General features: G+C 54.1%; 2 protein-coding genes across 3 annotated transcripts in view; one reads left to right on the top strand and one right to left on the bottom strand.

Moving 5' to 3' along the window:
* Nucleotides 1–4074, top strand: part of CFAP20 (cilia and flagella associated protein 20) — a 13044-nt gene extending 8970 nt beyond the window's left edge. Inside the window, exons 2-6 of one of the 2 annotated variants that reach the window (XM_068992573.1) lie at nucleotides 825–904; nucleotides 1592–1703; nucleotides 2322–2510; nucleotides 3098–3208; nucleotides 3696–4074. In XM_068992573.1, the coding sequence (XP_068848674.1) occupies nucleotides 825–904; nucleotides 1592–1703; nucleotides 2322–2510; nucleotides 3098–3208; nucleotides 3696–3701 (498 nt within the window). In that variant the 3' untranslated portion in view covers nucleotides 3702–4074. The other variant, XM_068992572.1, reaches the window with a different exon arrangement.
* Nucleotides 4075–36424: 32350 nt separating this feature from the next.
* On the bottom strand, nucleotides 36425–59038 carry MMP15 (matrix metallopeptidase 15). Its single transcript, XM_068993495.1, has 10 exons — nucleotides 58877–59038; nucleotides 47498–47646; nucleotides 46738–46866; nucleotides 45129–45436; nucleotides 44634–44795; nucleotides 43499–43752; nucleotides 42783–42921; nucleotides 41690–41840; nucleotides 41462–41577; nucleotides 36425–40482 (listed from the first exon to the last, which is right to left on the bottom strand). The coding sequence occupies exons 1-10, from the start codon at nucleotides 59036–59038 to the stop codon at nucleotides 40025–40027; spliced, it is 2028 nt and encodes a 675-aa protein (XP_068849596.1). The 3' UTR covers nucleotides 36425–40024.
* Between the last annotated feature and the right edge of the window lie 445 nt (nucleotides 59039–59483).

Here is a 59483-nt window from a genome sequence, read left to right as displayed (position 1 = left end):
TGGCTGTTGCTCCTGCCTTCCTTACTGAGGGCTTGCCATCTGCACTCCCTGCCTCTCAGTGTCCACATCTGTCAAGTGGAAACACCACCAGTGACCTTGTGATTTTTTTTCTCATTCATTTGTTTGTGTACTCTCTTGGCTGCTCTGGGTCCTCACTGCTGCTTTCGGGCTTTCTGTGGCCGCAGCGAGCGGGAGCTAGTCTTCCTTGCGTGGATGGGCTTCCCGCTGTGGTGGCTTCTCTTGCTGTGGAGCACAGGCTCCAGGTGCGTGGACTTCGGTTAGTTGCAGCGCGTGGGCTCAGCTGTTGCAGCTTCTGGGCTGTAGAGCCACAGGCTCATGGTTGCAGCTCATGGGCTTAGCTGCTCCACATCACGTGGCATCTTCCCAGACCAAGGATCAAACCTGTGTCCGCTGCATTGGCAGGCAGAGTCATATACCAGGGAAGTCTGACCTTGTGACTTTTATTGTTGGTCTTGTTAGGACTGAGATTGCTGTTAATGTTAGGAATGTTCCTAGTGCTTAGCAGATGCTTGGTAAACATTACCTATATTGAAATTGAATTGATTTCTTTGGGAAGAAATTGGTCCTGATTTATAGATGGCCCGGTTATCTGCAGTTCCTGTGGTGGTTGATTGGGCCCTGTCTAGAGGTAATTGCATGGCTTATTTACATAGAAGCTTCAACATATCATGTCACAAACTTCTGTGTTAATGCCTTTTGGGCCACTGTAGTTTTCTTTAAATAGTTGCATTCAGCCTTCGAAATCTTAACAAAATTTTTGCCAAATATTTCAGTACTCACCAGTTTAATTTTCTCCCTTGTAGGTACGGAATGGCCACATCAAAAGAATCACCGATAATGACATCCAGTCCCTGGTGCTAGAGATTGAAGGAACAAATGTCAGGTAGGTTGCCAATCTGTTCTCCCAGAGACGTTGTGTGCCCAGAGGCAGCACATCACAGAGGCTGATAGCAGAGACTGCAGAGCAAGACTGCCCAGTGTGAATCCCGCTCTGCTGCTTAGGGCTCACCCTGGGCAAGTTACTTTATCCCTCAGGCTTCAGTTTCCTCATCTGTAAAATAGGAATAAGAACAATACATCTTCCTTAGAGAATTATTGTGAAGGTTAAATAAGTGAATATATATAAAACCTGCTTAGCACATAGTAAGGGCTGTGTACGTCTTAGTTAATATTTAACCCCAGTGTGTTTGAGGGGAGGTGAGGGTGTTACAGGAATCACCCAGTGGGTGGTCAGTGTAGTTTTCAGTGTTACAGTGGTCTTAGTTTTGGTTTTCTATCACTTAATAGTTTCTTAGAACAGAATTAGATCTTTTCTCACTGGAAGAACTTCATCTGATCTGCTGGCCTGGCTTCTGCTTTTCAGATACTTTCTAGTTGATGTCTAGTGCTGTGGTAAACTTTTGGTTCAGAGTCCGGCACTTTTTTTAGAAGCATTAGCTCAAGGGTTGAGGGATCTTTGGATCTTTTAGATCTGCCTTCCAGCTTACCTTCTTGGGCTGAGTGTTACTGCTGTGCATATCACAAAGGAAGAGGCTGGTGGTGTGTTTATTGGCGTTTCCTCTTTCTACAGCACCACGTATATCACATGTCCTGCAGACCCAAAGAAAACGCTGGGAATTAAACTTCCCTTCCTTGTCATGATCATCAAAAACCTGAAGAAGTATTTTACCTTTGAAGTACAGGTAAGCATTTGCGTGTGAATCTGTACACTCTCAGCTGTACCAGAGAGGTGGCTGGTCAATTTACGGGAAAAAAGTGACCGTAGGAAAGTATCTTTATCCTTTTGAATGTACTCCTTTCTGCCTCTGCTGTACACTTGATTCCGCCGTTATTATTATGACATAATTTCAGTATTAGTAATCCGAGTTTCATGCCAAGTTTTACAAGAAGCAGTAAAGCATCCAGAAAATCTAATCAATAGCTCTAAGATTTCAAAGCTTGAGGATTGGAAGAATATCTATCTGGGAAGTTACTATTTAATATCAGGCTGGCTATTGTTGGTTTCTATTCTAGCATTTTTAATTTTTCAAAGGGAAGAATGTTTATGGAATCATGCTATGGCCTGAGGGCCTGATGCATGTGTCGTATGTCATAAGCAGCTGATGTTGTCCTGGCAACAGACAAGATAAACTCACTGTTTCCGGGCCATCTGCATGCAGGGTGACCCATGTGGGTCTGTTTATTCTCCCTTGGGTCTCAGCCTTGGGAAACCAGGCTGTGGGAGTTTCAGGTCCTGGTCTTACCAAGGTTGTTTGCTCCAAGATGGAATTACTGTGATTCTTCCTCTCCATATTTTGTAGGTACTAGATGATAAGAATGTGCGTCGGCGGTTTCGGGCAAGCAACTACCAGAGCACCACCCGGGTCAAGCCCTTCATCTGTACCATGCCCATGCGGCTGGACGACGGCTGGAACCAGATTCAGTTCAACCTGTCAGACTTCACTCGGCGGGCCTATGGCACAAATTACATTGAGACCCTCAGGGTGCAGGTGCTGGCTCCTTTTCCAGAGGGAGCCCCAGATGGGAGAGGGGGCTGCGCTCTGTTTGCTCCTGGCTTGTGGCAGAACTCTGTGGCTTTCTGGCTAGAGTTCCCAAGTCACCGTCCAGGGGGCTTTCTCCTCAGAGGCTCAGGACCTGTTCAGGGATCTGCTCAGTAATAGTAGGGAGTGTGGGGGTGATGTAGACACTAAGTTGTGTCCAGCTCTTGCAACCCTATGGACTGTAGCCCACCAAGCTGCTCTGTCCACGGGATTCTCCAGGCAAGAGTACTAGAATGAGTTGTCATGCCCTCCTTCAGGGGATTTTCCTGCCCAGAGATCCAACCCGCATTGCCTGCATTGCAGGCAAATTCTTTACCACTGAGCCACCAGGGAAGCCTCATGGTGGAGAATACAACAAGCAACATCTCCCTCTTGTCAGAATCTCCGCCTAAGCCAAGCTGAGGAGATGCCAAAGAGATGACGCTAGTGACAGCGTCATGCAGGGTGAGGGGCTAGAGGAGAGTCAGGAAAAAAAGGAAGACAGTGATAATTTGCCTCTTACTTTAAGAGACTTATTTTAAGTCTTGCATCCACAGATCCATGCAAACTGTCGCATCCGACGGGTTTACTTCTCAGACAGACTCTACTCAGAAGACGAACTGCCAGCAGAGTTCAAACTGTATCTCCCAGTTCAGAACAAGGCAAAGGTGAGCCGGCTTTCCTGAGAGGAAGGCCAGATAGTTGGAGAAGCTGTGTCCCTGGAAAGGGCTCTGTTCCACAAGGTCAGGTGCAGAGCCTTTCTCTGTTGACATAGAGTATGGAGGGCCTCTGCATCAGAAGATCTTAGGTCTGCCACCAGCAGGGAGTCAGGAATAATCCCATGAGCTGCTGCCTCACCGCCATGAAGTGACCCTGCCCCTCTGGGGGGCATCCTGCTCCTTCCTGCTCCCAGGCCTTCCCTGCAGAATATCTTCCATCTGAACCTCTTCATCAGCCCCAATTATTATCAGCCGACCCCTCCCCTCTGGCACGATGACGGGTGCTTCTGGGCCTGCCCACTGCCGACACGTATGCACCGCCCCATGGGCCAGCATCCCCTTGAGTGTCCCTCGGGGTAGGGGGTCACTGCCATTGACCATCTATTTTCTAACTTAAACTGATGCATTTGTTCTTTTTTTTCTCTTTTCCCTTCAGCAATAACTGGAATGCAGCTCAAGGGATAGACCCTGGATGTGACTCTTAGTTTAAAAAGGAAACTCTCTGGAGGACAATGCAAAAAAACAGATATTTATGTTAGTTCACTGTGCTGTGGTTCTTTTACCTACCACCTGGCATCCCTTGTCGTGGACGCCAGTGACTATGCCATGCATTGTAAGTACAGTGGGGGATAAGCCGTCCTTTGATATGTGAATGCTGGAGTGTATCTCGCTGCCTGCCTTGATGTGTGGGGAGGTGGATTTACCACGAACTTACAGAATTAAAGATGGTCCCGTAAGGCAGTTTCAGACCAATATTTCTTCCTACGGTTGGTTCTTTCTTTTATATGTTATCTAAATATATGTATATGCTGTGTAGCGCTCATAATCTGGAAATGAATAAAATGTTATATTCTTGGTTTGTAAGTTTGTTCTTGGTTTGTGTATGTGTGTGTTTTTTTCAATTGGTGACACTTCTCTTTCTTTATGGTATGAAAATAGAACTCTTTGCAAAGAACATCCCGTACATTCATGCGGTGAAGTAGCTTGCAGTAAGCACTGAAAGAACAGGACATCTATAGATTCTGATTTGGAACAATTCCCAAGATAAACTAAATGGGAAGAAACATGAATAACATATCACTTAGAATCATCTTATTCTTGGGGGGCAGGTCTCAAGTGGAGCTTTAGACAAAATGGCATATATTCCAGATCGCTCTTAAACCCTTTGGGAAGGTGTCACGGTGAAGCCTCACTTGCCCTTGGGTGACCATCAGCACGTCTACTGTTCCTCAGCATTGGAACGGATCACTGCTTCCTTGTTTGAGCTCCAGATGAAGTAATTGCCTTGAGTTTAGGAACTTAGAGGAAAAGTGTTTTTCAAACACTGGACTCACTTGAAAGAACTGAAATCTTAACACCACTCTCCCAGCTCCCAGTTACTCTAGGGCATGTGCTTGGGGCTAGTGAAAAGACCCTGCCACAGATAGTTAAGTTTACAAAAGTTGACCACTTAACACTACCGTATGTAATATTTCTGGAGGGAAAATAATTCGGGGGCGGAGAAGAGCCTGTGTAACTACACCTGCAAGATCTCATAGGATGCATGAGGACTGTGCAGTGATTACTGCTGGAGAGAATGGTGCTATCGCTTATATACTTTTTTGTGTGTTCAATACTATAAAACATTTTCTTTGAGGTAGTATTTAGTAATAAAATTTCAAAGTCAAAAAACAACAAAAGGCCACCCTGGATATTGTGCTCTCACCGACCTTCCCCCGGATTTGGCTTCATCCCTCAGGATAAGACTGGAATTGTGGGCATTTTTACTTTGATTAGAAGTAAAAAAAAAAACTCAGGGCTGAATTGGTCACTACCGTGGCTGCCTCCTGAGAAGTTAAGTGGCAAGGAGCCCTGCTGTCCCACGTCTTTATCCTCCAGTGTGCACTCTGGGTAAGTGTGGCTGAGACTCAGGATGTGGAAGGCTGCAGGCGAGGGTGCCCTGCTGCTGCCTCAGACACTCACTGAGTTCTTGTTTCTTCTCATGGTTGTCGGGGGCCCTGACACTGAGGTGGGCTCAGCCAAGATGACTTTGCCTTCCTCATCTGCTAACCGGATGGAGCCACCTTCGCCACGGTCGCTCTCCATGGAGAGTCCCCATGGCCCTGGCACAGAGCACCCATTGGCCCAGGTGACAGCCTGCTCTCACAGGGCCACCCCCAGTCACATCTGAACATTGACTCTGCTTCTCCATCCTTAAACACCCAGGGGTGCCCGTGCTTAGACTCCGTGTGTCTGTCCTGAGCCTTCTGGGTTGCAAAGGGATCCTCAGAAACGGGTGGGGGTGGGGCGCTCCAGGACATCAACAGTTTCTTGTCTCTGCCTGCTGTGTGGTGAAATCTCCCCTCCAATCTGGAGTCTATTATGGGATGAAAGCTGCTTTTGTGGAGGCGAGAAAACCCAGTCAACTTCTCATCTCTCTGCGGTGCTGGGACATCGGCGGAGTGCTCCTGGAAGTCCGGAGAAACACAATAACTCACTCTCCTCCACATAGAGCCCCTTTCTCCCCCAGGCCCTTGTCAGACTAAGTACGGGGATTACCTCACCACCCTCTTCAGGGTGGAAGGCAGCAGCTGTTGACTTCGCAGATGCTTCATATATCCATCCTAGAGGAAGTGAGGGGGTGTGGAGGGTGATGGGCTGTATTATCTAAGCTGGACCCCGGCCAACGTGAACTGTGGCACCAGCGATGGCCCCTGCCCCTGCAGTCTCCAGCTCCCTAGGAAGATGACGGCAGCTAATTATGGGGCCAGGGGAAGGAGGAAGGAAGGGACAGGCTGCAGGGCCTGGAGGCCTCCTGCACGGAGCCGGGGCCAGAGTGACCTTAGATTGAGGAAACTGGAGCAGGCAGGGTCACGTTAGCTGGCTCCTTGGAAGCCATGGTGTGTGTTTTAGCAGGAGTTCCCTCCCAAATAGGAGTGTTGGTTAATTGGTGTGAACTTGAGTGGACAGGCATGCAGTCGCTCCCAACAGGACCCATCTAGGGGGAGAGCCTACCTGCTACGGTAACCCTTGTTTGCTACCAGCTGCTTCCCCACAGCCAGGCCTGCAAGACTGACCGTGCTGGTCCAGCCGCCTCCTGGGGCATTTCTCAAGGAGGCAACTATGCCAGAGAACAGCCCCCCAAGCTGATTTCCTTAGCTCCTCGGCAGCGTTAGCCAAAATCCTCAAGTGTCAGGAATTCACTGGAGGAGATATTGGAGCTCCTCCTGTCTAGCCCTCTCTTCCTACATTTTGCTGATGAGGACACTGTGACCTAGACAGCGTCGGGCTGAGTGACTCTTATGGTGGCAGGCGTGGAACATGGACACAGAACCCTGGTGGGAGTCATATGCCGTCCTTGTCCTCCCGTGTGCTGGCATTCCCCTGCTTCCTCTGTGGCTGGCTGTCCTCTTTGTAGAGGCATTGATGGAGCAGATAATGCCTTTGTGGGGGGATATCCTAGAAGTCCAGTGGCTAAGACTCCGAGCTTCCAATGCAGGGGACCCGGGCTGAAACTCATGTCAGGGAACTAGATCCCACATGCTGCAGCTAAGAGTTTGCAAGCCATCGCTAAGAGATCCTGCCCACTGCAACTAAGACCTGGTGTAGTCAAATAAACAAAAATACTGTAAAAACAAACAAAGATAATGTCTGCCTGGGAGGCTGGGCCAGGCCAGAGTTGGCTCCTCAGGAAGACTAGACTCAGCTCTGTGTCTGCGGTGAGGGCTTGGCTGGCGTGTCCCTTCATGGTTGCACTTTAGCTGAACTTCAGGGCCTGAGGCTGAGGATAGAAAGCTGTGGGGCAAAGGTTTGTGTTTAATGGATTATAAAAGTAGCATAGGCTCATGGAAAATTCAAACAGTACATAGATTATGGAGTAAGATAAAGTCACCGTTCCCATTCCTTAACTGAAAGTATTTGAATGGACCAGACTGACTTTTAACTACATGTATTTGTTTTACTGAATTATCACGACACTGAAATAGAAGCTATTATTCTTATTTTACTGATGAGAAAACCAAGGCTCAGAGATTACTGTGCCCAAGCTCACACAGTGGTGGTAGAAGCAGGTTTCAACTCATGCGTCTGCGCTGGGCTCTTAAATCACTTGACTTCTTTAACTTGCTGTTTCCTCCTAACAATAGCCTTGTGATAAAACACATGAAACTTAGCTAAGAGCTGGGTGGGGCGAGGTGTCCACCTATGAACAATAGATTAGATCTCTTGTGTTAACTTCACCCAAGGGAATACTATACAGCCATGAAAAGGGACAAATTACAGCTAGGTGCAACAACAGAAGAACCACCCAGCCATAAAGCAGCGTGAAGACAGCAAGGCGAAATATAGCGGGGATGATTCTACTTCTATACAATTTTTAAATAGGCAAAACAATCTATTGTTTAGGATGCATTTATAAATGACAGTCTATACAGTCGTCCCACTTTATCCACAGTTTTGCATTTCCTGGTTTCAGTTCTCTGTAGTCAACTGCAGTCCAAACATTTTAAATGGAACATTCCAGAAGTAATCCAATCTTAAACTGCAGGGCATTCTGAGTAGCACGATGAAGTCTTGTGCTGTACCTGGGACGTCCAGCCGTCACCATCGTTTGCCTCTGGCCGTCCGCCATCCACACTGTCGTGGCTTGATGACACAGGATCGCCTGAAGAAGATGATTCTGTAGCTGAGAGTGTCAGGTCAGCAGTAGCCTAAGGCTGCGTCACCCACCTCCCTTCCTCGCACCAGGCAGGCATTTCATCGTCTCACATTGCAAGAAGAATGAGGAGTATAGTACAGTAAGGTACTTTGAGAGAGACCACAGTCACATAACTTTCATTACAGTGTATTGTTACACATGTTCTAGTTTATTATTTGTTCCTCTCTTCCTGGGCCTAACGTATAAATTACACTTTACCATAGGCATGTATTCTGGAGAATGAAATGGCAACCCACTCCGCTATTTTTGCCTGAAAAATCCGGTAGACCATGGAGATTGGGTCTACGTTCGAATGGGTCACAGAGTCAGATGCAACTGAGTGACTAAGCACAAGCATAGGCATGTATATATGGGAAAAAAAAAAGTATATATAGTAGTGTGTATAGGGTTTCAGGCACCCATGGTGGGTCTTGGAACGTACTCAGTGGTAAAGAATCCAGCTGCCAATGCAGGAGACCCAGGTTCGATCCCTGGGTCAGGAAGATCCTCTGGAGGAGGGCGTGGCAACCCCCTCCAGTATTCTTGCCTGGAAAATCTCATGGACAGAGAAGTCTGGTGGGCTATATAACCCATGGGGTCACAAAGTGTTGAGCTCATGCTTATTACAGGGTTTCAGGCCTCCATGGGGTGTCTTGGAATGTATCCCTATGGGGACTCCTTTAGCAACAGGCAGAAGACTATCTCAAAACTCAGGAGAGTGCTTTCCCTAGAGGTGGGGGTTGGGGTGGGGGACAAAAGTGATGGGGGAGACACTCTAGGGGCTTCTCGGGACTATCGATGTTTTATTTCTTTACCTGGGCAGTTTTTACTCGTAGATGTTTGCTTCATTACTATTTGAATTACACACACCATTGAATATATTCTTCTGATTATGTTTCTCAATTTTTAAAAAAATGTCAAATTTAGATGACTTAGCCCTAGCTTATTAAAATGCAGGCTCTTGGGCCCAGCTCATCAAAATGCAGATTCTCTTTCAAGAGATCTAAATCTGGCCCAGATCGACATCTGCCCCTGGTGGGTTTTGGTGTTTCTGTCACTTGAAGCTGCTCCAAGGTGGAGCAAGCAAGCACTAAAGTGGTACCTCTGAGTGCGGAGAAGTCAGATGCAGGGAGGGAAGGAGAGTGTAAATAAAGCAGACCAACTCTGGCACGTGTGCCCACAGCAGCCCCCTACCTCCCAGATGCTTACGTTGCCTTTCTACAAAATCCTTGTGCATAACGTTACATCTCAATTCCTTTTCCATAACCTGAAAATATGGAGTCCTGTAATGCAAACCACGAGTGCCTCTGGGCTGCAATAGAGGCCCTTCCAAATTGTAAATCCATAAGGCATTGAACATCTGGATGGAGCGTGAGTCTTGGAAAAATTGTGCTTCTTGGTATCCATGGTGTCTGAAGCAAAGCAAAACAGTGTGCAAGGGTGGGATATGGAAACACATTGGACAGAACCCCTTATTAAAGGGTGTAAAATGTCACCGAGAACCTCTGCTGTTTTATTGCATGAGGGTAATAAATATTAATAAGGGCCTTTGTGAGTTCCCTCATCATGTGGGTTCCCCCCAATTCTTTTTTTCCATAAAGTCTTAAGCTGTGAATCCTCCTGGTATTTGGGAAGGAATACAGTAAAATCAGGAAATACAGTAGAATCAGTCCACACACACACTAGCCTTTGGGTTCCAGTTCAGTTCAGTTCAGTCGCTCAGTTGTGTCTGACTCTTTGTGACCCCCTGGACTGTAGCACGCCATGTTTCCCTGTCCATCAGCAACCCCCAAAGCTTGCTCAAACTCATGTCCATCGAGTCAGTGATGCCATCCAACTATCTCATCTTGTGTCGTCTCCTTCTCCTCCTGCCTTCAATCTTTCCCAGCATCAGGGTATTTTCCAATGAGTCAGTTCTTCGCATCATGTGGCCAAAGTTTTGGAACTTCAGCTTCAGCATCAGTCCTTCCGATGAATATGCAGGACTGACTTCCTTTATGATTGACTGGTTTGATCTCCTGGCTGTCCAAGGGACGCTCAAGAGTCTTCTCCAACACCACAGTTCAATAGCATCAATTCTTGGGCACTCAGCTTTCTCTCCCATCCATACATGACTACTTGAGTTCCGAGTCACCCTCAAATCCACCTCCCATCCGGTGCTGCCCTTGAAGCCTAAAGCATACTCTCAAGCCTGGGCCTCTCTTCTTGGTGCTGGAAACTGACCTAAGCCAACATGTGGGTCCTGGTGAACCTTGGGCCCCTCTGTCAGAGGAGGTAGAGGAAAGCTGAAATCTCTCCCCTCCAAGCCAGCCTCTGCACGTGGTATGTTGTAAAAGCATGTCTCAGACCACAGGTATGAAACTGACAGTGAGCATGCAAAAAAGACTCATGTCACCTGTTCCTAAACCTCAGTGAAGTGTCTGCGCACTCTCCTATGATGTGCTTGTGTGGGGACTGTGAGGCCATGTGGACAGCAAGACCCCATGTGGATTCTCTGTTGAGTGTGCGCGGGTGGGAGGAGGGATGAGCTACCCGTCCCATCTGAGTTCCAGACTAAAGTTCTGAAGGTCTTGGATGGCTGGGCTTGCCAACTTCGCATGCATGCCCCATATTAACGGGGACAGACAGAGGTACGTATAAAATGCTTCTGGCTATTGCATATTTTGGAATTGACTCACTTTCCCAGTGGAAAGAATTTCTCCTTCTTTATTTCTTAGGGAAAGGTATTTCTGATATATCCACACTGCTTACAGAGAGTAGAGATTCGTTCCCACAAGTTGTGCTCACTCTGGTCAGTGGGCTGGCAGAGCAGTCGGGGAGGGCAGAGGCCCTTCACCAGTCCTTGCTCCCAGGAAACCCTAAGGAAGAGAAATGGAGCAGAGGTGCTGAGCCCCTGAGGGGCCCCTGGGCTTCCCAGTGGGATTTGCGCATTAGCTTTGTCCCTCTCTACTGCTCTCGACCAAGGAGGCGCGCCTGAAGCCGAAGATGCTTCAGGGTATCACTCATTCCCTGGGAGGCTGAGTTCACCTGGTGTGGGGACCTGGGTGGCTGCCACCTTCCCTGCAATTGGGGCTCCCTGGTCCTCAGAGGCACTAGTTTTCCCGCCTTGTCTGTGAAACCATGTAAGAGAAAAACTTTGATGTCTTCCTCTATTCATACAATACTTTTGATACCTACCAGTTTTCCAGCACCAGCGGTGTGTGTGTGTGTGTGTGTGTGTGTGTGTGTTAGTCGCTCAGTCTTGTCCGACTCTGAGACCCCACGGACTGCAGCCTGCCAGGCTCTTCTGTCCATGGGATTCTCCAGGCAAGAATACTGGAGTGGGCTGCCATTTCCTTCTCCAGGGGATTTTCCTCACCCAGGGATCAAATCTGGGTCTCCCACATTGCAGGTGGGTTCTTTACCACCTGAGCTACCAGGGAAGCCCCTCAATTCTGATGCTGTCTACCTGGTGTTCATATCAGATTTTACAGGCTAAAGGCTCAGTTTCACAAGACAGCCTCCTCCACCCACAACTCAGAGGCCAATTGCCAGTAGTGGGTCCCAAGGTTACCCACACTTGTGTCTGACTGAGCTATGAATTGGGAATTCCCCTGACCCACTCCTCAGGTTTGATAATTTGCCATGATGGCTCAAAAATAAATGTATTCACTAGTTTATTATGTAGTAAAGAATGTGGTCAAGGATACAGATGGGAGACACAGAAAGCCAGGTCTGGAAGGGTCTTGACTGCAGAAACGTCTGTCCTTGTGGAGTTGGGATGCACCATCTTTCTGTACTTGGATGTGATCCCCAGTGCAAAAGCTCCCCAAAGCCCGTACTTTAGGGATTTCTATGGAGGCTTCATCACATAGGTGTGATTAATGGTTAACTCAATCTCTAGCAACACTCTTCTCCCTGGAGGATGGGGAGGGGCTGAAAGTTCCGAACTTCTAATTATGGTTTGGTCTTCCAGGTGACCAGTTCCCATCCAGGAATCCACCAAGAGCCATTTCTTTAGAACAAGATATTCCCATCACCCAGAAAATTCCCAGGGATTTAGACCTCTGTGTCAGGAACTGAGGTCAAAGGCCAAATATCAGAACAGAAGCACCTTTACTGCTTAGGAGTTTACAAAACTGCAGAGGTTTTAGGAGCTCTGGCCAAGAGCTGGGGCCAAAGACCAGAATCCGTGCCTCTTCTTCTATTATGGTTTCACACTGTAACAAGGAGTTCAGGGATGTGAGCATTCTCTTGGAGAAGGGAGCCAGGCAGTAGATTCCTGGGTTGGCAGACCTGAAGAAAATGAAACGGATTCATGCTAACACAGTAACCACTAGCCACCTGTGTCTATTTAACTTAAATTTTAATTAATTTAAAATAAATTTGAAATTCCATCCTTCTGTTGTACTAGCCAGATTTCAAGCATTCTGTAGCTGCTACACGTGGCTGACGGCCACCATATTGGGCAATGCAGATACAGGAAATTTTGATGGGACAATGCTGTTTTAAATGCTTATTTCAACAAACCAAGATTTTACCACCACTGTCAAAAAAGCGTCTTCCCTGGTGGCTCAGATGTTAAAGAATCTGCCTGCAATGCGGGAGACCCAGGTTCCATCCCTGGGTTGGGAAGATCCCCTGGGGGAAGGGATTGGAAACCCACTCCAGTATTCTTGCTTGGAAAATCCTGTGGACAGAGGAGCCTGGCGGGCTACAGTCCATGGGGTCGCAAAGAGTCGGACACACAAAAAAGTTCAGTGTAGCAGAATTGTTTCCTTAAAAGTGGATCTGAGCAGGCTTCTCAAACGTTAATGTTGCCTAGGAGTCATCTAGGGATTTTGTTGAAACTTAAGTTTAGATTCAGCACATCTGATGTGAGCCCCTAAATGCTGCAGTTCTAACAAGCTCATAGGTTGTGCTAATGCTGCTGATCCACGGACCTCCCTTTGAGAGCCACAGGGGATTGGAGGCTTAGTTACAAACACTTAGGGCGGATCTTAGGCAATGAGCCTCAGGAGTGGGACGCAAACTCCAAACCTATGAGGGATGAGCATCGCCTTTCACTCCTGACCTCGGTCACTGACCTTGGTCACTGTGTAACCTCATCCGGACGTGACAGGCTGGGGGTGGGAGGGCAACATGCTTCCTGCCTGATGAAGGTGTGTCAACACACCAGCTCTCGCTCTCGTGTTTGCTGGGCTGGCCTGAAAGCGTGGCTTGAGAGCCCTTGTGACCAAGACCTGCAGGGAGAAAGCCACAACCCCTCCTGCTGCCTCAGGGAAGGGACGCAGGGACCATGGGTGTCTGTCTGTAGAGCGAAGAGGAGCCGCAAGTGCGAGTGAGGGGCAAGGTGACCTCTGAGTGGCCCCAGGGCAGAAAGACACAGGCACAGAGGGGCCGTCCACAGAGAAGCCGCAGCCCCCAGGGTGGTGGGGAAATGTGTACCGAGGCCGGCGCCCCTGCGCCACAGCCTTGCCTGGGGGTCTCAGCTCAGAGCTCGCTCCCTGGCCCCATCATGTCTGCCCTTGTCCTTTGGCTGAGCTGACCTTGGGTGAGGGGTCACTGCTCCAAGTGAAGCCTGTCCAGTTCAGTTCAACTCCAGAGTCTTCAAAGAGGCCCCCATCTCCTCCAGCTGAGGGTGGCCCTGCCCTCTCACTGAGTAGCCCTCACCCAGGGTCCATTCTCATGAGCAGGACCATCAGAGATGGTTGTGTGATTAGGAAAAGTGTGTAACGTCCAGGCTGTAGGTTTTGTTAGAGGCGTGGGGGGATGAGTCTGTTCATGCCATAGCCTCCAGATTGGAGGAGAGGTTTCACCACAAGAAGGCTCTGTGGAGGAGGACTTTGGGGACCAGGAGGTGTAGACACCAGGCCGTAGGAGGAAGAGCAAGTCCAGGCAGAGGGAACAACAGGAGCAGAGGCCTGGAATGGGAATTCCAGCTTCCGGTGACCAGATCACGCAGCGCCTTTACTCGTGACTTTCAAGCAGCAGCCTCAGGCTATGGGGCCTTGTCCCGGCCACAGGTGGGCCGAGCTGGGGCAGGCGCTGGCGCTGCTCCCTTCTTTCACCTCCTGCTCCTGGAGAAGAGCACTTTATTCCAGGGGCAGGCAGCCCTGGGCGCCGGACGCTGGGGTGGGGCAGGCTCCTACTCCATGTTCCCTGGGCTCAGCCTCCAGCTCGGTGGGTGGGGGGTTCTCTTCCATTCCCCACACCTAATCCCTTGCAGCTGTTGTCCTCCCCGGGAAAGACAGTTGTGTTGGAGGGAAGGGAAATAGTTATTTTGAGTTGGTCACTGGCTTCTGACCAGGAGAGGTGGATGGCCGTGTCGGGGCCTGGCCATGGGGTGGGCGAGCAGGACCAGAGCCGTGATTAATTACAGAGGGTGCTGGGGAGGAGGTCATGGTCCTCACTGAGATGGGGGGTAGGGGAGAGTGACGGACTGGGGAGGAAGTGGGCCCCAGACGGGGGATGTAGAAAAGAGAGCCCGTGTCATAAATGTAGTCGGCATCAGCTGGAGAGGGTGGGGAAGGTGGAGACAGCATCTCCAAATGGGCCCCGGGAGTTCCTGTGACCAGGACTGGGGCTGCAGGGTAGGGGTGGGGGTGTCTCTCACTGAATGAGCTGCCTGTAAGCGACTGGGCTGCCTGGTCATAGTCCCCTATCTTCCAGGCAGGCCCTCCCCAGCACCGCCCTCCCAGCAGAAAGCAAGTTTGATGGAGACCAGAGCCTCTGGGACATCTGGCCTTCCTCCCTGTGGGGTCACTGTAGGGCAGGGAGATGAATGGATGTGCCTCCTCTAAGCCTGGAAAAGCCAAGTGGCCCGTGGTTAAGCCCTTCCCTGTAGGGTTTGCCAGTGCGGGCTTGCATCCTGGCTCCACTGCTTGCTTATCAACCCTGTGAACTCAGTGGCTGAGCCTTCCCGCTTTACAGAGACAGGAATGACAGTAGTGACGTTCACCTCATAGGCCTGTTGTCAGGGTTCATTGAAAGCCTGAGGGGACTGTGCTTAGGGCAGGACCCAGCCCTGGGCGGGTTGTTGTCATGGAGACAGTTGTTCTCAGCTCATCATCTTCATGGATGTCATGGTGGTCAGGCTCTCTCTGGCCCAGGTGTCTCTGCCTGCTTCAAGGGGTTTCTTGGAGAGGAGAAACAAAGACATCTTTCCCAGGAAGGAAGACGGAGGCTCCCAGGAATGTAGGAAAGAGACCAGCCCGCAGGACTGTGCGCCTGAAAGGACAGGGCCCGCGTCCTATTTCTTCCCTGTTATATCCCCAGTACCTACGATAGTGCCTGGCACATCTTAGTGCTCAGAGCAAATTTTTTGAATGAATAAATGAATGAAAAACTTTTTTAGTGGGTTAGCTGCCTGGGAGGTGGCCCCTGGGCCCCTGGGCCCCTGGCAGAAGGAGATTGGATGATGAACTTGTGGGCTGGTCAGTGACCCAGGACATGGCCATCAAGTCCTTCTGTCTGGAATCTGAACAAGGAAATAGAGAAGGGGGCAGTTAGCAGCTGGACTTGGTGAGAAGTGGGCCCAACAGAACAGGGATAGAGTCAGCCCCTCCGAGAGGAAGGTGGTGGGGAAAGAGTGGCACCTCCTCTTCTCCCCTCTGTCCAGAGGGGCAAGGTTGAGAGAGGAGGGCCATGCTCCCTGAGGCCTGCCCCCAATCCTAGAAGCCCTCCACCGTGAGGCTTATTCAGTTCATTCACAGTCCCCCTGCCTGAGCAAACATTAAGCCCCTGCTATGTACCAGCCACAGTGCTGGGAGCTGGAGCGAAGCTTTTACATTGGGCAGAAACCCAGAGAGGGCGTCAGAGCCCTGGCTTCATGGAAACAGAAGGAGAGGAAGCGCTGCTTGGAGGAAACCGTGTCTACGGTTTGCACTGAGAGCTGAGGGATGCGCACAGATTTTCCGGGAAAAAGAAAGGGGAGATGATCTTCCAGAGAGAAGGGACAGCGTGGGCAAAGGCTACAGAGAGCCAGCTTGAGGAAGTGCAAGAAGATTCACGTGGCTGGGGTCAGGGTGCTGAGAGGTGGGGCGAGAGGATACACTGCTCGGGGTCTCCACTCGAGGGTCAGAGCCTGCCTTTGCAGAGCATCCAACCCACACCGCGAGAGACAGCTGCTCTTGAGCAGCTTGTCCTTGGAGCTGAGCCAGGTGCGAGGCCTGGGGCAGAAAGAGCTGGGGCCCGCTGGCTGACTGTGTGACCCCTGGCAGCTCACTGCTCCTCCCTCAGATGATTTCCCCATCTGCACGATGAAGGGCCCAGCTCACTGTCCGCTAAGGCTCTGTCCCTGGCTTGGAGGGGCCCTAGGGGACACTGTGGACTTGTGGGGATGGGGTGGTAGGATGAGGGCATGAAGGCAGTCTGGAGAGGTTGGGCAGCCCCATGTTTATCCTTTATAAGGAAGCCCCCTTTTCAGGGACCACTGCTAGCATCACCCAGGTCTTTGGATCAGGCTTGGATGAGACAGATTCCAGTGGCTCCTGGCCTGAGTGGCTTTACTCTCCCATGAGGAGACCGTCCCCACCCATGGAGTAGGCCCCTGGGGCCCCTGGTGCTTCATTCCCTGGCTACCTGGCTTTTCAGGGCCGGCTGACTCAGAGCTTCAGCAGCCCTGAGTTGAACCCTCCTTCCAGCTGGGGGCCGAAGGGGACCAAGCCTTTCCCTGGAGCCCTTCCCACCCCAGCTTCTGGTCAGCTTCGAACCTTTGCAAAGGGGTCTGCGGCTTTCTGGTCGGTCCCAGGAGCCATTTCTGCACATTCTCACCTGTGGTGCTCACAGGTCGACCTGCTGAGCAGGTGTTGCTGCCCCTCCTGATGAGGGGAGGGAAGAGGGGTGCTAAGTTTCCAGAAGGAGTAGGAACCTAGCCTAATGATGCACAGCTGGGCAGGGGCAGACTTGCAGAGATGAGGTGTGGGGGGCGGGGGAGCTGCTCCCTGGTTCCCACAGGGACCGAACTCTGCTGGAAGACCTGGCCTTGGGCCCCCATCCAATCTGAGAGGGAGGCATGGGGCCATCCAAACGTTCCCTTGGGGCTAAGCCCTTCTCTCCTTGGGGTCCCATCTGGCTAAGTTCTGGTGTGTGTGGGTGGCTGTCACAGGGAGATAGTGAACACATGGATTAAAGGCATGGTTTTGTGGGGGTGAGATAGCCTTGAATCTGAATCCTAGTTCCACTTCTTTTTCACGACATAACTTGAGAAGTATCCCTCAGTTTCTGGATGGAGAACCACTGTGCCTCCCCCTCAGGGAAGGAGAAAGGAGAAGTAAAATGATCTATATGTTCATTCAAAGAAATAGTCATTGAGCACCTACTGTGTATCAGGCACTGGGACAAGAGATAAATGAAAAATGAATGCAGGCTTCCTCATCAAACTCACGTTGCAACTGGGGAGACTGACCCCCAAAATGCAGACATAACAGGGACTTCCCTGATAGTCTAGTGGTTGAGGACTGGCCTGCCGATGCAGGGTACAGGGGTTCGATCCCTGGTCCGGAAAGATCCCATGTGCCATGGGACAACGAAGCCCGTGTGCCACAACTACTGAAGCTCATGGGCCGAGAGCTTGAGCTCTGCAACGAGAAGCCGCTGCAATGAGGAGCCTGGGCACTGCAACCAGAGAAAGCCCGCATGCAGCCAAGGAGACCCAGTGCAGCCAAATATAAATAAATAATTTTCAAAGGGCTTTGTATAAAAATACAGACATAACAAGTGACACAGTAGGCTGGAAGGTGAGGAGGTGGGATAAGAGGAAATAGAGCCAGCCCTGAGGGGTGGGGGATGCTGGGGAAGGGGACAGTGTAGGCTCAGGGAACAGCGTCCTAGGTGGGAGGGACAGCACTGCAAAGTACCTGCAGGGCCTGTGCCAAGTGGCTCAGGAAGCAGGGAAAGCAGAGTGGGTGAGGCTTGGAGGAGGTGAGAATGTGGTCAGAGACTGATGGGGCCGGGGGGCGGGCTGCCCCTCCACTGTGGCCAGTTCCACAGGAATTCGCTCCTCCGCAGCTGTGAAAGGCCAGGGCTGTGTGGACACAGGACACAGCCCCTCTAACCCCGCTTTCGCGCTGCCATGTGACCGTCTCTTTTCTCCTTTCCTGCCCACCCAGGGCTTCTTCCTCAGGTCCTTGGGCCCAGAGGCCTCCCCCAGTGTGGCCTGTGACCGTCCTCGCTGCGGGGCAGAGACCCCCACACCCTCCCAGCCGCCTGTTCTGCCGCCTGTCTGGGGAGGATGCTGTGTCTGCTCTGGCCCGTCTCAGGGAGCATCACAGAGGCTCCTTTCACCAGAGGGCAATGTCGGGGGACTGGGAGGGGATGCAGTGCCCTTCTGCCTGTGGGCATAAAGACCCTCTTTCTCTTCTGCCGCGTCAGCCCTCTCTGGACTGGCGGGCAGAGGGGCCACATTCTGGGAGATTCGTGTCTTTTCTTTTAAAGTACGGGAGACTAGGGCCAGGCCAGACAATGGTGATGATTTACAGTCTGCTGGGCCGCAGGGCTGCCTGCTGGGCTGGCATCAACCAGAGAGTTCTGCACCACTGGGTCAGGGGGCTGCCTGCCCAGGACCCCACAGTGTGCACCCCGACTTACCAGCTGCAAAGGGCAGGGGTTGTGCTGGTAATTTCAGAACTCCCCCCACCCCAGCTCTGCTATCCTGGGGTGCCGCCTCCACTGGCCTCTTCTTGGGTCTGTTCATTCCAGGCTCATCTTTACCTGGATTTCTCAGCCCTAATCTGTGTCAGGTCCCTCCCACTGCAGCTCTGACATTCTCTCCTGGACAGAGACCTGCCTTGGGAGGGAGACAGGCAGAAGTGGGGAGCACATGGAGGCCCCGGGCGGGGGATGGTGAGACCCTGGGGGAGCACCGAGGGAGGAGGGGCAGGTTGAGGAGCTGGTGGAATAACTTGAGGAGATGCCTGCAGGAAGCTGGCTCTCAGGCAGGAGAGTGCTGGAGAGTTAGGGGGAGAGACGGGGACACTGGGACAGGTGAGCAAAACAGGGAGAGAGAGAAGGACCAAGGCAGTGAAGGAGAAAGCCAAGGAAAGTGCAAGTGAGAGAGCACCCAGGACAGAGGGGAACACACACGAAGGAGAGAACAAGAGAGATTCAGAGGAAGAGAGGGTGATGGGGAGAAAGCAGGAAAGGGGCAAAGAGTGGGGGAAGGAGAGGATGAGGGAGACCTAGCCAGAGCCAGAGCCGCAGGGAGCAGAAAGCAGAGCGGGTGAAAAGCCAGAGGGCTTCTCCCCAGACCTCCCCAGCCTTGACCTCCCACTGCCCATCCCACACCCCACGACCCCACCCCAAGCCTCACTGGCCTGGGAGGGAGGTGGCGGCATGGTGGGGGCTGGTCTGTTGTCCACTGGGGACGACTGAGTTGGTCAGAAGCAGGAACTTTTTGATGAAACAACGAACAGGCCCTCAAGGGAAATACCCCTTTGTTGGAGCCCTGGCCTTCCCGAGGCAGGGGGCTGGCCACCAAGACCTCTCCAAGGGCATGGGCTGCACCATCCTATTCTGGGATGACAGGACCCAATATTTTGGAGGAGGGTGGTTTTCTGACCATCTGCCTTGGTTTCCCCCTATGAGGCAGGGTGGTGGTCAGGGGCCTGAGTTCCCCGATGGGGTTGGGGCCAGAACTCTGGGGCCAAGGCGGGCTGGCAGGTGGGACCAGCTCCTGTCCACCCCCAGCCTTTGTTCCAGGAAAAGGCAGCTAGGGGAGGGGGTGGAGAGCAGGAGTGTTTCCAGGGAAAAACCCATCCTTCCATGGAACAGGCAGCCTCCTGCCACTTCACCCCTCCACCCCCACCCTACCCCCCTCCTGCCACCAGCTCCATTCCTTCCTCCCTCCCCTTTTGGCAGGAGGAGCAGCTGGAAAAACCATGCTGTGCTCCTGACTCCCACCTCAGCAGCGTTGAACCCATGGTGGCCCTGCAGAGTGGGCAGGGTGTGTGTGTATGTGCGTGTGAGTGTTTGTGTGGGTGCACACATGCATACAGGTGCTGCCTGGCCATCGTCGCCTGCAGCCATGGGCGTGGGAGAGGCAGGGTGCATCAGAGGGAACTAGGCAGCCTGAGCCGAGCTCCTGGAGCCTCAGTTTTGTCGTCTGAGATATGGGTGTGCCCCTGTCTCGCTTTCTTAATAGGGCTGATGTAAGGGTCACAGCTGGAGAAGGAAATGGCAACCCACTCCAGTGTTCTTGCCTGGAGAATCCCAGGGACGGGGGAGCCTGGTGGGCTGCCGTCTATGGGGTCACACAGAGTCGGACACGACTGAAGCGGCTTAGTAGTAGTAGTAAGGGTCACAGATGCCAAGATGGGCGGAGCAGGAGTATGTCCCCGAGGCCCCTGGATACCCACTGCACTCAAACCATTCCTGATGACAGGTGCTGCTATTACTGTCCCCCTTTCCCAGCTCAGAGACAGGCCAGTGGCTGTCCTGAGACTGGAGCCCGGTCTGACTGATGCAGGTACGGCCCCCGGGCACCTCCTCCTCCCTCCAGGGCCCTGGGGCTCCCTGTCCCGCCCCCGTGAAGAGCAGCCTCTCTCCAGGGACCAGGGCCCTTTCTGGCCCAGAGGATCCCCAGAGGCCACCTGCTCCAACTCCTTGTCACTCATCTGAGGAGCCTGAGGCCCAGGGGCCCGGAGCTTCAGGTTGCAAAGCACGTGAGGCAGGGCTGGGATTCCGGCTTCCTGCCTGGTGGTCCCGGGTGTGGGCTGTTTTTCTCTCTTCCTTCCTTTAAGCACAGACTGGTTCCTGGTAGGGTTATCAACACAGGCACACTCCCCTTCCTCCCACTCTTCTGCCTGGCCCCAACCCCGCCACTTTTCCCACCCCTCCCCGAACAGGGGGCTGAGCAGGGTGAGGATGCTGAGTGAGGCTTCTCGACACCCCCTTGGCCCTACTCCTTTCCGGGACATGAATGCCTCCCCCCACAGGCTGTTGGAGGGACCCAGCCCTTCTCCAGACCCTAGCTTTGTACCCCAACCCCCCTTATCAGGGTCTAGACCCCATGGCCTTTGGCTGGATGACCAAGGCCCCTGAGACCAGCTCCTTGGTTGGTCCGTCTGGAGACCACCTCCTTCCCCTCATACCCATCCCACCCCTGCCCCCTACCCACCAGCAGGGGACAGGAAGTAGCCCAAACCATGCCCCTTCCCCAGTATCACCTACTTCCTGAGTCTGGGTCTGGGGAGGCTTCCAGGAGGAGGAGGTTATTTAGGGAGTTGCTTGTCACTTCCCTAGTGGCTCAGAATCCACTTGTAAAGCAGGAGACCTGGGTTCGATCCCTGGGTCAGAAAGATTCTTTAGAGATGGGAATGGCATCCCACTCTAGTATTCTTGTCTGGAGAATCCCATGGACAGAGGAGCCTGGCAGGCTACAGTCCATAGGGTCGCAAAGAGTCGGACACGACTGAGCAACTAACACTCCACTCCACTTGCCCGTCTAGGGGTGACTTGTGTGGAGATGATGGCCAAGGCAGAGAGAGGAGTAGGAGGTTGACAGGGCTAGGGAGAGGTCCTGAGCATCCTTGGCACAGAGGCTTGCAGCTCTCCTAGACCCTGTTGGACACACAGCCAGCCTGACCAAGGGGAGGGAGGTGGGACACAGCCAGAGGAGATGGGGCCAGGTGGCATAGACACCGGGCCTCCTGGGAAGACGCTGGGGCAGGATGATCCCACACCCCTGGGTTTGGGCCACTGAGTCAGCCAGTAGCAGCCCTGAAGCCGCTGCCCTCCCTGGGTTCAGCTGTTACGTGTCACGTCTGTCTGCTGGTGTATGGTTCTGAGCTCTGGGGTGCCTCAGATGCCACAGCAGCCCTGGGTAGCTCCCACTTGGTGGGGACGCTGGACTCTCCATGAGGCAGGCGCTGCTCACGGGCGCCCGGATCCCCAGGCTGGTGAGCCTGGTGCTGTGCAGTGGGCTGCTGTCAGCTCACCCCCTCCCAAAGCTGCCCTTGGCTAACTGGAGCTGCATAACCCACAGATGCCCGGGAGTAATGAACTGAGGCTGAACAATGTGGGCAGATGGCAGCACGGTCCCCCAGCCTCCAGAGTCCACGGCATCTTCAGAACCGTTCACCCTCCGGAGTCCCCGGGATCAGGCTGAGGCAAGAGCTCTCCTGAAGCCGCATCCTGGTGGGCTGCCTCCTTTGCCCTGTTCCCTGCTTCCCTCACTTTCACATGAGCTGAGATTCTCAATAAACCATTTGCATAAATATTGCATCTCAGGTTCTTCTTCAGGAGCTTGAGCTCAGACACCCACAGAATTGACCTGGTGGCCTCGCTTATAGAATGATGATATCAGGGCTGGGGAGGAGGAATGGGGAGGCAGTCTTAGGGGCACAGGAAAGCCTGCTGGATGAGGTGACATTTGAATCGGGGCCTTGAAGGTTGAGTAAGAATTGTTGAGCTGAACAGTGCCTGTTTCTTGTGATATATCTTGTTATTGTTAAGTCGCTAAGTCATGTCAGACTCTGTGACGTCATGGACTGCAGCACGCCAGACTTCCCTGTCCTTCACAGAGTTTGCACAAACTTGTGTCCATTGAGTCAATCTTGCCTGATTTAATTGCTGAGGAACTGAGACATCAGAGGTGCAACACAAGCAAGGGCCCTGGGGCAGGAAAAAGCACTCAGTTATATCTGACTCTATGGACTGCAGCCCGCCAGGCTCCTCTGTCCATGGAATTCTCCACGCAAGAATATTGGAGAGGGTTACCATTCCCTTCTACAGGAGATCTTCTCAACTCAGCTCAAACCCGGGTCTCCTGCCTTGCAGGTGAATATCTTACCTTCTGAGCTACCAGGGGAGCCCGGGAAAAGGCAGGGCATGTTCAGAGCAGGGAGTGGACCTGCGGTGGAGGGAAGGGAAGTGGGAGATGAGAAGTTAGGACGGCCATCACCCAGCCCCGCACAGCGTTCATGGCCGATGGAGCACCTGCTGAGCCCAGATGGCGCCTCAGAGTTCTCACACTACGTCTGGCAGGCTCTGTCAACCAACTGGATTAGCACGTGAGGTGGCCCGTTCAGTGTCCCTGCCCCAGAGGAAGGCCAGGCTGGGCCCACGATGGGATCTGTGGAGAACGGCCCAAGTACAGTAGGGGCCTCCCCTGGGAAGCGGCCATTGTGGCCCATAAATAGGTTAGGCGGTCAGGAAACAGGAAATCCTGACAATACAATGACTGGGGCGCAGGGGTTTCCTCCAGGCCGAGGGCTGGACCGAGGAGGCTTCTTAAGCCAAAGGCTCTGCTGAACCAAAGTCTCCCTGGCCACTGGCCTCAGATGCCCGGCTCTTCCCACAGTCCTCGGAGGCCGCCGGGCCCAACCTCACCCCACCCGGCCCAGACAAGGGCAGCTCAGGACAGGCCAGCACACGCCAGGACAGGCAGCGGAACCCCCCAGGGAAGATCCGTGATGGGCTCGGCTCCCAGCTGAGCCTGGACCCAGGCAGTGATGGGAGCAGCTGGGGCAGCCAGACCAGGGGCCAGTGGCCAGGCCAAGGAGGCTCCCCCAGGATCAGGGGGTGCTTCTGCCGGGCTCTCTGACTCAAGAGGCGCATACATCTCTAAATGGGTGTCACTGGGCCTGTCCCAGCTCTGGGCTCCCCAAGGGTGTGGTGAGCACCAGGCTGACCCTACCCAAACCCCAATAATGGAGAAACAAGATCCCTCATTAGAGAACCAGGCAGCCTGTAAAACCACGCCCCAGAAGAATTTTATTAAGAAAAGCAAACAATAAAACACGATATCCTGTAGGATCCCAATTTCGTTAAAATACACACAAACATAAAAATGTGTGTGTGTGTGTACCCACACTTGCGCACAGATGGGACAGAAAAGAGTACCTATAAAAGGTCAAAGAGGAGAGTATCAGAGAATTTTTATTTCTTCTTTGTTCTTTTCTGAAATTCTAATTTTTCCACAGTGAACTTTGTAACCATTAAAACACACACACACACACACACCCAAATACTGCAATACCTGTTTTCTTTTAAGCACAATGTTTACAAAGAGTTTTTAAAGAAGGGGGAAATGTTGATACCCAGCTGAGGGGAAAACGGGATTCAACGTTGTGTACATCGTATGTAAAGAACAAGAATATCAGGGCAGGAAGGGGATAGGAAGGAAACACCCGGGGTGTCAGGGCTGGTGGCTTTGTGGGGATACCATCACGGTTCCGTCCACCTAGTGTGAGAATCCCCACACTTTTGTGTGTCTACTGTACCCTGAGTCTTTAACATCTTTGTCAATCCAGAGTAGAAGATAGAGTCCTGCCCTGATTCGATCCAGGGGTGGCAGAGAGACTCTTATAATTTACACATCGTTGATTACTGAGCCTCTTTCCACCCAAAACATTTTATTATGAAAATTCTCAACATACAAAAAAGCAGAAAGAATTATACAATGAACATCCATTGATCCACTATGTAGGCTTTGCAATTTACATTTTACTAGACTTGTTTTGGGCTTCCCTGGTGACTCAGATGGTAAAGAACCCACCTGCCAATGCAGGAGATGCAGGTTTGATCCCTGGGTCAGGAAGATTCCCTGGAGAAGGGAGTGGCAATCCATTTCAGTATTCTTGCCTGGGAAATCCCACGGACAGAGGAGCCTGGTGAGCTACAGTTCATGGGGTCGCAAAAGAGTCAGACACGACTTAGCGACTCAGCAACAACTCAGGAATAGCTAGATGGACTTGATGCATAGGGCAGGTATATGGGAAGGGACTCAGAACGTCTATGTCCTCTCTGAGCACCACTCTGCCCACATCTGTATGTGTTCACCAGCCTGGAAGCTCTGCAAACCCCACCCTTTGGGGGGTTTCATGGAGGCTTCATTACATTGGCTTGATAGAGCAAATCATTAGCCATTGGTGACTGACCTTAATCACTGACTCCTCTTCCCTCACCAGAAACTGGGGTAGGACTGAAAGCTCAAACCCTCCAATCCTGTGGTTGGTTCCCTTGACAACCTGCCCCAATCTTAGCTTACCTGGGGGCTTTCCAAAAGAGACTTCAATAGCATAACCAGATACCTTTATCACTCTCATCACTTAGGAAATTCCAAGAGATTTAGAAGCCGTGTGGCAGGAACCCAGAGGAAGAACAAACGTATATTTTTTATTATCAATCACAATATCATAGTACTGCTTTGAATTTTCTTAAACATGCCTTTTCATGAATATATGTGAGCATTTTTGCTGCATATGGAGCAAGTCTGCTGGCTCAGAGAGTGTATATGTCCAGCTTTCCCATATGATGCCAAACAGTTTTCCAAAGTTGTATAATTTGTATTCCTGTCAACAGAGAATAAGAGCTCTGGTTTCTCCACATCCTTGTCAACACTTGGCATTATCTTCTGTTTTCCTTCTAGCCGTTCTGGTGAGTAGATGGCAGGATTGCATTGTTGATTTCATTTGCATTTCCCTGATGGCTAATGAAGTTAAGCATGTGTTCGTATGTTTGTTGGTTATCGGGATATCTTTTTTTAAATAAAGTGCTGACCTAGTCATTTTTCTTCTGGATCATCTTTTCCCCCTTCTTGTTTTACAGATGTCCTTTATACATTTTGGATACAGATCTTTTGTTAGATATACAGATTGCAAATATCTTCTCCTGCTCTGCGACTTCCTCTTCATCTTCTTAATGGTGTCTGGTGAGGGACATTCTTAATTTTAAAACATTGATTTCTAAAGTAATCTTGAAAAAGATTTGTTTACAGTGTTATTTTAACACTTGCAACTGTGAAGTCATATCCCCAGGAAAAATTACAGCATGTGTGTTAAGTGCCTCTGCCTCCTCTCTCCCCCACAGCCAATTCTGTTGAGTGTCCGCCATAAATATCTCAAATTAGAATTCACTGAGGTCATTCCAGGCTACTGTGTCTTCCACAAGTAGTACTTCCTTGTTTGAAATAAAGGAATCAGAAATCCTCAGGTAATGGGAACCTTTATCGGAACTCGTATGTACAGTAAAGGGACTTCATCTTTTCTGAGAGATTTTTTGGAGGGGAAAAAAGTTGCCTAATATTCAGGCATAGCCAGTCTGTACAGACATATTCTCTGTTCCAGGGCTGTAATAGAAAAATATTGGAGGGGGCTTCCCTGGTGGCTCAGTGGTAGAGAATCCACCTGCCAGTTCAGGAGACACGGGTATGATCTCTGGTCCGGGAAGATCCCACACGCCACAGGGCACCTAAGCCCGTGGACCACAGCTATCGACCTTGTGCTCTAGAGCCCATGCTCCACAACGAGAGAAGCCACCCCAGCGAGAAGCCTGCGCACTGCAACTAGAGAGAGAAGCCCCTGCTTGCCTCAACTAGAGAAAAGCCTGAGCAGGAACAAAGACCCAGGACAGCCAATACATAAACAAATAAAATTATGTTTAAAAAAAATGCTGGAGGGATTCCCTGGCGGTCCAGTGGTTAGGACGCTTCGTTTCCACTGCTGGGGGCCTGGTGGAATCCTTGGTCAGTGAACTAAGATCTTGCAAGCTACATGAAGAAATCAGAAAAAAAAAGAAAAGAAAAATATTGGATACCCACACATCCTAATTATGGTATCTTCATTCAGTGGAATACTAAAGAACTATTCAATAAAGACAAGATGAATTTATACATAAGAATGTAGACTTCAGAGGGGAAAAAAGCCAAGAGTGGAACAGTCTGTGTGGTAAACTGTGCACACATCTTGAAAATGCAGTCTGCTTGGAAGGACTCACACCAGCGATAGGAACGGGGTGGTGGTGCAGGGGTAGAAAAGAGCCTTAGATTCTTTTGCAAATCACTGGGGGCATTCAACCTACTCTTAACCTGTGTGCACCTATTATTTATCCTACCAAACTAATTGAAAGTTTAAAAATACAAAATATAGACATTTGAAAGGGAATGCAATTTTTCATCCTAAGAAATGTATGCAATCACTTTGAGTCCTGAATAGTTCCCTTCAGAGTTGTCAAAACTTCTCTGTGACCCCTACTGCTGGGGTAAGGACCGAGGTGAGGGCTAAACACTGGAGTGTCTCCTTTGGGGGCTTTACTCTCAGCAATATGGGGTCACTTGTGGCCAACTCAGAGCTAACTTCCCATGAGGCAAAGCAGGTGAAGTGCCTGGGGTCCACAAGAGTTCCAGGGGCTCATGGAAACGTTGAAATTGGCTTAAAACAATAGAAAAAGAATACAGTCATGCCTAGATTATATTTGTCTTTTTACTAACAGGGTCATAAACCATAATTAAGTATGTCTATTTGATCCCCTGGAGTAGGAAATGGCAACCTGCTTCAGTATCCTGACTTGGAGAATTCCATGGACAGAGACTGGCGGGCTACAGTCCATGGGGCTGCAAAGGCACGACTGAGCGACTAAGCACACACGCTGCTGTATCTATATCTATATCCATAATTTTATGTGTAGGTAACCGAGCAAAGACTCCTGCGCCCACTGTGCAGTGCAGACAGCCAAACTCTGACAGCCAAGTGCATCGAGTGTGCAGCAAAATAAGGCTTTATTTGCAGGGCACCAAGCTAGGAAGCGGGAGCCAAGCCTCATCCACTCCATCTTGGTCTTCGAGTTAAGGGTGTTTTAAAGGTTAACAACAAAGGAACTGTGATTAATCCTTGTCTTGTGACATTCTGTGACATTTCTTAATCACACTTTTGGGAGTCAGGATGTCTTGAGCTTATGCTTCTCTGGCCAGGTGGTCCATGGCGCAGGTGGGGCTAGGGGGCTTGTCTGTGGGCTCATCTTGCCCTGGAGAAACAACCCAGGTTTGTATATTAATGAAGAATCTATAAGAGCAATCTTAGAACATTGACAGCAATCTGAGTCATCTGACTCAGGTTGATTAGGGCTCAGTTAGCACAGGACGGCTGCCGTCTACGGGGTCGCACAGAGTCGGACATAACTGAAGCGACTTAGCAGCAGCAGCAGCGCAGGACGGAGATCAGAGGGTACAAGAAAGAGGTTGAAGTCAGAAGAGACAGGGCAGGTGGGTCAAGTTTTGGATAGAGATTTTAGTCATAAACTCAGTAAGGGGATTTGGTTTTAGGGGGACTAAGATTCATATGTACATAAATACATATAGTTTTTTACAAGGAAGGATTCAAGAAGGTGCAAAAGTACCTAGAAAGTCGTAATGTGGCCCTGGGCACACTCTTTCTATAAAGGGCCCCGGAGTAAATATATTAAGCCCGGGGGCCAGGTGGTCTCTGTTTTGACTGACCTTTGCCAGCAGCAGAAAGCTACCATCACATAAACAGATGGAGGGGAGTGGCTGTGTTCCAACAAAGCTTTATTTACAAAAACAGGAGGTGGGTGGGCCTTGGTCCAGGGCCAACCTGGTTGGTGCCTGGGAAGTTCCAGTATTTGTTGAATGAATGGATGAATTGGAGAGGGTGGGATTGCTATCAGTCCTGACCCTTGTTGGGCTTCCCTGGTGTCTCAGATGGTAAAGAATCTCCCCGCAATGCTGGAAACCCGGGTTCAATCCCTGGATCAGGAAGATCCCCTGGAGAAAAGAAAGGTGCCCACTCCAGTATTCTTGCCTGGAGAATCCCATGGACAGAGGAACGTGGTGGGCTGTAGTCCATGGGGTCTCACATGACTGAGGAACTGACACTTTTCTGATCCTTGTCCATGGTTGAGTTTGGGTTTGGTTGGGAAGTGGGGAGTGGATACTGGGCTGGGGATCAGTTTTCATGTTCTCAGCCCCACACTTGCTGTGTGACCTCGGGCAAGCTACCCTCCCTTGCTGGGCCTCAGCTCTCTGTCCGTAAGATGGAGGCTGTACTCACCATTTGCTGGATTGTGATGAGAGAATGAAATGTAACTGAGGATATGGAAGTGCCTGGAATAGGAAAAGGAGATTCCCACTGGGCAGCTCAAGGGCAGGGACGGCCAGCTTCCTGGAGCCCTGGCCGCCCCAGGGAATGTCACTTTGGCAGAGGAAAGAAGGGGGCGGGGGCAGCCAACAGCGTGACCCGAAACACAAACAGTCCCCAAAGAGGGGCCGAAACTCTCACCCTGGTGAAAACACGCTTGTCAGGTTTCTGCCCTGCCCCTGAGCAGGACAGGGGAAGGCGCCCCAGGCTGGCCTCAGTTGGCAGTGGCTGCTAGTGGCTGGCGGGGCCTGGGCCCCTCACGTGCACCTGGGCATGCATCCAGCCAGAAGTGGCCCTGCGTGCCCCAGGGTGTGATTGTCCATCAGCCAGAACCTGAGGTTGCACCTCAGGGGCAGTGCAGGGACCCATGGAGGGAGCCCCATACCCCCAACTTCCCACTGGGGTGCCCAGTGGCCCGGTCAGATGAGCTGCCATGTGACCTGGAAGGGCAACGTGGAGGCAAGTGTTCAAATAGACAACTCACATGTCTAGGGACCTGGCAATTTCGCCTTCTCTCCAGCTGTATCAGTTCCAGCCCAGGCACGATACAGAATTCTCTTCACACAGACCCAGCAAAATGTTCTAGTGGCTTAACAGAGGTGTGATCAGGATCACTGGACACTAAAGGGCAAGTCGAGGCACAAGACCAGCCCCGTGGGCTGCCACGGCCACCCTAGACTCAGATCCACACTCTGCTTGATTTGTTTATGAAAAAACAAACAAACCAACCCAAGATCATGTGTTTTCAAAGCCTTTTGTTACCTTGCAAATCCTCAAGGAAGTGAGGGAGAGTGACTGGGCTGTACATCCTGACCAGGCCAGCAGGGGAAGGAGCTGGAAGGCTGTGGAGGCGTGTGTCTGGGCTGCCAGAACTCTCACTTTGCAACTAAGTGGTATGTGACCTGGGACAAGTCTGTTGTCACTGAGCTCCAGACTTTGGCACTGAAGGAGTGAATTAAATGACAATTGTGTTTGGTTGTATTTTTCTTTTGAGTTACAAATCATGGAAATTCCGATTCAAACTGGAATGACCAAAGAGAGTACTTATTGTCTCTCATAAGAGTGAGGGGGATGGCCGTCAGGTCTGGCTGTATCCAGGGGCTCAAACATTGCCATCTTTCTGTCTGTGTCTCTGTTCTCTTGTGTGATGCTCATTTTCATGCAGGCAGTTCCATGTGTGGACAAAGGCCAGAGATGACTTGGACATTGCTCATCCCTAGTAGAGATGGAGGTGGGGATAGGGGGCTGCCTCCACCTGGGTCTCACCTGCCCCTGGAACTGGGGAGAGGGGCAGCCTTTCTGCATTTCATGAACTCAGAGTAGGAAAGGGGTAGCTCCTTAGAGGAGCCAAGAGATGGGAAGATGGGTGCTGGGCAGGCAAAAGCACCACTGCCACCAAGGTAAACACAGCTTCATATTTGCACATATCTAAGTCCATCATTCTTAGCACCAGCTCTGGGGAAAAAGTCCCATCTCATGGCAAAGGCTGAGAGCTCAAAGAGTTGTCCAGACAAATCTGGTCTCCAACCTAGGATTTCTGAGCCCTGATCTAGGACTTTTTCTGATTCACCCCACTGCCCCTTCTCTGATATCCCCTTCATGTTTCATGCTTCTGTGCCCACCCCCGCACTAGCCAAGGAAGATTACTGGTGCAGGGTGTGCACACAGCTAGTCTCCCAGCCAGACTCTGTGTCCCCCCCTGGCATCTGGAGACAAGGGAAGGACAGGGGTACTACCCCCTCACCCTCACCCTCACCCCACCCAGGAAACTGAGCTCTGTTCTCTGAGACCCAATCCTCCATCAGTGACTTCACTTGCACACACAGAGCCAGTGGCCTGCAGAATGTCTTCCTGTCTACATGAAACCCTTAAGAGGATCTGGTGGGGAGTTGGGGCTAGGAGCAGGGAAAGACCTCAGAAGGGGCCAGCAGGAGGGGAGGGGATCTCTCTAGGCAATGAAACCAGTCGGAGAGGCATCTTTCTGGAACCAGCGAGACTCCAGAGAGCCCGGAGCACTGACTAGAACTAGAACCAGTACTCATTCTTGTCTGGGCCTCAGTTAACCCGTTGGTACACAAGGAGCTTGGGCTAAGAACTTTCTGGCTCTAAAACTCATTGATTGACAAAGGGTCAATTTCCTCATACTATAAAACGTTCCCAGAAATCAATATGAAGAAATGCCCCCAAAGAACTGAGCAATGGGCATAAGCAGGCCAACCTCCCCTCCCCTAAAAAAAAAAAACAAAAAAACCTTCTAAATGGTTAACAACAAACATGCAAAAAATGTTCAAACTCAGTGGCAAAGAACTACAAGTAAAACCAACCAAACAACACTGCTTCCGCCAGTCCTGTTGATAAAGGTGATCTCATTCCAGGTGTGTCAGGGGTTGGGGGATGGGCACTCAGCCACTGCCCGGGAGGAGCAGAAACAAGTGTGACCTTCTTTCTGGAGGGTACTTTGTCAGTATGTAATAAAAGCCTCAGAACATTGTGGGCTGGTGAGTCCACTTTGATTTCACAACTAGAAAATTCTCTAGAGGCAAGAATCATGGATGTTGCAAATGTAGTCTACCAGAGCACACAGTAGGCAGAGAAATATTCTGTCGCAATAAAATCAGAGCCTCCTCCATCCCATACTCCAAAGGTTTCTTGTCAAGCTTAGAATAAATCCAATTCTTGACCCTGTCGCTTGGTCTTACTCTCTTTCACCTTCCTTCTCACCCCGCTTGTCTTCTTCCTCTTCCTCAAATTTGCCAGGCGTGGTCCAGCCTCAGGACTTTTGCACAGGCTATTACCTCTGCCTGGGATGCCTCTTTCCCTCGAATGTGAGCCCCGTGAGGGCTCTGTGTTTTCCCCCGCTGGATCCTTGGCCTGTCCCTTAACAGCAGTCGATGTTCACTGAATAAGTAAACAATTGAGAGCAGGTGCGGCAGGAGCCGTGGCTCTGCCATTGACTAGCTGTGTGACCTTGATCAAGTTCCATCACCTCCCTGAGCCTCTGGCTCCTCTGGTGTGAGGTACAAATAGAAGAACTACCCCATGGGGTTCTTATCAGGATTAACTTCAGTAAAGTGGGTGAAGTCTGGGGCAGTCACTGCTATATTCAAAAAGGATAACCAACAAGGACCTGATGTATAGCACCTGGAACTCTACTCAATGTTAAGTGCCAGCCTGGATGGGACAAGGTTTGTGGGGAGAATGGATACATGTGTGTATATGGCTGAGTCCCTTTGCTGTTCACCTGAAATGACCACAACATTGTTAATCAACTATACCCCTATACAAAATAAAAAGCTTAAAGTTTGAAAAAAAAAAAAAAGTCTGGTACAGTGTGAGCCCTCAAGAACTATTCTCTATAATTATGGATGTTTCCAAAACGTTATTTGTAACTGTTATGGTTTCGGTTGAGGAAACCGCTCCAGGAGTTCATAGAATGCACCCAACAAAAAGCATGTTGTAGAAACCAACCTGTGGACATGAAAAGGGGCTGAAGATACACTGTTTACTCACTTATTTCATCATGATGGGCATATAGAACACGCTCAGAAAAATTCAAGAAACAGATAAAGTGAAGGTCTTCTGTAGGTCAAGTTACCCGTCCAAATTAGTAAATGAGAAAGGTTTAAAAAACATGTCTGGTATGAGCCTCAGTTTGGTCACTCAGTCGTGTCTGACTCTTTGCGTCCCCATGGCCTGCCGCACACCAGGATTCTCTGTCCTTCACCAACGCCTGAAGCTTGCTCAAACTTATATCCATTAAGTTGGGGATTCCATCCAACCATCTCATCCTCTGTCGTCCCCTTCTCCTCCTGCCTTCAATCTTTTCTAGCATCAGGTTCTTTCCTAATGAGTCAGCTCTTCAAATCAGGTGGCCGAAGTATCGTAGCTTCAGGTTCAGCATCAGTCCTTCCAATGAATATTCAGGACTGATTTCCTTTAGGATTGACTGGTTTGATCTCCTTGCAGTCCAAGGGACTCTCAAGAGTCTTCTCCAACACCACGGTTCAAAAGCATCAGAAGCACAGTTCAGAAGTATGAGCTTACTTTTAAAAAATAAAATATATACTCATAAGGGAAAGCCTGTAGGATTTACATTTAAATTGTCAAGGTTGGGGCTGTCCCTTGGTGGTCCAGTGGTTAACCTTCTGTGCTTCCACTGTGGGGGGCATGGATTCAGTCCCTGGTTGGGGAACTAGGATCCTGTCAGCTTCGTAGCACAGAAAAAAAATAAATGTTACGGTTGTTTGGCAGGAGACTAGAAATTGCAGGCATTTTTCGTAGACAGTTTTGGCTTTTCTGTGATTTCCTCTTTGTCTATCTGTTACCTTATGACATCTGAAAAAGTCCATGTCACAGTTAAGTGACCCTACTTCTTCACCTGCCACCATTTGGCTACATGATTCCCAGGGCCTCTTCTGAATACTCAGGGGTCCTGTGTTGTCTTAGGCAGCATTACTGAGGCTGGGGGGTAGTGCCAGGGACCTAAGTAAATATTCAAATGTTGAAGAGATGTTGCTATGTGGCCCTGGAGTTTGGTGCTTAAGAGTCTTAGATTGGCAAGAGGAATGTGTCAAGCTCAGCACGAGTTTGGAACTCGGGGCACCCTGGTTATCAGGGGACAAACAACAACAGCAGCCCAGTAATAATTCACATTGGCTTAAGAAATGAAAGGAGTTTATTGGTACATGTAACTGCAGGAGCTTTAGGCACACCTGGATCCAGGTGCTCAGCAGGTGCTTTCTAGAGTCTTCGAGGCTCTGTTTGTCTTTACTGTCTCAGCTCTGAGGAAAGCTGTCTATGTGTGGTGGTGAGATGACAGATGACCCATTAGCAACTCCAGAGTCACACTCCAGCAGCTCAATAGCAGACACATGGCTTCTTTCTTCCTGGGGCTCCAGAAGAAGTCACAGGGAGTCCCTGATTGGCCAGATTTGGGTTTTCTGCCCACCCCTGGATCATGCACTGGGGTTCTGATTGGATGGGCTCTAGGTAACGAGATCCTCTGGCCACCAAGGGAATGGGGCCAGCTCTACCAGAATCCATGGACTGGGAGGAAGGGGAGGGAGGTCTTATTCTCCCGGAACAAGACAGCGGGGCGGGGGAGGGGGGGGAGGGTGGTGGAGGGGGATATTTGCAGAGGGCAAATATCCTTCTTCTCTAGCTGTGTCAAATGCCCTTTATCAGGAAAGCTGGAATAACCACAACACTCTGCCCTCAGTTCTTCCAAAGTGAAGAAGAGGGAGGCCCCTGGGGGGTGGGGAGGTGATGTGGGGTGTTTGGTGAGAGAGGGTGGGTCTGCAGGAGTCTTGCTGGGCATCAGTTTAAAGACTCCATGAGCAACTGTGGCTGAATCAGCCCACTGTCCAGGCCTCAGGGTCTTAGTCTATAAAGGAAGCTTGATCTGGCTGAAGTCGACAGGTTTTAGGATGGTGCAGTGTAATTTTATGATGCAATTATTGGGGGCATAGCTGCCCCTCCCTTTCCACTGACTTGGAATAATTTCCTAATGGAATCCAGCTATTGCCATGATCCATGCTGGCAGGGGAATGATATAGTTTTTCCAGGAGGGGCCTGCTAGATTGTCTGCAAGAGAAGGGGAGTTTGGAGGCTATTTCTGGCAAAGAGTGAGGTGGGTGAAAAATGTAGGGGTGGGAGATGACAGAGAGCTGGGGAAGAAAACCTGAGCCGGGGCCTCGTGCTTAAGATCTGGAAAGAAGGGCTGGGCCCCTGGGGTCGGCAGGGTGAGGCCTTGGCAGCTGAGGAGAGGAGCTGGTAGGACAGGAATGTTCCTCTTCCTGGCACCTGTTCCAGGGCTTGTTGACCTTTGACCCCATCCCACAAACACTCCTGGGAAGGAAGTCAAGGAGGGACATCTTCTTGGTGCCCACCAGGTTGCTGACTCATGTCTGACCCTTTTGCGACCCCAAAGACTGTAGCCCACCAGGCCCCTCTGTCCATGGGAATTCCCAGGCAAGAATATTGGAGGGGGTTTGTCATTTCCTTCTGCAGGGGATCTTCCTGACCCAGGGATCAAAGCCGAGTCTCCTGCATTGGCAGGATTCTTTACTGCTGAGCCCCCCGGGAAGTCCAGTGTCCCCCAGGTACCTGTACCTTAAAGAGATATTAGTGACTAACTCTTGAGACCCTGCTGTGGGCTGTTCTAAGTGTTTACATGGATCAGCTGCATCAAGCCTCACAGCTGTATGAAACAGGCATGGCTATTAGCCGAGTTCTATAGATGGGACTCTGGGCTCAGAGAGGTGAGATGACTTGCCCAAGGACACACAGCCTGTGAGTGATGGAGCCACACACAGCATCTGGGTACCTGGTAGGATAGCCTGACTGGAGTCAAAGGCAGGGAATAGTCAGGACACAAGAGCTGGCTGAGCTAGGGGTGGAAGGAAGCACAATCATCTTCAGGAGGAAGGGTGGAAATCCGGAATAGGCAAGCCTTAATCTTAAAGGATTAAGCATGCCTTAAAGGATCTGGGCAATTTGAACAGAATAAAATGTATAGGGGGACTTCCCTGGTGGTCCAGTGGCTAAGACTCTGTGCTCCAGAGGCAGGGTCCCAGGTTCTATCCTTGGTGGGGGAACTAGATCCTGCACACTGCAAGGAAGATTGAAAATCCTGCATGTTGCAACTAACACTGGGCACAACCAAATTCATACATAAATAAACACAAAAATAATTTTGTAACGTGCAGGGAAGGGTTTTCCAGAAGTAGGGAACAGAACAAGCAAAGGCACAGAGGCAAGCAAATGCAGAGAACATTTGGGACAGAGCAAACAGCCTCAGGGGGCTCTGACAGCACTTTGTGGGTTGTGAGGCTACTTGAGCAGGGGGCCAAGAGTGGTATTGCTGTGCCCTGAGGCCTGGAATCCCCAGTATGTGCCAGAATAGCTGAGCGAAGGCAGTGTCTAGCCCCCTGGTGTGGTTTCACGGATGAAGGGGCAAAGCCTGCAACCTCAGGCCCCCAAGGCAGAACTAGAGGTGAAGGGGAAGGGAGCCCTGCTCCTCTCGGACATACATGGAGGAGGGAGTGCCACTGCAGCCTGGGCGGCTATGGATGGACAGGAAGCCGGCCATTCCTTCCCGTGAGCTGGAGGAGAATGGCCTCTATGTGAGCCACAACAAAAAGGCTTTTCTGCCAAGTTGGAGGGGGAGGAAGCAGCCAGCTCGGCCCTGTCCCAGCCTGAAAGGAGGCTCTGTTGGTGGCCCTGGGGTCTCTAATGTCTAGAACATGTGAGGAGGGAAGGCCAGGGTGGGCAGGGGCCCTCTCATCCCTGCTGGATTCTCCAGCAGCATGTGGGGGTGGGTTACTGTGCAAGTTGGTCTGTTTGGGTTCAAATTGGCCACTTCCTGGCTGTGTGACCTTGGCCAGGTCACTTCACCTCTCTGGGCCTTGCTCATCTCCGGAGTGAAATGTAAGCAGGGGAGGATGTAAGATGAGTGGAATCGTCGTGATCACACTACGAGCCTTCACCAGTACTTGACAACCACCAACCTCATGGAGGTTTAAGTACCAGGAACACCAGGCTGAAGCCCAGGATGTTTTGAACTCTAAAACCCCAAGCTGTGCAAAAGCAGAGGAAAAGAAGCTGAAAGGAAATATGCCAAGCTGTCAACACTGCCTGGGGGAGTGACGGCAACTTATATTTTTCTTCTCCTTTTTAATCTCTAATGTCTTGTTTTACTTGGGAATCAGCAAAATATAAAGAAACAAAAGATACTGAGAGAATAGGTGCTGGGAAGGGTCCAAGGTGATTTAAGTTACAGCTCGATTTTTACGCGGGCTTCTGTTTTATCCTGGGGAGGTCACTGGGCTGTCCGGGGATGGGGAGGCAGGGCCCAGGTGCTTCACCTGCCTCTTGTCCCCTCAGAGGCCTTCATCCATGCGGAACACCCAGAGAGAATAAATTCTTGAGATGAGCCGTTCCTGCAGCCGCTGGGTTTCTTTGAGAGGTCCCACCAGAGCTCGGGGGTGGGCGGTCCTCAGGCCGCTTCCTGAGGAGGTGAGGCCTCTGCCAAGTCTCTGCTGGCTGGCCTCTGAGGAAGAACTCAACCAGGAGGCCTTTCATCCTGGCCTTTCTCCTCCCTGTGCCTCCACACTGCCCTCCACCTGCCTGCTGGCCTCTGGGCTTCTGGGTGACCCCTAAGGCTTCAGGCAAGAGGTGGACCTGGTGGGACCTTCAGACCTGGCTGTCGCCACAGGAAGGCTGATGCGATGGTGTCCATCTGTGACCCTCCTTCCCGTCCTGCACTACCCCCCGAGGCCCCTGGGGTGGGGGAAGCATATCTGCTGTTTCCTAGCCAAGCCTGAGAGGCCTTCGCGGCTTCTGAGGGCCAGTATTTCCTACTCTCTTCAGCCAGTTTTCAACACAAAGAGAGGAAAGGGTGGGATGCAGGGGGCTGGGGAGGGGGCGTGCAGCTGCAGGGGAGGGTGGAGCCTGGAGCAGGCTGGAGGACCCTGCCCGAGGAGCTGTGGGGGCCTGGCCTGCTCTGTGGGTGATCAGCACACAGATCAGCACCCGGGAGGCTGGGCCCGAGGCTGGACATGGAGCAAAAGGCTCCTTAGCAATGCTCAGACCCGAAGGTGGCAATGCCTCTCTCCTGAGCTCCTGAGTATCATCTGCTCTCTTCCCAACGTGAGATTCTCTGCTTCTTCAAAGAGAGAATGGGACTTCCCTGGTGGTCCACTGGTTAAGACTTCAGGCTCCCAATGCAGGGGGCAAAGGTTTGATCCCTGGTCAGGGAACTAAGAGATAGCATGCTGAGTGGCACAGCCGAAAAAAAAAAGAATGAAAGTAAACTCCAATACTTTGGCTACCTGATGCAAAGAGCTGATTCATTGGAAAAGATTTCCTGATGCTGGGAAAGACTGAAGACAGGAGGAGAAGGGGACGACAGAGGATGAGATGGCTGGATGGCATCACCGACTCAATGGACATGAGTTTGGGTAGGCTCTGGGAGTTGGTGACTGACGGGGAGGCCTGGCATGCTGCAGTTCACGGGATCGCAAAGAGTTGGACACGACTGAGCGACTGAACTGAACTGAACTGACATTGCAAGGAATTCCTTGACAGTCCAGTGCTTAGGACTCCATGCCCTCACTGTGGAGGGCCGGGGTTCAATTCCTGGTTGGGGAACTAACATGTCACAAGCTGTGTGGCACAGACAAAAAAAAAAAAACAACAAAAGAAGAGAGCAGATCCTGGGTGTCCCTCACCAGCTGAGCAGCGTGTGTGGCGAGAGGAACTGTTAGACTCCACAGTGGCACTGTTTCCCATCTCCTCCTGCCCAAGCTGGGTCTTCAGGCTGCCCAGAACCAATCTGGACGGGTGGGAAGGCTGGGTGGCCTGGACTGTTTCTCCCACCCTTCTGAGACGGCTGGAAGCGGGTTGCTCTTTCTCACCACGAATGAATGACCAGTAAATTCCCCATCCCTTCTCTGCTCGATGCCAGCATGGCCACCCCTGGTACCTTGCCTTACCCTGCTCTGGTCTATTGAGGGCAGCTACTTCCCAGACTTCCCCAGAGGCCTGCCCCTCCCAGGGCCAGTTGGGAAGGAACCCCCACAGATCTGGGAATCAGCTCTCTTTGGCATGGGGGGAACAAGTCCCCAAATCCCAGCTGGGACCATGTCCCCCCCTCACTCCCCATCCCCTGCCCTCAAGTCACCTGCAGCCCCTCTAGCTGTAAGCTCCAGCCTGAGGCCTCTTAGAAAGGAGGCAGAGTCGCCGGCCGTACTATTTAATCAGTGCAGATTATTTACAGACAGACACTGATCCCGTCCCCACCCCCCTCGGCTGGCTCTCCGGTGGTTCTGAGGATGGAGTGGGGAGGACGCTGCTGGACCCGCACTGGGGGCCAGTCTACAAGGGGCCCCTCGCCCCAGGGGCCTCTGGGATTCCGGGCGGCAGGCCTGCTTGCTCACGGTTAGGGGAGCAGCGGGGACAGAGCCGGCTCTACAGTACCATTTCCCACGGCAGCCTCGCCTCCTGCTTGCTTCACGGAGGAAAAGAGGGCAGAATCACCTCCATCCACAGGGTTGAACCCAGGATCGGGGGAGGCCCCAGGCTACAGTGGGCTCCTCTGGGGGCTCCACAGTCCCGTCCCATAGTCTGAGAGAGAGGATGAGCTGCTGGCCACCACGCCACCCCCACCAGTGTCCCTGGGGGACAGCGAGCTGAGGGGGAGGAACCCCTTAAGCCTGGTGGGCATGCGTCTCTGGACATCTATAACCCCGGCCTGGGCACCCATTATCCCCTCTCTCCCTGGGAGAACTAGGACACTGGCAGCTGAGCCTGAGGCTGGTGGGCTTCTGAGACCCCTGCGGTTGGTGGTCGCGGGGTGACAGGGGGAGGGAAGATGCTCGTGGAAAGAACCCAATTGAGTCGCAGCTCAGAGCAGAGAGTGGGCGGGAGCCTGGAAGCCCAGCCCCCCAGGGGCGTGGCTGGCGCTACCCTTGGGGGTGGGGCCTTGGCAGACCCGCTTTGGTCCTTGGTAAGGCAGGCCCAGGGCCCCTTCTCCCAAGACGGGAGGAGGTACAGGGGAGCTGGGGGCTGCTGGCCCTGGGCTGGCCAGGTGCGGGCATGGTTCTTGGGCCTAAGGAATCCCGACTGCTGGGGTTGTTAGAAGTGGGCTGGGAAGCAACCAAACCTCAACAGGACTCTCGATCAGCGGGCCCCCTCCCCTCCCTGCCCTCTTTGGCCTGAGGCTGCCACCAGGTGGAAGCTCTTTCTGAGACTCAGGGGGCTGGAGACCAGTCAGGCCCCACCAAGCTCTAAAACCAACAGAGCCCTGGGCTCTGACCCAGGTACTCAGCGTGGAGACCAACCCAGCAGCCCTTCACTTTTCCAACAGGGCCTTCTGATCCACTGCTCCTCTGGCTAAGCCAGGGGTGGGTGGGAGCCTAACTCCCTCTCTGGTGCAGAAGTATATTTAGAAACCTCTAAGCCCCTGCCTTTAGGGATCGCCCTGAGGGACCGCCCTGGTCAGGCAAGTAGGAAGAAATGCTTAATTAGTGTGCAAAAAAAAAAAAAGATACCTGGGCATAAATAAACAAGGGGGCGGGGCTGGCAGGGATGTCAGCGGGCCTGGAGGGACCCCCACCCGGGGGCTGAGGAGCCACAGAAGGCTCTAGATGAAAGGCCCCAGGAGCCGTCTCAGAACCACAGGCGCGACCAGCCTGGCCCCTTAGCACCGTGGGGAGTGGGAGGGTCTGGCGCCAAGGGTCAGACCCACTCCTGCAGGGAGCGCTTGCAGTAGAGGAGCATGCGGGGCGCGCCCTTGCGCTGCATCTGCACCAGGGCGTAGGTGAGGCCCAGGATGCAGAGCAGCAGCAGCACGGGGGGCACCAGCACCATGACCATATTCACCGTCCGCGTGACCTCCTCCATCTGCACCACCACGCGGCTGCCCCCATCCTCGTCTGGCCCTGCTGCGCCGCCACCACCAGGGCCCGCCTCACCACCCTCCTCGCCCTCCTCGCTGTCACCGCCCGTCCCGGGCTCTGCACCCCCGTCGGGGTTGAAGGGTGGACGGGCCACGTCGGGCCACCGGGGCCCCGCCTCCACGTGCTCTTGGCAGCCCATGAAATCCCGCAGGATGGACTTGGGGTAGCCGGGCTCCATTCGCAGGCGCTCGTTGTCAAACTTCCAGTATTTGGTGCCCTTGTAGAAATAGGTGTAGGCTGCAGAGGGCAAAGCAGGCCAGAGGAGTCTTAGGTGGGGGCTCCCCACCGGCCAGAGACCCGTGAGGAGAACCAGGGAGAACTAAAGGGGCCCTGGCTTTAAAACACCCTCTTTCTTACTGGCTTCCCTGGGCATTTTGAAATCTGTCCATGCTTTCTGGCTGGGCTGACACTGACCAGGGCAGTGCAGAGAGGGGTCCCAGAGCCTGCTGGGTCGGGGGCTAGAGTCAGGGGATCCAGTCTGGCTTCCTCCCACACTGGAGAGGACAGTGTCTTGCTCAAGGCCACACAGTCAGCCTTGGAGTGGGGCCTGATGCCCTCTTGGGCCAGATCTCTGGTCCAGGGCACTCTGTGTCCTCAAACCAGAAAGGACCAGGTTTGAGCCACCAGATGCATCCCTGCTCAGCGGAGCACAATGAGATCACAGCAGCTGCAGGGTGAAGCCACCGTGCACGGAAGCCGTGTGACCCGCCTGAACATTAGCAAAGCCAGCCAGGTCTCCCCTGAGCCCCTGAAGGCTGATGGGCATTCTGAAACTCACCAGAGACCCCGCTGGAGAAATAAAAGCTGCAACTCCCTGTTGCTCAGTTATAACGACAGAGATCAGGCTTCCCTGCCAGATAGGTAAGGGGGGTTCATCGGGAGGACTCTTGCTCCCAAGGCTCTGAACCCAAGCTCACCCCACAACCCCGCCGGGCTCAAGGCTCTATGGGGAGCAGGGCAGCTCTGAGTACCAGCTCTGGACACAGGCCGGCCTGGCTGGACTCCTGACTCCACCACTTCCTCACTGTGTGATTTGGGGTCCTTTACTCAAGCTCTTTTTGGCCTCTGTAAATGGTGTCAATGGTCACCTCGCCCAGCTGGGTCCCCCGTGCCTGTCATCTTGATGCTGGTGACCACAAGCAAGTCCTGTCCCACGTGTGTGGAGGCGGGGGGATGGTGGGTGCTGGGCAGGCTGGGCGGGGGCCGGCCCTGGTACCTGCATCATTGCTCAGGAAGGCCCCTTTAGGGGAGGCGGGGATCCCCTGCCACACGCTGATGGGCTTGGGGTAGCCGGGGTCTCCACGCTGCGTCTCCTCGTTGAAGCGCCAATACCTGTGGCCAAAAGTACCAGGCTGTGGGCTGTGCCCGGCCTGTCCAGGCCATGGATTCTTTCTGGGAGAGCCTGAGGATGGGAGCCTTTTCCCTTTAGCGGAGGGGCGCTCACCTGTCCTCTTGGAAGAAGAAGGTGTGACCTGTGGGCTCCCACCAGATGGCTGTGTCGATGCGGTCGTAGGGGATGCCCAAGCCGTAGCTGGTCAGCGGCTGTGGGTAACCCGGCTCCAGGTTCGCTTCTCGGAAGAGCCAGTAGCGGTCACCTGCGGGAGGGGTTGGGGGGTGGGCACGGGGAGTGAGAATCTGGGTCCCCAAATTCACATTCACTGCTACATTCACCACGCACACACACACACTCTCATCCTTGTACACAGAACAAGCACTGACACTCCACACCCAAGACAACTCACGCTCACATCACACGCATGTGGCACTTAGGGACACCTGTAATGCACCATTTATGTGTATACACATTGCCAGCTCACAATGACACACACACCACACACTTAATCGCAATACACACAAGCCTCTGATCCTGCTTGAACATCCACTCCCCCCACACACAGTTCTTGCAGAGAGAGAGGGAAGAGGCCTGGCCTCTGGATCTGGGGACTGTGTTCCTGGGGCCCCCCAGTGCATGGCCCAGGCTCCTCCCTTTTAGTGTGAGCCCAGCCCGGTCCTTGGGGACTTCCTGCCTGGTTGAGACTCAGGCCAGGGGGCCTGGGGACACAGCCAATCCTTCAGAGGTGCTGCCCTTGAGGCCCTTCCTGGGGGGCAGGCCTCAGAGGAGGGGCTGAGGGGAGGGAGCTCCACTGTCTCTGTAGACAGACCCAGCGACACTCCCCAGAGTGGGCTCGGGGACTTGCTCTTATGAGGAAGGGGCAAGAAAAGGCCTAGGATGCAAGGAGGAGGGCGATGGGGCGGAGCCCCTGTGCTGCAGAAGGTGGACACTTGCCCTCAGTCAGTCCGCCTCTGCCCGCCAGGCCTCTGGGCCTGTCTAGCCCCACCCCACCCCGGCCCTGCTGCCAGGGTCAGGTCCCCCTGAGTAAGCCCGCAGTGGGCGACAGGACGAGATGTGCACGCGGTCCTTCCTTTCCATCCTCCTTCCTTTCCATCCTCCGTCAGGCCCATCTGGGTCAGAGGTCAGGCCAGAGGTGAGGGCAGGAAGGCTGCCCAGCCTCCTCCCTCCCACCTGCCCCACTCACCTTTGAAAAAGACGAAACGCCCATCCTGGCGCTCGTAGGCGGCACTGATGTCACTGGGCAGGCCCCGCCAGAAGTGCCCGATGGGCATGGGATAGTTGTCCAGGACGCGGTTGTGCCGCACCCGCCAGAACCAACGGCCCTGGGGAGGGCGTTGGGGGTGAGTGGACGGCATGGGGGCCCCCACCCCCCCTTCCAGTGGGACACACTTGGGCTGGGAGTGACAGTGAGAAGAATGGGTCCTGGGGGCCCAGGAACACCCTTGGTCTAATAGCATATTCAGACTGGGCGAAGAGGGGGCGGCGAGGGGCCCTGGGGCCATCTGTGTCCCCTAGAGCCACCGTGGAAGCTCTGGGTGAGGGCTGAGTGAGGGCCAGGCCCTGAAGTTGGCCAGCTCTGGGTTTGGTTCCCAGCATCACCTTTACTCAGTGGATGACGAGGACAATTCTCCCTGCCTGGGAGAGTCTGGTGCAGGGGGTCTTAGGAAGAGGGTGGCGGCGGGGACACAAGGGTGGACCCCTAGGCTTATTGTACGACCCTGGGCAAGTCCCTTGTCCCTCGCGCTCTTTTCTTCCGGGTCTAGGGTCTGATGGCTCCCCCGGGGCCGCTGAGTGAGGGGGGCGGAGGTGGGGCAAGAGTCTGGGGGAGAAGTGGGAGGGAGCTCTCTGCTCTGAGCCTGGGCCAAGGGGCTGGGGGTGTGGCGCAGGCGGGGGCCAGACCTTGAACACGAACATCTCCCCCCGCAGCATGGCCACCGTGTCGAAGTCCCCGTCGCAGATGTTGGGGCCATACTGGTCGGGCCGCTCTGTGACGCGGGGTTGGGGTGGGGGGCCTGGCTTTGGAGGCCGCTCCGGCTTCCCACCCGGGGGAGGTGGCTGAGGGGGTCTGGGGGGCCGGTGGTCTGGCCGGCCAGGCCGCCGGGGGGTCACAGTGGGAAGAGGTTGGGTGGGCTGTGGCTGGCCATCCGGGGTGCCTGCAGAGGGGCAGGAGGGGGAAGTGAGGAGGGTAGCCCCAGAACCCAGCCAGGATGCCAGCTTCTCCTACTCGGAACCTTGGCGGCCTGGAGAGACCTGTGCCCCATGGGCAGCCCACCCAGGTGAGAGGCCCTATCTGACCACAGCAGACCCCTCCCCACACCACCATTGTTCGGGGGGGACCTCCAGTCTCTTCCACGCAGTCCGTTCGTTGACCTCCCCACACTGGGCTAGAGTGACTGCGCCCTAAGGCCACCCCTGGCTGCACTTCCCCTTGGGGACGCTCCTCTTAGGAGGCTGGCCAGTTCCAGTGGAGGCTCCAGAAGCAGTAGACACAAGTGGGGGGGAGAATGTGGTTCCCAGGTGGCTGGGAACACAGCGAGGGCTTGGGGTGGTTACTGACCCACTGAACTGGCCCCCAGAGACCCCCCCATTGGGGGCTTCCTTGGTGGGGGTGGGGGTGGGGGGTGTTACCTGCCTCAAAGGAGCTGGGAAGTGCTCGGAGGAGAGCCTCAGTGGGACACGCTTGGGCTGGGTGTGATGGTGGGAGGCACAAGGACCCCAGGGACACCCTGGGTCTAATAAAATATCCCACAGGGTGAGGAGGAAAACGGGGGCAGTGAGGGGCCCTGGGGCTGCTGTGTCCCCTGGAGCCACCATGGAATCTCTGGATGGGGGCCTGGGCCTGGCGTCAGCCAGCCCAGGACTGATTTCTAGCACCATCTTCTATTGACTGGATGACTTGGACCATAGCTAATTCTCTTGGGGCCTCAGTTTCCTCATCTACAAAATGGGTGTGGCCACGGTCCCTATGCTTCATGGGGCTGGGAGCTGAGAGCAGGCGTGCAGAGCCCCCTGTCCTCCACTGCCGCGCGCTCACCATAGAGCTGCTGAATGCCCCGAAGGTCGTCTTCGGGCAGCTGGAAGTTGTCGATGTCCATCCACTGGTAGAACGGTGCCATGATGGCACTGGGGTTGCTCGAGTGCTCCAGCCCCAGTGCGTGGCCCAGCTCATGCACTGCTACCAGGAAGAGGCTGTTTCCTGTCATGGCGGGCAGTGGGGTCAGCTCTGGCCTGCCTCAGGACCTGGACACCCCACTCTATGGGTTGAGGGGCCCAAAGAGCCTGCCCACACTTTACTCTCAGAAGAAGCTGAGCCACTGACTTCTGGGCCTCTATCTTCCCCATCTGGAAAATGGGTACATCAATCCCTGCCTTCCTTCCCCTGTCACCCACCTTGGAGATGATGAACAGCAGACTAAGACCAAGAGTCAATGCTCCCAAGAACTGCATGGGGGATGCTCTCCCCTCCCAGCCCCCAGCTCTACCCTCCCCACCCCCCACCCCTGTCATCACCCTGACCAGAGGTGCTCACCATGCAGGTCAGTGCTGGAGAAGGTCCAGGGCTCATCTGCATCAAAATGGGTGTCCCCACCCAAACCAGGGCCAGGGAAATAGGCGTGGGCTAGAAAGCCACCCGTGCCATCAAATGGCGAGCTGTCGCCATGGAATCCAGAGGCAAAGAGTACCATGATGTCCGCCTCCTTCTGCCGCCGCAGTCGGATGTCCTCATAAGGCACCTCCTGGAAGACCAGGGGCGTGGCCTGCTCCCACACACGGAAGGCCCGGCGCACCGCCTCCAGCGAGTGGTACCAGCCTAGCTTCTCTGTGTAGTTCTGGATGCTGCAGGTGGACGGGAAGACGTGAGTGAGCCCAGGGCCAGGGCTGCTATCCATTGCTAGCATCCACTGGGTTGAGGGCGGGGACACATGGTCTCAGGGAAAGGGCATAGGATCTGAGCTCATTCATGGACGATGCTCATCAATACCGACTGTTAATTTACTCTGATGTGAATTTGAAAAAAAAAAAAAAAGAACTAAGTTGTCAAGCCCAGGAACTTATTAGGATATCACTGAATAAGGTTGCATTTTGCCAAATACGCTTATTTTAAGAAAACATTAAGTAATTAAAAGTATAGGTGATACAGAGCCAAGAGAAAGACCTAGAAAGTGGGAATGCAAATGGCTGAGGTTTGGGAAACACAGGCCAAGTGGTTCTCAAAGTTGGGATCCAGAGTCAGGCTGAATCAGGTTCAAGGCTGGGCTCTAACATTTCCTGTGTAACCTTGGGCAAGCAACTTAAGTCTCTCTGAGTTTTAGCTTCCTCATCTGTGAAATGGGAAAGGAGGGCAGCACTTCTAGTATGGAGTCCCTGGGAGGATTCAGCGGCTTAACTCACAGAGAGCATGTGCCTGCACGTGATAAAAGCATGGTGAGGCCTGTTAGTTCCCATTTAAAGCAGATTAAGCATCTGCGTGCTAGACAGAGCTCCATCAGAGATCAAGAATCAGCTCATGGATCGAGAGTTCACTCTGGTGGCCTGGGTCCCTAGGGACCTCAGGAGCTGCTCTTCCTCGGGAGATGGAGCTGAGGGTGGGGTCATGGCTGGATTGGAACGGGAAGGGGTACCCTTGAGGACTTCTACGCAGCTCGAGGCTCAGGGGGATTTCCTGCCAAAGAACTTGATAGAAAGGAAGGAGGGGTATTTGAAGCAGGGTTTGTGTGGGTGACTCGGTGCACAGATCCCCCCTGGGCAGATGCTGGACTGGCCAGATGCTCCAGGGCCTCCCTTATCCTACATACCCCTGAAGCCTCCGGTGTAGAAGCCCACCTGGGCGGGTGAGGCTAGCCCTCGGTTGTTGGTGGGTTCGGGGAGGGAGGAAAGGAGGACAGAGCAGAGTTCAAAGGGTCCCACTGTTCTCTCGTTCTCTCGAGGGAAACTGCGGTGGGGGAGGGGCCGATCCAATCAGCATGGGGGTGGGATTGGATGGGGAGGCCGGGCACCCTGCAGTGGGCTGCTGGGAAAGGAAGCCTTCCAGACAAGCCCACCGGGAAGCCTGAGGCCTCAGCCCAGGGAATAAGCGGTCCCAGCGCTTCAGAAACACGCCCTGGGCGGAGGTCACCCTGGGCACCTGGAGTCTCTACCTGAAGGTCAGGTGGTGGTTGTTCCACTTCCTCCCTGTGAGGGCGTAGCGCTTCCTCCGCCGCCGCAGGTTGGCTTTCACACGTACCCCGAACTGGTCTGGCACCCCACAGCGGGGCCGCTTCATCCACCTGGGAGCACAAAGCCTCGTCTCAACACACCTGCCTGCTGGGCACCGCCTCTTCCAGGCAGTCCTCCAGCTGCACCTATTATGAGGGCAGCGGCAGTGAGAAGACTCTCCCTAAGCTTTGAGCTCCTTCTCAGGAAAATGGTATGATGACCTGGTACTGGAAGACTGCATGCCTAGGAGTGGCTCTGCAAAGGAGAGCCCCTGTTTACCCGTATTGCCCAGGAGCAGGAGGTGAATTACCCTGAGCCTTTTATCCCTGATACCTTCTGCTCTGAGTGCTCATCAAGAATGTGGCTCTGGGTCACAGCATCTCTGTCAGACTCAGAGCAAGGCCTAACTAGGCAATCAGAGCACATATACCACACCTCCCATTCCCAAACCTGTGGCAGACACCACTAATCAATCCTGTGCTCCTTGCTGCTGAGCTGGGTTTCGGCCTCAGGAGCTTTTTCAACACAAGACAGCAGCAGCCCCTCCCAACCAATGAGAGCTAGCATGGAGGATCAAACCCTTTGCCACCTCATATCTAGGCCACCCTTTCCTGGAAAACTCCACAGGCCAAGCCTTCAGAGCAGGCTTGAAGGAGGGCAGGTGCTAGTGGGGTCTGGGAATGACCTGACGGAAGGACTCACGCCTTGGTCTCTTCGTCCAGCACACCCGTGACGGGGATCCCGTAGAAGCGCTGCATCTCGGCGAGGGCCGAGGCCAGGATCTGGGCGGAGCGCATGGTGGACATGTGGCGGCTGGGCTGGGGCAGGTAGCCGTAGAGCCGCAGCCAGTTCTGCAAAGGAGAGGCCACGGCCTGGTCAGCAGGTCCTGGCACCCTGACCTCCAAGCATGCACAGTCTGCCTCCCACCCCCTCCCATCCCCATCACCTCCCACCAGTGTGGGCTTCTGGACCACTCTCCCTGCTTCCACTTCCTGTGGTCTGCTCTCATACAAGAGCTGGAACAAAAGGCCGGGACAGATCAGTCCTCCGCCTAGAACCCTCCAAAGACGCCCTGTCTCAGAGGAAAAGCCAATTCTTACAGGAGCTACTGGGCCCCAGGTTAGCTCTCAGACCTCACTCCTATCATTCATTCAGCCCAACCGGGCTCTCTTGCCTTGGGCCTTCGCATTTGCTGTTCCTACTGCCTGGAGTGTTCTTCCCAGACATCTGCATGGCTCATGCCTTCTCTGTCTTCAGGTCTCTGCTTCCTCACCTTATTGGAGGGGCATTCTCTGACAAATGTAGAAAACATACCCACCTACTGCACCCTGCACGCCCTCCCTCCCCTGCTTGCCTGCCCTCGTTACCATCTGACACACTATGTTTCACTTGGCTGTTTACCGTTTGTCTTCCCCCATGAGGATGGTAGCTGTGTCCATGATAGCCCACAGTTGCCATCTTTATTATTGCACTGGCCCCTGCAGGGGTGGGTCCCCTACCATCCAGGCAGACCATTGGGACCCCTATGGGGTTTAGAACCTCTTGAGTTCTCACCTAGTAGGAAAACCATGGGGATTCCCCAGTGGCTCAGGTGGTCAAGAATCAGCCTGCAATGTGGGAGATCTGGATTTGATCCCTGGATCAGGAAGATCCCTAGGAGAAGGGAACGGCTACCCACTCCAGTCTTCTTACCTGGGAAATCCATGGACAGAGAAGCCTGGCAGTCTACAGTCCATGGGATGGCAAACAGTCGGACACAACCGAGCGACTAACACTTGCACCAGGCCCTAAGCCTTCTGGAAGGAGAGCAGGTAAGTCCAGGGAGTCCACCCAGGCCCAGCAGGGTGGGACCGGAGGCCTGAAGTTCAGTCTCTGCTCTGCCACTAAGTCTGTTCTCTCTGGGCCTGACTTTTCTCATGTGAAAGATGGGGAGCCATAGGGTTACTGGTGGGTGCAATGTGAAAGAGACAGCTCTGTGAAGAGCAGCTGGCACACAGTGGGGGCGCCTCCCCCCTTCAGAATTTGCTTGGCTCGTCTTTTTTTTTGATATAAAAAAAGATTTTAAAAATTGTATATTTATTTGGCTGCGCTGGGTCTTAATTGCCGCATGTGGGATCCTTGATCTTCCTTGCAACATGTGAGATCTTTAGTTGCGGCGTGCAAACTCTTGGTTGCAGCATGTGGGATCCCTGACCAGGGATTGAACCCAGGCCCCCTGCATTGGGAGTTCAGAGTCTTATCCCCTGGACCACCAGGGAAGTCCTTGGGCAAATCTTCTTGTTCATCTACCCATCTGTCTGTCCACCCACCCAGCCAGCCACCATGCTAGCTGGAGGCCATGGAGGAGGTGGCTGACCTCCAGGGGCTTACGATTTCCCCAGGGAGACCCACTGCAGAGAAGTTCACACCTGCGAGTTTGTGAGAAGATAGGACCACTGCAGTTGAAACCCAATGGTGGGATCCCCAGTGAGCCAAGCTGAGTGGTGCTGAGAAAGGGGACTCTGCCCTGTCCACCTCGTGCCCACAAGGCAATGAGAACATAGTGACCACTGTGGGAGGTTGGTCAGCACAGAGGCCAGGGACTGCTGTGGGCCTTGGCCACATGGAAGGGTGTCCTTTGAAGCTTCCCTCATTATCCTCAGTCTCTGAAAACCCGAGTGAGGGGACCTGCTCTGAGAGGCTCTGGAAGGCAGAGGCTGCAGAGCAAGGGCCTGCGGGGCAGATGGAGGCTGGACACAGACGCTGCTCTGGGCCGACAGCCACGTGTCAGCTGCCTGGGCCACGCCCACATCAGTCTGCCACCAGGGCCACATCCAGTTCCTCAGGTACTGGCTCCCCTCGGTGCCACCCTGGCCCCTGGCCAGGCCCCCGGAGCGGACGGGCTGCCCACACGGCCCGGCTCAGCCATGCCAGGCTGCCGCTGGAGGGAGCGGAGGCTGAGCCAACAAGGGCGGAGGCGGGAGATGGCCAAAGGCTGAGGACGCCGAGCCTCAGCTTGGAGGGCTCGCAGGGCCCTGGGTGACAGTCACAGGACAACGAACAAGGCAGAGACACCAGCTGGGAAACCACCATGGCTCTGAGGACAGAGCCTCGTCAGCCCCCTTTATATTCCTGTGCCTCTGTAAAAGGGGTGGTATCAGGACCTGCTTCATCTCAGGGGTTTCTGCGAGGATGAAATGGGGATGTCCACAGGAGCCCTGGGCACCGTGCTGGGCGGGGAAAGTGCACAGAAAGCGTATTACTAATGACAGGGCTGGGGTGCGGGTGGAGGGCTGCCTCCTTCCTAGATCGGCAGACTTTCGCCTCTATTGACAGGGTTGGAGGATCCAGGTTGGGACAAGGCAGCCTCAGGGCTGGGGGAGGTCGGAGTGCCCTGCGGCACCCACCACGGGGCCCCCTCACCCCTCCAGCTCCGTCCTCCAGCTTCCAGACCCTGGCAGTGTTCCGGGCGCCCTCCACAGCCTTCTTCCCAAGCACAGAAACCTTTCCCGAGGCGCCTGTTATGTCTGGAGGGGGGGACGTCCACCACACTTGATGGACACGGTTTGCCTGAAGAAGCCTGGAGAGATCTGGAAGGCGAGGCTGTGAGGTTGGCTAGCTCTCACAGTGCGAGGAATCCGGCTGGAGGTGGGGGGAGGGCCTGGGGCTGCAGCTGACAGACTAGGGCACCTCTACATTGCCTATTTGCATAAGGTAAAAATATCCGGGGAGCGCAATCACAGGCCACCAAGGGGCTGATTAGTGGTGTCTGGTGAGTGACAGGAGGAGGGCAGGGCAGGCGGGGGAGGCTGGCTGGGGCCCTGGGGAGGGGAGAGGAGGGCAAGGGAGGGAGCTGGGCCTGTCTGCAGTGAAGAGGTCCAGAGCCCGGCGGGGTGGAAGGGGCAGAGGGGCCCCTTCAGTACTGAGACAGCTTGGGGGCTGACACTAAAGGCCCAAGGGTGCCTGTGGACCCTCCGTCACACTGCCAGGCGCCCTTTGAGTCCTGGGGAAGCCAAGAGCTTCCACCTCAGTATCAGCCAAGCCTCCTCGGTGACAAATGTCTCTCGGCCGGTGTCTGGGTAGAAAGCTGAGGCCGAGGACTGGTGACGTGAGTGGACTAGGCTGAAACGGCCTTGGCAGAGCAGCTGAGTCCCTGGATGATAAGGCGAAGGAGCTGATGGAGATGCCTGACTGGCAAGCAATGGGCTCAGAGCTGACCAAGCACCAACCAGTCTTCACCACCCGCGGGGCTAGGGCTGCCCCCCACCCTGCCTCCGCCAGTATCCAGGAGGAAGTTTCTCATCACCCTACTGTTCTAAGTGTGACAAGCCCTGCAGGGGAGGAAAAGAGCATGGGGCAGGGGCAGGCACCGGCGAATGGCAGGTGCTGCCCGGACTCCAGTCTCCTGAGGGGCTCTGCAGCCATGGGACAAAAATGGGAAGCAATTTCCAAAGTCATGACAGACCCCTGGTCTCAAAGTGGGGGAGAGGCTTGCTCAAGCCTCCACTGCTCCTTCCGGGATAAACACTGCCTCCTGCCCCCTTCCATCAGGACTCCTTTTCCTGTCACCTGAGTCTCACAGGTGGGATGAACCAAGCAGTGAAGTTCTGGTTCTCACAAGGGGAAACTGAGGCTCAGGCAGGCCCATACGCCACAGGGTAGGGAGACCCCCTCCGTGAGAATCACTGCCCAGTGGGAGGCAGGGAACGGTTCTACAGGGAGAGCACAAGGCCCCCTCCTGCCTCCTGCAGCCCAGGGAGGGAGGCTGTTGTGGGAGAACTGCCCCCACCAACCCGTTCTTTCAGCTATTCTTTCTCCAGCTCCAGACCCCACCCCATAAGTATGGACAGAAGCTTCAGGTGAGTGGCTGGCCCCAGGCAAGGAGATGTAGAGCCATCAAGAGTCTTGGGGTGGGGGCATTCCTGGCCCCCTGGCCCTATAGGAGAGGCCATAAATACAGCAGCCGGGGGCTGAGAATCTGCTGGAGCCAGGCTGTCGATTCCCATCACCCCATTGCTCACAAGTAGCCCATCCCCATTACACAGACTGCAAGGTTCAGAGAGGGTGCACGGCTCACCCAGGGTCACACAACCGGTCTGTGGGTAGAACTGGAGCCCAGAGGCAGCACTGTCGGCTCCTCTTGGCCTAAGGCTGGGGATGTTGGGCTCTGGCCCATCTGGGGAACCATGCCCAGCACAGTGCTGGGGGAGGGCACTGGGGGAGGGAGTTTAATCCTCCCCGCCATCGGTGTCTGGGTCTGGGCACTGGGCCACATCAGCAGGGCTGCTCCCCAGGACTGCTGAGACCTCGCCAAGGCAGGCCCTCCCCCATCCTGTGGGCGTGTCTGGGAAGGAGCCACCAGATCAATACTGTGCATTAAGCAGTCTCCGGGGTAGAGGCAAGCCTCAGCTACCCCACAGCCAGCTCCTCCAGGCTCAGATCAGTGGAGCCCCCTCCCACCCGGCCTTATCAGACCCCACTCGATAAGAGCAATCTCTCTTGGCTCAGCTCTGCTTCTGTCACACCGCTTTCTCTGCAGGCCAGGCAGACCCTGGCAGGATTGCCCAGACAGGCACAAAAGGCATCTTGTCAGGCCCGTCAGCAGTGGACACAGACCTTTCATGGTGTCCTGGGACCAGTTACGGGGGCCCCAAGCCAGGCCGCCCTGTCCTTGGTGGACCATTTACTTCCTTTAGAGGTAGCATGGTTCATATTCAAGTGGTTTGAGAACACACTTGCTCTCCTGGGGCTCAAATCTAAGCCCTCAAGATGGGACAGCTGTAGTTGGGGAAGGGGCTCCAGGTAGTAGGCAGAGCCGGTGGGGTGGGGATGTCGGGCCAGGGAAACAGGAAGGAAGGGGCCTCCCCAGCAAGCCCCGCACTCCTTAACCTGGAGGAAACAACAGCTGGGTCCTTTGGCCAGCGGGTGGCAGGGGTGGGGTGAAAGGGCCCTGTTGGCTGGTGGTTTCGGGTTGGCTGAGGGCCAGGCCTGGGCCGTCCACCTGGAAACCCCCCTGTAGGTATGGTCTTTGCAGTGGGTCTAGCCCATGTGGCTGCACAGGTCGGGGGTAGGGCTCCGGACTCACCTGGTTGAGGGAGGCCCTGGCCCCATCCCCATCCCCTCCTTCCCACCTGGCTCTGGCCCAGCAGGCTCCAGTCTGGCCATGGAGCTTCCAAAAAATGACACCGTGGGCTCTGAGCTGCAGCCTTTCACCTAGCCGGGAGCTGGGAGCTCAGGCTCCAAGCCACACTGAATGGCTCTGCTACCATCCAGGCTGCAGAATCAAGGGTAATTTTCTCACCTCACAGTCTCCACTTCCTCTTCTGTACAGTGGGGTCATGATACACCTAAACTTACAGAGTTAATTCAGGATTAAATGTGAAAATCTTACAAAACCACTGTAGGCCCTGCTCAGAATGGAATCAAGTATGTTGAAGGTACTCAAAAGTAACGCCTGGTCCTCCCCTGGGCACCACGTGAGGGACACCATGTGGAACATTGGGTATTTTATACACAAACACACTGAATTTCCCAATAATACCATCCAGCAGATACTACTACTAGTCTCATTTTGTAGACAAGGAAACTGAGGCTCTGTCTGTCTGAGTTGCGAAGTCCGACTCTGCGACCCCATGGACTGCAGTACATTACATCAGGCGTCCCTGTCCTTCACTATCTCCCAGAGTTCACTCAGATTTGTGTCCATTGAGTCAGTGATGCTATGGAACCATCTCTAACCGTGTTGCCTAGCTGAGGCTCCAATGGGGTCAATGATTTGCCCAACAGCAAATGCCATTTGCTTCTCACTGTATTTTGCCACCATTCTGCAAGCACTTCCTATGTACCAGGTGCCGTGCTCAAGTACGGTGGACTCGAAGTTGGGCTCTCACCCCGGGAGGTGGGGGGTGCGGTGGTCAGTACCTTCTGGGAGAAGGACAAGGTGGTGTCCAAGGCTCAAGAATTAGTCCTGGAGAGCAGCTCCAAACCTTGGCCTCCAACCTCCATGGCTCTGAGGGCTGGCTAATGGCTGGGACCCAGGGTCTGTCTGTCTAGATCCTAGAGGTTGAGTTGGGTCTACTTGTTCATTGTCTGCTGATCCCACGAGGGAAACGGGAGCTGGTGAGAGGCGCTCCTTTTTGTCTCTCTGATCCAGGCCCACCTTGAACATCTCTGCTGTTTTTGCCAAAAAAAAAAAAAAAACCAGCTGCAAAAATCTGTGCTACTCCCGTAAAGCGCTCAGGCATCCCTAAAACCAGGGTCCTGCTGGGGAATGGCTTCATATGAGCCTAACTCAGTCGAGGCTTGTCCAGTCAGAAAGCGCCTACTGTGTGTCTCAGGCCTGGAGTGTTCAGCAGCTGACAGGGTGCCAGGTCCGCACCTTCATCTGTGGACTCCTCCTGGGGCCCTCTCTGAGATGGAGGAAGCCCTAAGCAGAGAGCCCCGAGCCCTCTCTGCTTCTGCTGATCCAGAGAACACTTCTCCACGCCCAAGGCAGAGCTGGCCATGGGGTTTGGCCCCTGCCTAAGGAGCCAGCTGTGTGAACTACATGAATCTTGGGGCAACACTGAAGGTGCCAACTGCCTGAGTCCATCCTGGCTGCCATAAGGAAAATACCATAAGCTGGGTGGCTCATAACAACGTTTATTTCTCCCAGTTCTGGAAGTAAGAAATTCAAGTTCAGAGCGACAGGTCTGGCTGCTAAGTTCTTGCTGTGTCCTCACACGATGGAAGGGGCAAGGGAGACTTCGCCAGCAGTTTTTGTAGTTTATCTTTTTACATCTCATTCACACCGCGAGGCATGTGGAATCTTAGTTAACTGTTGTTGTTTAGTCACTACGTCATATCCGATTCTTTTGCAACCCCATGGGTTGTAGCCTACCACGTTCCTCCGTCCATGAAATTCTCCAGGCAAGAATATTGCAGTGGGCTTGGGTTGCCACTTCCTTCTCCAGGGGATCTTCTCAACCCAGGGATTGAACCCGCGTCTTTTGCATTGGCAGGTGGATTCTTTATCACTGAGCCACCACGGAAGCTTAGTTCCCTGACCAGGGACCAAACCTACACCCTCTGCATTGGAAGCCTGGAGTCTTAACCAGTGCAACACCAGTTAAGTCCCTCAGACAGTTTTTAGAATAACACTAATCCCACCCACGAGGGCTCTGCCCTCATGACCTAATCACTTCGCAAAGGCCCCCATCTCCAAATATCATCACCTTGGGGGAAGTTTGGTTTCACCATATTATTTGAGGAAGGTGGGGGGTAGGTAGAGGGAGGGGAGGGGCTTCACTCAGTCTATAGTGACAACTTTAATCGGAGGGGGGAAGCTGATGCCACCACAACGACCACCACAGCTGAGCTGGCCTCAGGCAGAAGTGAAACTGTCGGCTGGACAGAAGGGTCCATGCAGGGAACACCTGGAGGGCACGGAGGGGTGGCCAGAACCCAGTGCTTGGCGGGGAGAGGTTTATCCTTGCTGGGCAGTCTTGCTATTCTGAGTTGGTATTAGAGAATGTGGGCAGTATTTGGAGGGATTTTGGAGGAAGTATTTGGAGGGATTCTGGGGGAAGTCTTCTTTGGGGGGGGCATCTGGGTGTGTTTCTAGGTTATTTCCTCCCCACTCTCCTTGGACGCAAATGAAGCAGTTTGCGTCTAGGGGTCAGAACAGGCAGGTCTGTGATGAACAGACACGGAATGCATGCAGGGCTGTTCTCTGCAAGGAGGCAGCCAACTGACTGGACCCCAGGGCAGCCCAAACACAGGGCCCTGGCGAAGGACTTGGCATAAAGGGCGTGGCCCAGTTAGATCCCAAGTCCCTAGCAGCACTCATCAACCCAGTTCTCCATGGGTTTTGAAACAAAGTATGGAGAACAGTGGCTTGCTACTGGTAAAAGAACAGAAAGAAAAGATTCAGCTTCTATAGGTTCTCAAAGACAAGGCCCTCAAACTAACACACCTCTTCCCCTTGCGGGTGGGCATGGGGGCCCCTGCAGCTTCTGCTCCACAGTTAGGACAGGGCACTAATATGAGCACACCCGCGGGGCTCCAGGGGCCAGCATGGAAGTTTGGATGGAGACTGGAACACCGGAAGCCTGGGGCTGTGGATCACCAGTCAGACCTGAAGGTCAAAGGCAGAATTCGAGCTGATCCCTACCCTCCTTTGTCTGCTCCCCTCCTCAGCTGCTGGGTAAGGGCAAGGAAGATACCCAGGAGTCTGCTCAGGGAAAGTGGGTGTGCCCATGATTAACTGGCAGGGGCACCACACCTGTGAACTCTGGCAGCCTGAGTCACCTCCCTGGGGCAGGGCAGGAGGGCTGAGGGCCTAGAGATGTGTAGGGGGTGGGGAGAGACCAAAGCTTCTCCGATGAAAACCAAAGGCACTTAAGTGGACTAGGTGCTGGAGCCAGAGATAGGAGGATAGAAAGGGGAGTCTGGATTCTCAAGCCAAGGAGGCCAGGAGCTGCAGCTCAGTCTGGCAGGGAGGGCCTGGCTTATGCAGAATGGCTGCAGACTGGGGCTTGACAGCCATAGAGGGAGTGGGACAGGGCAGAATGGCTCAGTGGTGGCTTCCCCAAGAAAGACAGCCTTTCCAGGCTGGCAGGTTGCATGTGTGTGCTGGCTCTGAGCACCTGCCTGATTCCTTAGCCTGATGAAACTCTGCCCTGGGAGGGAGGGAGAGAGGAGCTGGCTTTGACTCAGTTGCTCAGAGACTGCCCTAGCCGTGACCTGACCCAAGGTCTGGAGCTGTGGTCAAGGACCAAAGCCCTTCTTCAAGGGATGGAGACTCTGGACACAGGGTGTAGCCAGGCCCATGAATCTCTGAGGCTGGTCCTTGGAGCGCCTGGACTTGGCACAGTTTTCCTATAGCCTCGGGGCCAATGGGCTGGCTGTGGGCCCAGATCTGGCCAGACTTGATAGGACCCTAAGGAGCAACACCCTGTACCCAAAAGCCAACTGTAGAATCTGGGCTAGCCCACCAGTATTGAGCCCCCCATCTACCTTGGCTTCCAGCATTCAAGGGTCCCCTGTACTTTCCAGAGTTTCTTCCCGCAACAGCCCAACCCAAGTGTCCCCTGAGGAGAGGGGCTGCAGGTCAATCAATCCCTAGTCAGTGCTACACCGGCGTAGGCCCATGGTCTGTGCCCTCAGTGCAGACCCTGAAAGGTGAAAGGTGTTAGTCGCTCAGTTGTGTCCCACTCTTTGCAACCCCATGGACTGTAGCCTGCCAGGCTCCTCTGCCCATGGAATTCTCCAGGCAAGAACACTGGAGTGGGTTGCCATTCTCTTCTCCTGGGGATCTTCCCAGGGTCTCTGGCATGGCACGTGGACTTCTTACCATCAGAGCCCACAGGGAAGCCCCCAGTGCAGACCCTGGGCAGCAGGTACTCACTCAGCTGGGAGAGGAGAGGGTGATGGAGAAACAGAAGCAAAGGAGAGAACAAAAACCCTCAGACCACAGATCCCAGTGCCCGAGCTCCTATCCATCTAAGATGCCAAATCACAATACTTAGCTACCAAATCCCAGTTTGGTCCGCAACTGCTTTCTGTTCAGAGATGCTATTTCTAAGTAGATTATAAACTCCTGGGGGGTGGGTCTGTGACTTGCAATTCTTTGGCATTCCACTCCAGAGAGTGGCAGGTGGGGGCAAACAGCACTATCTGGCCAGTACTTGGAGGCAGGCTGAGGGCCATTTCCCACCAGCAGGAGTCTTCAAATAAGCCCCTGCCTGTCTGCATGTGTGAATCAGGGGCGGGGTGGTGGAGCTGGACTGGGCAGGGCCTGGGCTCCCGGCTCTGCCTCCCACCAGGGCCTGGCTCCCTGCTGCTTTCCCTGCCCAGGCCGTAGAGGGAGGGCAGAGCAGGTGGGGAACTGGCTGGGAGGTGTAACTTGAGCTGGGAGGAATTCCCTGCCCTTCCTCCGAGCTTTTATTAAAAGTAGGGCGGGGAAGGGCAGGCTTCTATCGGAAAAAACTCCCAGGCAGCCGGGGAGGTGGGGAAGCCGCAGGGCGGGTTGGGGTTGGGGGTGGGGTGCTAGAAGGGAGCACCGGCCTGGCTGCAAATAGAAACGGCAATCAGGCCCGTAACCCGGGCGGCGGGAGGCTCCAGGCCGGCCCAAGGGCACTGAGGCCCAAGCCTACTGGGGACGTGCAGAGAAGGGTGTCTCCTCCAACATGCATCTACACCTCACCTCTTCTCTGGGGCAGGAAGCAGCGTTTTGAGTGTCGGAGAAAGAACATGATCGCTTTTGCTCTGACTCAGTGGAGCTAGCGCCTTCACTGTCCCTAGTCCGGAGGGCAGCGCTCGGCGACCCCGTGGAGACTCAGCTCTACACCAGGAGGCCCCGCCTAATCATACATTATACATTGGACCGATCCAGAGATGAGTCTCCGTAGGGACGTCAAGCGGGTTCCTGGTGAAAAGATGTTCAGAGTCCACCCTCTTAGACCCGGGCCTTGGCCGTAGGGGCGCCGGTGGAGGAAGCGCCGGGTGAGATCCGGTCTCCCTCTTGATCCCATCTGGCGGTGGCACGACTTGAGCGCAAGAGTCCGAGAAAGTCGCCAAAGCGCCCCCTCAACCCTGATCGGCTGCCTCGGAGGTTCGCACCCCTTCCCCCTACCCCAGCGCGCCGCACGAGTCTCAGTGTCACCCAAACTAAGGCGGGAGCGCTGCCGCTGTGCTCAAGGTCCCCACCCCCACCCCCGGGGCCCAGAGCAGCCCCCTCTCTGTTAGCAAAGAACGTCACCGCGCGTCTGCAGGGCTCTCGAGGAATCGGGCGTCCGGAAGAGAGGGGAGAGGAACAGGGGCTGGGGGCCGCAGAAGCAGCTCCGGGGAGGCGGGTTGTGAAGGATCAGTGCCCTGGACATGGCTGGAGGAGTAGAGAGTGGGCTCAAGCCCTACAATCCTCCAGGGTTTGTGAAGAGGTGCACCGCCAAGGGCCAGCTGGAGATGGTCAGCTGGCCCGGTCCCCTTTCTTCCCCGCCCCCAACTCCGGGACAGGGGCTCATCTCTGCGCGCTTCCCCTCCACGCTTCAAGCTGCGGGCGTGGCTTCCTCCCCACCCTCAAGTTCTCCAACCCCCGGCAAAGCGGTTGGCGAGGGTCCTTACCTCCGCATTGACTTCGGCGTCCTCCGCCGCTGCGCCGCGGCCCAGGCAGCTCAGGAACACCAGCAGCAGAGGCAACAGTTGAGGCCGTGCAGCCGCCTCCCGGCCGCCAAGGAGACTGCCCGCCCAGCCCGGCCGTCCGGGCGCGCTCCGGTCGCTGCCCATGCCCGCGGGGCTCGCCCGCTTGCGGGCGCCGGGTCCCTGCACGCGGCTCGGAACTTGCAACTCCCTGGCTCCCCGCCCGAGCCTCGGCAAATTCCCACGGCCGAGGAGAAGCGGGCCGGGCAGGTCCGGGCGCGCGGAGCCGGCCCACTAGGGAGAGGGCGGGCCGGAGTCGCCCGCCGCGGAGTCCTGCAGCCTCGGCGCCCGGGGCCCGGCTGAGAGCAAGCGCAACTCCGGAGCCTTTGTCTGCCTCAGCGCTCCGGCCGCCCGATCCCGCGGCGTGCCCTGCGCGCCCAGCTCCTTCTGTCCATGTTGAGGGGCAGGCGCTGCCAGGAGCGCGCGCCTCCCGCTCGTGAATCCTGCTCGCCCCGCGTCCGACCCGGCCCGGCTCCCGGGCAGCCTAAGAATGAGGCGCAGGGCGCGGGTCGGAGCGAGTGAGCTAGCCAGG

This window comes from Capricornis sumatraensis, chromosome 20 (genome assembly GCF_032405125.1).
Source record: "Capricornis sumatraensis isolate serow.1 chromosome 20, serow.2, whole genome shotgun sequence".
Classification (NCBI taxonomy): domain Eukaryota; kingdom Metazoa; phylum Chordata; class Mammalia; order Artiodactyla; family Bovidae; genus Capricornis; species Capricornis sumatraensis.
This window is presented reverse-complemented; position numbering and strand designations above follow the sequence as displayed.

What these genes read in the sequence shown, in the direction of transcription:
- MMP15 (XM_068993495.1), bottom strand. Translation starts at nt 59,038, where the DNA reads ATGGGCAGCGACCGGAGCGCGCCCGGACGGCCGGGCTGGGCGGGCAGT. An exon ending in CTGGACGAAGAGACCAAGGC is followed by an intron (nt 46,867 to 47,497) that starts GTGAGTCCTTCC and finishes TTGTGCTCCCAG; the next exon opens with GTGGATGAAGCGGCCCCGCT. An exon ending in CTCCAGCACTGACCTGCATG is followed by an intron (nt 44,796 to 45,128) that starts GTGAGCACCTCT and finishes CCGCCATGACAG; the next exon opens with GAAACAGCCTCTTCCTGGTA.